The sequence below is a fragment of the Daucus carota genome, chromosome 5, assembly GCF_001625215.2.
Source record: "Daucus carota subsp. sativus chromosome 5, DH1 v3.0, whole genome shotgun sequence".
NCBI lineage: Eukaryota > Viridiplantae > Streptophyta > Magnoliopsida > Apiales > Apiaceae > Daucus > Daucus carota.
In genome coordinates this window covers 10,287,069-10,348,016 of record NC_030385.2, presented here as the reverse complement: position 1 = coordinate 10,348,016, position 60,948 = coordinate 10,287,069, and the positions used below count along the sequence as shown (strand labels likewise).

At 38.4% G+C, this 60,948-nt stretch overlaps 2 protein-coding genes across 6 annotated transcripts; both read right to left on the bottom strand.

The window, feature by feature from the left end:
* Positions 1-1,479: 1,479 nt before the first annotated feature.
* Positions 1,480-8,344, bottom strand: LOC108224139 (uncharacterized). 5 transcript variants are annotated; one of them, XR_010292350.1, is made up of 8 exons: positions 6,849-8,344; positions 5,949-6,059; positions 5,363-5,381; positions 4,447-4,652; positions 4,051-4,160; positions 2,848-3,117; positions 1,852-1,906; positions 1,480-1,756 (listed from the first exon to the last, which is right to left on the bottom strand). XR_010292350.1 is itself a non-coding variant. In XM_064094433.1 (7 exons), the coding sequence occupies exons 2-6, from the start codon at positions 5,953-5,955 to the stop codon at positions 2,893-2,895; spliced, it is 567 nt and encodes a 188-aa protein (XP_063950503.1). In that variant the 5' UTR covers positions 5,956-6,059; positions 6,849-8,344; the 3' UTR covers positions 1,480-1,906; positions 2,848-2,892. The 5 variants fall into 5 exon arrangements, 2 of the variants coding, with proteins under 2 accessions (XP_063950503.1, XP_063950502.1); XR_010292349.1 differs by having other exon boundaries at positions 1,852-3,117; XR_010292351.1 differs by lacking the exon at positions 1,852-1,906 and having other exon boundaries at positions 1,934-3,117.
* Positions 8,345-16,239: 7,895 nt separating this feature from the next.
* Positions 16,240-18,027, bottom strand: LOC108221303 (uncharacterized). Its single transcript, XM_017395191.1, has one exon. It carries the CDS (start codon positions 18,025-18,027, stop codon positions 16,240-16,242), a length of 1,788 nt encoding a protein of 595 aa, XP_017250680.1.
* Between the last annotated feature and the right edge of the window lie 42,921 nt (positions 18,028-60,948).

Genomic DNA, 60,948 nt, shown 5'->3' with positions numbered 1-60,948 from the left:
TAATAATTTTTTTAATTATTTGTAATTGCATAAATTTATATTTTTGACAAATATACATCTACATTTTTTATAAATTCAATCTTATACTCTAATTATAATTCGAATAGTACTTTACATAGAGAAGCATAATCCAAAGGAATCACCAAATTCAACTCACTTAACAATAATTGAAAGCTAAAAAAACCGGCAACAATTCAGTTTGACCTTAGTCCATGCCATCAAACTAATTGTATTTGGAGTCTTCGTAATTGAATTTACAATTCAAAAATTCAAGTGCCAAAGAAGATATTAACATATACACGAAAATGGATACTCAGTTGCTCACCCTGCGATGTCGAAACAAAGAATGAAATTCACTTCGTAGGCTACAGAGTATGCAAAGACAAGAAAGGATGGCACTGTGCAGTGTGCAGAGCTAACATGAAGCCTCAAATTTATATGAAAGGCGATCTAAGCTTTTCCTGAAGTAAAAAACAGCTACTTATTTATATTTTTCAAATAAGCTCTTAATATATGAGATACAAAAACCTTGTTAGCAATGCTCTTTCAGAGCTCTTGATAAAGAAAAAATTGTGGCCACAAGTGCTCTGGTCTCTGTAAATGCCTGAACTACAAAAAGATCATAGTTCAGAAGCAATGCTACAACTGTATGAAATCTGTAGAACAACAGAGACAAGAATGTATACAGCAGCAGCAAAACGAGTCCGGCAGGCAGCAGGGGTAGCTGAGAACAGTTCAGGAGGGATAGCAGGTATGTACATGGATATTGGAATGAGGAGACCATCTCAGAGAATGGTTGGCCTTTACAGGCCAACTTTAGCACTATAGCTTATCAGTCGAAAAGTTTGGATATGTTTGAGCATGTTTGTCTCATGTAGAATTTTCTTATGTTTTCAAATTCCGCCCGAGGTGACACATCTGGTTATTCTTCCACTTATGGTCGTAGATAATTTAGTACGGTAGTGCTGATGACGTACAGTTCTGATGGTCCAAACTCATCTTCGTCTACCAATTCTTCCATACTTGAAATCAGCATCACAGACAGTATCAAGGGCTAGAATTATTCAAAACCAGGAGTTGTGTGGATAGATTTATTTGTCTGATGTTCTTTGTGTCCAGTTGTACCTTTAAATCTGTGTTGTGGACAGGATAAAATGCAATAAAATTCCGTGGCTGGAAAAATGTAAATGTTGTATTAATTTTTTGACAGCATAAAGACACCCGGATGTGAAATGTTCATTAGCTTTGATACCTTCTTTGCTAAAGATAGGTTACCATTACAGGAACACATTGCATCTCTACAGTAAGAATTGGCTCCACGACATCCACCATTAATGTTTCAACTTCCCGAATTATAATGCGAATACTCCTTTCGTATCGGTTTGCAAGAAGCTCTAGCACGGTTTCAACTTGGTAGATATAACATAATCGGAGGACAAGTCCATTTTACAATGTAGCATATTTGTAAGGACAACAAAGTTCTCTTCAATATTTTCATGTTATTTTTTAAAATTCTCTAAGGAGATTAGAGGAACAACGCAAAAAAGATGATCTCGCAGACATATTACCTCAAGGCTTTCTCCAATATTAACAGAATTAATGGTAGTCACCAAGAACTCTTCAAGGACACTATTTGTAATATATATTTCAGAGCTTATACCTGTAACAAACCATCGCTCCCTGGTACAGTTGGAACACCATCATTCTTCATTGTGTCCCTGGCAGTTAATTTGTCACCATGACTCATGCTATCAAGCTGCAAAAACCCAGATTCATTTCCTCACGAGGCAAATTCGATCTTAAACTTAGCAAAAAATTCAATCATAAACATGGAAAGAAAATCAAGTGTACTTTTAGAATCGTTGATCGGAGATTGCCCTGGTAAAGTGTAACAGGAAATGCTAGCCTGCAAAGTTAAAAAATAATAATATACCTTAAATAACATTCCAGTAGAATCAGTCTGTTCAGCAAACTTAGTATGTCCAGTAAAAGCATTTGAAAGAAGGCAGCAGAAATCCAGGAATACATAATGATCCCATATACTAACTGGCGAGGCAGCAACAGTGCAACAGAGCATGTAGAGTTGTGGTCAGGAGTCATATATCATGTAAAGTCATGGTCCTCATGGGACAAGATAGGCTTATGACATTAAAACATGTCAGAAATTTGAGATTAAACATTTTGCTCTTATGTAGTGCACAAAGCAATAAAAGAGGCTATGGCAAAAAAAAATGAAATTTTGAACACACGCATAAACTGAAACAATCTTCTTAAACACATATTCACGCATGAAAAACAAAATACTTACTGTTGTAGTTTAGTCAACTCAGAAGCACATTATAATAAAAATAATAGATAGCAGGCAGAATTCCATTGTCTAATTGGGGACCTTGTAATAGATTTGGATTCTATCCTACAAACAGATCAAGATAATAAATTCAAGATAGATAATAGCAAATGAGTCTTAGATTTATTTGTGACATTTGAGGAGCCGTATGAGATGACAATCTCATGTGAGATTCTGTAAGAGCGTTGTGAACAATAATGTTATCGTCGACTATGATTATCTAGCTCTGTTTGTTTGTTCCTCCAGAAAAGTAACTTAAACGTTGGTAATTACCTTTAAGTCTACTATGTATAATTGTCTATGTAAATAAGTATAGGTGACTTGTAAGTTTAATTCTGGAAAGAACAAATGTAAACTTATTACAGTTACTTATTTTGATTGTTGCAATTCACTTTCTAAAAGTTAATACTATCACTTTCAACGGCTACTTCTAGTGTTTTATTGTTATTTTGTCAATTTTTATACATTTAAGTTATATATTACTAATAAAATCATCCTACCCATAAATGTTTCTATTCCACTGGGCAAATTCTTTTTGGACGCACTTAAGTAGCATTATCTACTTCAAGTTCAGCCAAGTCATCATCTGAAGCATCAGCATGTGTCGATCTTCCCCTTATCACTTCATCTTCTTCATCCTCAACATATGCTTTATATGTTAATTGAAGTAGAAGTTCCCCCGCTGATCCCTTCCCGAACGGTCCCCGGCCTCCTTGCAAGGTCACAATCCTATCTGCTGGAACAGTATCTTTAAGAGATCCTAGATCAACCTGAGAAAGGTATATTATGGAGACTACTGTACCAGTGTGGCAAGAACCATTAGTAATGAACACTACAACTTTTAAATGAGAGTTAGGATGCAGCGAATTCAAGATCAATGTCATTATTGTAGCTACTAATCTATTTGATACATTAAACATAAAAAAGGAAATCCCTTTAGTGCTGTAGATGCATAATTGTTCAAAGCAATCAATGGCAAGCAACAATAAGTAATTTTTTTTTTTTTGCCAATGGTAGTTGGGATTAAAATCCTTTGTTAAAATTCAAGCTCCAAACTGTATCTCCAATCAAGTCAAGTTAATTCAAATTTTTAACTTTGTTTATTTTTATATTTACTTTTGCTAAAGAAAGCAATTTAGCTCCACTGTTAGTCCAAGAGTGAGTGAGCCACATAAGACTCTGTATATAAATATATATTCATTCATTTTAGTCAACCAAAATGTTTGGCAAAAACCCATCTTAACATTTCTGCCAGAATTAAGCAAGAGGACTTTCTGCTCACTTTATGGTTTCCACATGATAAATTTGAACATCTACCGTTCTCCTGGGTTCTGAATTGTATAAAAAATGTTTCTCATTTCATCTTATAATTACAAATGTCAAGACTATTAAATTAATTTTTAAGGTTTAAATATATTAAACTATTTTAAGGTCACTAAATTACAGATCAAGCTGTTTCAAGAAACCATCTGCTTCACATGTCCAAAAGTAGAAGTTTAGCTCCCGGGTTCCTATACTCAAATCTGCAAAGCTAAGGGAGTCATTCACTTGTCTATACATCTTTTCTTTTCTAGGGTTTGTAACCAGCAAGAAATGTCCTGCTCAAGTATGGTTTTGTTAGATGTAAGACTAAAACTGAAACTTGAAGATTAAATCTGTGCAAGTTTAACAATGCATGAAGGCTAAATGACAAGAAACGTCACCTGATTCCAGATTGGCTCACCAGGAGAACCAATGACAGTTGTCTGGCTGTTCTTTTTACTAAGTATGACTTGATCTCCCAGTTTTAGAATAACATACGAGTCTGTCTTTCCTGAAAGATAGTAAATATAAATATTAATATAATCATAAAAGCAGGACACAAGAGTCATCCTAAGTGTCTATAAGTGCCAGATATCTGATCAGCCTTTGCAGTGATGACGTAATGGACATCGTTATCTCAATGTTTCATTACCCACAGTATCTAGATTAAGCTGAATTTATCCTGGGATTTTCGGTAAGTGTAGCATACAGAAATTCATTCAGCTCGCACATAAGAAGAGGAAGTCGTCTTAACTTTTAATTGTAAAAAAAAGTTGAAATTGAGAAACAACTGGTACCAGGAGAAACATAAAAGAGCTTTCTCGCATCTACAAGGGTAACCGATAATTCCCCCGCATAGTCCTTGTTGCCTTCTTGTACTTCTCCAGACCTAAAATCAGTAGGAAGGAGACCAACTGCTTTTCCCTTCTGGAAATCCAAAACAATCTTCTTTGGACGAACAAATAATCGTGGTAAATCCTCAGTCAAAAGCTTCGTCAAAAACCTATAGGCACCAGTCGACACACATTTAAAACAATATTATCAAGTGATTGTAATTAACATTCACTTGAACACACAGTAAAATTGACAAAAGGAAACACCTATGGAATATCATAATAAACTATAATGCCGTAATGATTGTAATCAGATGAGGAAGTGAAAGTAGTAAAGAAACTGATCTAAAATTAAATAATTAGAAAGAACATAAGTATGTCAATTTTTCACTTAGACATGTGATCCCTATATTTATCTACTGTGGACATGAATTTGAGTAATGTAGACATCTGCCATGCCAACAAGTTTATCAAAATTTGCTAACTAAAAATAATGTAGAGGACAATACAATCAAGAACATATTTATGACAAACAATATTTATGAATTATAGCCAAATAGTACTAATGTAATATCTTCGGTCATATGAGACTTCTCATTTAAGGTGTGTTGGTTAAAGCTTAAACCTCCCAACCAGTGCTTAAATGGCAGTATGGCGCTAGGTACTTCTACTCACAAAGAGACACTTGTCTAAAAGATTTGAGAATATTCACACATCCCATTACTTTCATCTAGAAGAAAAATTTTAGAGAGTAAAAATGTTTTATGATTCACAATGCTTAATAAAATTAGAAAAAGTGCATCAATTAATATTCCATGGGCAGAAACTAATAAGTTCTAGAGAGGAAATAATCGAAGAGTTCAAAAGATATTCCAGTTACATCGACAGAATTGGAATTGCTGGTGTACATGCAAGAAAGAAGGGAGTATTAGTAATCAAATCAAGGATTCACAATTTATCACGAAAAAGAACACTACTGGACATCAGTACTCTGTAGATACCACTTTCACTTTAAAAAGATAAAGTGTACAATTAGCACAATTACATACATACATATTACCGGACCTATTACACAGTAGACTGCAGGGCAAGCCTCACAGTTACCAAACACAGCCAGTTGAAGCCTTCCAGATTAATACACTTATTCATGCATTTAGCTTATTCTAATCACTCCGTAAGCTAGACTAAATTCCACAAGTTTTATATATTAGATTTAAATTTGAGGCAAGATAGGACAAGTAAGTTGAGCATCACTAAAGAGTAATACATTATTCTTTTTCACGGGAGTTTGATGGCATGTGTTCTTCCTAAGCGAACATTAATTATTACTTATATATCTTCCGCTTCATAAAATGATTCTCAGGAATGTTTATGTTAAAATTAGATTATTCAGACATTTTTAAGCATAGGGAGCACAGGCATTATACAACAATATTATTATAGCTTTAACAAAAACTTTTGCCTACCTGTCATCTAAACTTCGCTCCACGCCAAACTGGAAAATTGAAATCCTTCACGCTGCAAGTTCAATCCTTTCACCTCTCCGTGCTTTCTCATACATCTTCTCCCCCTCCAACCTATGACAAGATGCAAAATTTAGCAAAGATGTTTGCTAATGATGTCTGCAACGCCTCTTCTTACAATCCCACAAATCAAAAGTTATGAGCTATTGTGCTAAACTGATTAATACTCAGATACAACTGTGCTTCTCACATGCATACACAAAGATTCTTCCTCCGACAATATATAACCAGACAGATGTTCACCAATCATATACACGAAATGAAATTAATATATAAAACAAAAAGGAAAGGAGAATACAAGGATATTCAATACAGAATTCCATGTGCAGGGGTACAAAAACAAAAACATTTAATGGCCAAAAGTGCAGAGGTACAACTTAAACTTCAAATTGTACCATTATACCTTTAAGTGCAAAATGCTATAACAGGTATTTTTATAACATCTCTTATCTCAGGCATGGAAAATTTATACCTGTCTAATATAATAATATGACATGATCAAAAGCATGACCACCCACATACTCTCTACAACACTATATCAGCAAACTACATTGAGACACACGAAAAGTGCACTTGCAAATTAGTTACATCTAGCCAGCCACTGTAATTAGTATATTTAGCTTTGTAAATGAAAGAAAATCCTGAAGTCTGAAACCACAAACCTGCACAAGCATTTTAGATATTAATAAACATTCTTATCCAAAAATCATTATTTGCAGAACCTTTCAATGCAGTCGCAATTACATCTTCATAAGTCCCATCCGCAAAAAGTAAAAAAACTAAGTACTACAAACATAGTGGGAAACCAGATTGCTAAAAAATAAAAATACACATTTGCCATACCACAAAGTTCAGGCTCAGGTGAACACCCTCTTGATTCTTCTCTCTCTTCCCGTCCCGTGATCAAATGATCGAAACCCTAAATCACCATCTCACTTTGAACCTTGTATCCTTCGATATCCATATGTTTTGGACTGATCAACTCGGCAGCATTGGCGGAGCCAGGATCAAATGTATAAAGGGACACCATAACCCTAATCACATAGTTTAGCTGGGGCCACCTGTTAATAATACATGTGAGACCAAAAAAATATAGTTGTTTTTTTGAAAGTTGGAGGGGCACGAGCCCCCAGGTGCCCTAATGTGGCACCGCCACTGCTCGGCAGTGTGAACCTCCCTTTGGTATTGTCACTGGAATTATCGGATACATCACCCATCGACACTGAGGGAGAGACTACGCTCCCAAACATATAAAACACAAAGAAACTGGGCAATACATAACAGAACACATAATTCACAATCTACCTAACAACAAATATAACAAATGAAATTAGAATTAAAATGAGAGAACAGAATTTGTAATGACGGAAACTCGTCAGCGCCAAATATACATTCTGTAATCTGTTAGAAGTCAAATTCTCTGGAAGGAAACATAATTGAAATTTAACGGGCACAAAAATTAATCTGTCACACTAATGAGTCTGTCTCTATTTATAATGTGACTGTCTCTTTTATATTATCCAGAACAGTTAATAGCAGATAAATCAGAGTAAATAAATGACAGATAAGTATGCAAGAACAACACCAAAAATTTTCACTTGGTTCGGCCCCTATCGTTCTATGGCCTACATCCAAGTCCCCGTACCAACTAGTACACGGATTATATTATTAAAAATAATATAAAGCTTACAGTTTGGCAATTACAAATTACAAAGCTGCCGGAAGAACCCTTCCCTTGACACCACTGTCACCTAGCACCTGCTATCCAGCCCACCGGCTAACTTGGCTTTAATTTGTAATCCTATCTAATTTCCACAACCTGGCACAAGTGAATAGAAATAGATTTAAGTACAATTCAGATTGTATATCTTCTAAACTGATTGAAATAATCGAATGAATGCTCTGTGATAGAAGATGATTGAAAGCTTCAGTGTTCGAGTTGAAATCCCAGCTGAAAATATATAGCCTGTAAATATATAGCTGTTGGAGAGTTTGAATTATAGCTGTTAGAAATAAACTAACCAAGCTAATAATTAGAACAACGTAACAGATTTAAGAATATAGAATCTAGAGAACAAATCTGTTACAAAATGACTGTTGAACAAATTAAACTGTTAGAGGATAAACATTAGAATTTAACAGTTTAAATATGAAACTAGTTGGATAAACACGAGACGATAAGATAAGATAAGATAATTCTGGTTTATCCACATATGAGTTTGTTGAACCAGTAAGTCCTGAAAGATAGGTAAACACAATGCACCAGACTTAGTCAAATATACTATCTGATATTCAAAGTTATCATCACTAAAAACTAAGGGCTAACAATCTCCCCCTTTTTTATGATGATGAACAACTTTGAATAGTTGTACTTTGCTCCCCCTGTCAAACTCACTTGTTATAGGATGTGCATAAAACTGTAACACCTATAAAACTGTAACATCTAGCCGCAAGCAAAATAATATCAAAGCAGAAATATCAATGCAGAAATCAACAAATTAAAACATGCATGCCATAGATTCATAAAACCACAAACCATAATATCCAAATCACCACACATAATTAGTCTATGCCATAAACAAGGCATCCACAAACACCAGCAAAATTACTTAGTCTTAAACACAAACTAAAGCACAAACTCAGTCTGAAAACCACACACACACACTGCATAAATTAAATAAATATTCAAAGTCCCCAATGTTTTCTCCCCCTTTCAGCATCATAAAACGTTAATCATCCAGATTAACAGTCTCCACAGCCTTGCCCTTGGGCTTCTTTCGAGAACTGGAAGGAGTAGTCTGTGGATAATTCGGTTCCTGACCATATTCGGTGAACGTCTTCTCGTAGAAATCTGCAGAAGGGGCTTTACCATCACGGGTAGACATCCAATCCAAAATCTTCGCGCGGTATTCTTCATGAGACAGACCGAAAATAGCAGCATGAGGAATGGCTGGTAAAGGTAGAGGAGGAATAATCTTTGAGAGTGTGCAATCGCCCATCCAATCCTTCTTCTTAAACCATTGGGCACTGTCCCGAATTGTAAGAGCCGAGACCTGCTGAGCAATAAACTTTGTTTCTGAACCGAGCATAAAAAATAACTTGACAAACTCTTTTTCCCAAGCTTTTGCAGAGGTCAGCAAATTCTCCTACAATGAACCAAACTCGAAATCCACATGCTTACCAAACTTCTGGACAAGAGTCTTCAGATACAAAAGCTTGTCATCAATAGAAGCAGCCGACAGAGTCACAGAGTTACCAAAAGCATCTATTTTTGAATTCAAAGAAGCTAGAGCCTGAGAGTTGGCCTCAACTTTGGCAAGTAATGAACCAAGCAGATCATAAACATTAGAAGGCAAAGGGGAGGGTTTAGTGTGTGAAGGACCAGCGTCCGAAGCAAATTTGGAGGGCAAATCAAACACTAACACATCATCATTTGAAACAGATAAATGATTAACAGCTAGCACACGGGAGTCAAACATATCAGCCAGCGCAACTGACTCATCAGAAACAGAGATAATCTCAAAATACTGAAATATCTTAGTCAACAAAGCAGGATAGGGAAAGTGCATAGAATCATGAGAAACGCAGTGATGCATGTGCTTAAGAATGAGCAAAGACATGTTAAAGGGGCGATGTGAGTTCAACAGAGACAAAAGAGCGATATCCTGAAATGTGACCCTATCACGACCACTTTTATGAGGCAAGATATTTGTATGAATAAACTTGAATAGAAGCAAGGAAATAGGAGTACGAGCCGAATCAGAAATGGCAAAGTGAGGACTTACTATCAACTCAACCTGAGCAGTAAACGGTAGCAGATCATCTTCAACAAACGGTTGGTGAGTAGTAAAGGGACAAACACCTTTTCCAGAGAGACCAAAAATGAGTCCGACCAAATCGGATTTGAGCGGCATGGGGACACCCTTCACAGTGGTGGAGTACATAGTGTCCGTGAGTTGCTTGAAGTTGCTGCAGAATTCCCGAACCAAGGCTGGGTAGAAGACCTTCAGAGGATCAAGTAGAGCCGAACTGTTGATATCTTCAAACATCTGAGACAGACCAATGCGAGAAAAGAGATCGGAGTCAACGAGTCGTTCGCGAAGAAGTGACTTAGACATCAGGGACGAAGCAGAGGGCTTGTCAAAACCGGGGAATGCGAGACCGGAGAATGATAGAGGGGTGGAGTCTGCGAGGCTTCATTAGATGCGGAACTAGAAGAGATTTCACGGCGGCGACGTTTGGGCTTTTCGGATGATGGAGGGTTTTTCGATGCACGCTTGCCAGAGGAACGGAGGTTAGCCATGGTAGAGAGAAAGAGGGTTTAGAAATGCGTGAGAAGATGTAAAGTGAAGTAAGAGAGAAAATAAAAGAAGGAAGTAATTATATAGGAGAGTGGAGAAGTGAAAAGACGTGAGAGAGAGAGACGTGAGAAGACGTGAAGAGAGATAGCGCATTTCTCGAGATAAATTGAAATTTGAAAGCAAACTCAACAAAGAGATACATATTGACGGTTGTTGAAGTTCCTTGACCAAAACAAACCAATTATCATAACAGTAATTAACCAAGTACAACTAATAAAACAAATCAGCCCGTAAAAATCGAAGATATACAATACGTTATCACAACATTGCAATAGATAATCTAATTTAAATTGAGCACATACCGAGTTCCATACGGAGCCTGCAAAATCTATCTTCAGCTAATGGTTTAGTAAATATATCAGCCCGCTGATTATCAGTGGGAATAAAAATAAGCTCAATATTACCTTTAGCAACATGATCCCGAAGAAAATGGTGGCGCACATCAATATGTTTTGTGCGAGAATGCATTACTGGATTTTTAGAAATATTAATCGCATAAGTATTATCACAATAAATAGGAATATTAGAAAATTTAATACCAAAATCTTCAAAGGTTTATTGCATCCACAAAATTTGGGCACAACAACTACCTGCAGCGACATATTCACCTTCGGTTGTGGAGAGAGCAACAGATGTTTGCTTTTTGCTATGCCATGCAACTAAGCAATCACCTAAAAATTCACAAGCTCCACTTGTACTTTTTCTATCAGTCTGTGAGCCTGCATAATCTGCATCTAAAAACCCGATTAAATCGAAAGACGGGGAATTAGGATAGAATAATCCCAAGTCGTTAGTTCCCTTTAAATATTTAAATATTCGTTTAACAGCATTTAAATGGGATTCCTTGGGCATGGCCTGAAAACGAGCACACATACATACACTAAACATGATATCAGGACGAGAGGCAGTAAGATATAACAAGGAACCAATCATACCTCGATATTTTGTAATATCAACTGACTTACCACCCTCATCTTTAGTGAGTTTTGTGGTGACACTCATTGGTGTAGCTTTAGGAGTGACATTTTTCAGATCAAATCTTTTAAGCAAATCCCTAATATATTTACTTTGATGAATAAAAATACCTGCAGCAGATTGGTTAATTTGCAAGCCAAGAAAATATTGTAATTCACCCATCAAACTCATATCAAATTCCTGGTGCATATATACAATCAGAAAACCACTTGCATAGGGATTCATTAGATGAGCCAAAAACAATATCATCAACGTACACTTGAACCAATAAAAAATCATTCTTTTTGTGAAAGATAAATAGAGTAGGATCGAGTGTACCACGAATGAAGCCAGAATCCACAAGAAAAGTGCTGAGTCGCTCATACCAGCATCGAGGAGATTGTCTAAGACCATAGACAGATTTCTTGAGTCTATAAACATAGTCAGGATGCTTTTCGTGAACAAAGCTAGGAGGTTGCTTTAAGTATACTTCTTCATGCAAATAGCCATTGAGAAATGCGCTTTTAACGTCCATTTGATATAGTTTGAAGTTTTTGTGAGCTGCAAACACCATAAGAATACGAATAGCTTCGAGACGAGCTATAGGAGCGTATGTTTCATCGTAGTCGATACCTTCCTGTTGATTGTATCCCTGAGCTACAAGACGAGCTTTGTTTCGAACAATGTTGCCATCTTCATCTTTTTTATTTTTGAAAACCCAACGAGTACCAATGATTTTAGCACTTGGCGGAGGAGGAACGAGCTCCCAAACATCACCGCCTTCGAACTGATTCAATTCCTCTTGCATTGCCATTGACCACTGTTCATTTTCAACAGCTTCCTGGGCATTTTTAGGTTCGAACTCAGCAACAAAAGCATAGAAAGCACATAGATTTCGTACTTGACTACGTGTAGTGATGCCCCAATCAATTTCAGAGAGAAGATTATCCGGTGGATGATTCTTGACCGTTCTAGATGACTTGGGCAGGAGTATAGAACTCATTTCTTCTTCATTTGAGTTATCAGCTTGATATGGAACGGGATGGATTTCTTTAGATTGTGGTACTGGAGTAGATGGCTGAGGAGATCCAGAAGATTCTGAAGATTCAGGAGTAGAATTCTGTTCTGGAGTGGCCTGACTTGAATGAGGCAGTGGACTTGCTAGATGAAACGCCCCTTTTTCCGAATGAGACTGACCCATTTGAGACTGGGGTGAAGAATCTGCAAAAACTTCCTCATCTCTATCCAGATCAATGTCAGACTCATTGAATGTAATATTAATGGATTCTGTTAGGTCCAAAGTATCGTAGAAGGGGTGGTTGAATACGATACTCACTACAATTTAAAATTCTTTCGAATCTTGCGGATAAACAAATTGCAGTTCTGTAATGGGTTTCGTGTTCCGGATATTTATTGGGTCGGTTTCTGAGGATATGAAAATATTAAACCAACACACAATATTTTCCAAGGTATATCTGTATATTGATAAATACCTCGAAGGGTGCTATAAATCCAAACCCGAAGGTTGGCTACAATGGTTATTACTACTTACACTCACAAACCCTAGCTTCTAAATATATATATAATACAAAACTAAGCTAGAGTTTATTTGTGTGTAGTAGTGTGCAAGGCACAAAGCCATTCCACCATAAAGGTGGTGGAGAGTGTGTGAATTATGAACCCACATCTCAAGTATTTATAGACTTCTCATTAACTAACCCTAGTTAACTTCATGAATTGGCGCCACTGAGTTCACTGATGTTGAACTTGCGCTAGGTCTTCTTCTCTGTGCATATGACTTAGAATAATCTAAGTAGTAAATCAAAGTTGCGCCTTTGGGAGGTTGCGCCAAGATCTCACAGTGGGGGGACTTAGACATTTCTTCAAAAACACAAAGTTGCGCCAAGTATAGTTAGGGTCAGAGGCGCAACAATTGACCAGAATTGGTCAAAGGTTGCGCTTGACCTAAACTTGCGCTTGGCAAGAGAGGTGCAACCTGGGACTTAGAAATAAATGCAAGAGCTTCAAACTTGCGCCTGTACAGTGAGAGGCTCCACTGATATCTCTCTTCTGACCCATGCTTTGACTTAAACTTGCGCCAAGGTGTTGTCCCTGTACTTCACCTTTCTCTCTCTTCAAACCTGTGCCTCATACTTTCCTGTGCTCCACTGTAGGGTTTGAGTTAGTTTATTTTTCATAACTTGCGCCTATACAGTAAGAGGCTCCACTGATATCTCTCCTCAGACTTCATCTAGGTCAAACCTTGCGCCATGCTTCCAGTGTGTTCACAGTATAAATGACTTAGACACATGCAAACCCTAGGGTGCCCTAGACACCTGACATCATCACATGCATGCATAATATATATAATATAATATATTATGTTGTTATTATATTAATAAATAAAAGTATATATAAATATATACACACATATTTATTTTATTTATATGAACATATAATAATATATGTACATATATTTAAATATATTCTCATATATTTAAATATATATAATATATAATTATATGTAAATACAAATGTAAATATATATAAATATATATAGATAGATATATATTGTTATTTATAAATATCAATATAAACATAAATATATAAAGAAAAGTATATATAAATATATACATATATATAATATTTATATAAACATATAGTAACATATATATACACATATATTTAAATATATTCTCATATATTTAAATATATATAATATACATATAACTATGTGTAAATATAGATATAAATATATATATAAAGATATATATAACTCTCTCTAAATATACATATATTTATGCACATAATATAATATATATATACACTTAATTATATAATTGCTTATGTAAAATATAAATACATATATTATATACATATATATTTATTTAAATATATATACATATAAATATACATATACATATGTTTAAAAACATATATACATATATAGTATGTATACTATATTTAATTAAATATACATATATACAAATATATAAATATATTTATACATATATAACTTATATAAGTGCACACATATAAAAATGTCACTTACTGATATGGCTTTTTGTGGAAGTTTGTGGAAGCTTGACATATGGCATTTGAGTAGTAAGCTTTGGCATAGCTTGCAGAGGCTGGACTTGGCTTGGCTTTGGAACAAATGATTTGATATGACTGGATCAATTCTTCGATCGATAAATACTTTGCAAAGCTCCGTACGTGCTGACGCTTAGTGCACTGGTCTGGTTCACAAGCGACTAACACTGAAGTTAAACATTGTACCTTCTTTGTCAGCAAACATTGATCAGTCGGTTCCGGGTTAGTTTATGCTTCAATTTGTTGATTATAAACAACCAACCAAGATATATGGAAATATCTTGCTTCAGGGGTTGCACTGAAATCTTTCGAGTACTTGGACAACATCTTCATTGCTTCCACAATCTTGAATACTTCAATCTTTATTCTTCACTGAGGCATGAACATATTAATGAACTTCTTTCAGTGAACTTATTCCTTCAAGAATGTAGTCTTCTTCAACCTTTGTCTTCGTATCTTCCGATTCCGGTGCAGGCGTAGTGTTATTTACTTGTCCTGTTCTATTGTTGAGTTATCATCCCTATGTAACAGATAGGGTTGTCTTTACATTTAGACTTACAGATTCCTCTACTTTATTTTTATCAGGATTATAAAATCGATATGCCTTACTTGTAGTAGAGTATCCCAGAAATATACCTTCAAAAGCACGGGGATCAAACTTGCCACGGTTTGGCATAGAATCTAGCATAAAACATTTAGATCCAAACACTCAAAAATAGCTAATGTTAGGAGTCTTATTCTTCAATAATTCATAAGGAGTTTTCAGTGAAATAGGATGAATAAGAACTCTATTAAGGACATAACAAGAAGTATTTACCGCTTCTGCCCAAAATTTCCAGGGCAACTTACTTTCATGAAGTAGAGTACGAGCTGTTTCCTGGAGAGTGCAATTCTTACGTTCCACTACACCGTTCTGTTGTGGAGTACGTGGAGCTGAAAATTCATGAGAAATGCCTCTGGATTTGCAGTAAGTGATAAAGTCTTTCTCAAATTCGCCTCCAAGATCGCTCCTGATTGTCCTGAGCTTCTTGGAATACTTGGTTTCAAGGTAGAAATTAAATCTTGAAATTCATTAAACGCTTCATCTTTTGATCGAAGAAATAATACCCAAGTAAAACGAGAGAAATCATCGACTATAACAAAAGCATATTTCTTACCTCCAAGACTTACATACCTTTCTGGACCAAATAAATCAAGATGGAGTAATTGCAATGGATCTGTAGAAGACACTTGATTTTTGGCCTTGAATGAAGTTCGAACTTGCTTACCAAATTGACATGGAGTGCATGGTTCAATCTTCTTATACTTCAGCTTATAGGTAGACCTCGTACTAGATTCTTGGAAGATATTTTCTTCAATAAATCCATGCGCACATGACCGAGTCTCCTGTGCCATAGATGTTGTTGATCCTGGATAGTTGCTAGGCATATTTCTTCCTGTTGCTCATCAAAATCCAAAAAAAAAATATTTCCTTTTCTTTTGGCTACTAAAGGAGCCTCATTAGAATCAGAACTAATAAAACACATATCTTTAGCAAATTTGACACTATGTCCTGCATCAGTTACTTGACTCACACTAATAAGATTATATTTTAAACCATCAACTAAACAAACATTATTTATGGAGAATTTTTCGTTACCTATGGTACCTTTACCAATAATCCTTACTGTGTTGGAATCACCAAGAGTAACCAATCCTCCTTCCTTAGCCACTAAAGACAGAAACTTTGATTTGTCTCCTGTCATATGGCGAGAACAACCACTGTCTATGATCCATTTATTTCGCGGCATATTGGCTTTCAAACACACCTGCATACAAATATATATTTATATCTTAGGTACCCATCTCATCTTGGGTCCTGCAGTGTTAGTATCAACAATTTTATATAAATGCCTTTCAGATTTCTTAATCCACATTTCAACAATATTAGGAGAAGCACGAACAAAATGGTTAGTAAAGTGATTCTTAAGAGCACAGAGAATTGATTTTGATGAAGGATGGCCCTTTCTACTGCAATCTGTGCATCTTTCATACGACATGTTGTACTTCATCTTTGACCTTTGGTTCCCCCTTCCAAAAGCATTCTTGTTAATCAATTTAAAGCCCAGACCTTCCTTTTCAAGAGAGGATTTTTGATCAGCTAATAGAGCATCTAAAGTACCTTCTCCGTGAACAAATTTTGCTAAGTCCCTCTTTAGTAGATCAATTTTCTTTTGTAGCTCATCAAATTTTTGTTGAGTGATACCCTTTATTTTTTCTAATTCTCGAACAGTATTGGTTTCCTCCCGTAGGGCTGAAAGATCTGCATCCTTCCTTTCAATTTCACTTTTTAACGAAGTATTCTCCTCAGATAATTTTGCTAGCTTTTCCGAGAGAATCTTGTTTTCAATTGCCTGAGTTTCCTCTTTGAGTTTATCATCAATCTCACTTAGCACTTCATTTAGAGCCCGCTTTAGATATGCATTCTTGTCACGTAGCTTCCTGTTCTTTACCTGAAGAGCTAATAGATCTCTTGGAATTTCTGAATTAGAAGGAATAGTAACAGAATGTACCTCTTCATCATCGCTGGAGACTTCCTCAATGCCTGCCAAGCAAAGTTGTGCTAGCTCATCATCAGTGTCCACCTCGACGTCAGATTCATCATCACTCCAAGTAAGTAAGGCTTTGCTCTTTTTCTTTTCCTTCGAACCAGATGCTTTCTTAGCCTTCCATTTGAAACAATCCTTTTTAAAATGACCCTTTTTGCCGCATTCAAAACACGCATCATCAGTTGAATTGTTCTTGGTTTCCTTCTTTGGTGAATTGAATTTCGATGAATTGAACTGTTTCTGAGGTCGAGCAGCAGCTTTCTTCTTGGCCATGAATTTCTGAAATCGCTTTGTCAAAAGAGCAATTTCTTCATCTGAGTCATCAGTGGAGTCAATGTCAGCATTGAGAGCGAGAGTTTTCTTTATCGAGGCTTCTTCTTCCTCATCATACCTACGCAACTGATTCTCAAATTCTTCCAGTTCGCTGAAGAGAGTGAGAGTTTCCATCTCTGAAATCAATGCCGAGTCCTGAAGAGTAGTTACTTTTGGAGCAAATTTCTTAGGCAGAGATCTGTGAATTTTGCGGTTGCTTTCTGCCTGAGGAATATGTTTTTCCAGTAGAGCAATAAAATTCATGAGAATGAGAAATCGTCCTTGAGCTTCCTTGATGGATTCATCCTTTTCCAGCCTAAAACTTTCGTAGTCACTGAGTAGCAGATCTAGCTTAACTTCCCGAACCTTAGAAGTTCCTTCATGACTAACGACAATAGTGTCCCAGACTTGCTTTGCAGACGTGCATGCTGAGACCTTACGCAATTCAGTAGCACACAAACCATTCAGAAGAGAATTCATAGCTCGAGCATTATAGTTTAGAGAATTGACTTCATCAGTAGTGAGCTCTTTGACTGGATTAGGCTTGCCATCTCTCATAGGAATAGTGATACCATTCTCAATAGCATCCCACTCATAGGTGTCATTCTGGAGAAAAATCTTCATCATGAATTTCCAATCACTATAATTTTCAGTGCCGAGAAGGAGAGGTGGAACATTGTTAGAACGGTGTTCTTGCCAACTTGATTGTGCCATAGGATCTTGAAAAATAAACACGTAAAACAAGGTAAAATGCACCTGCTCTGATACCAAATGAAATTTAACCGGGCACAAAAATTAATCTGTCACACTAATGAGTCTGTCTCAATTGATAATGAGACTTTTTCTTTTATATTATGCAGAACAGTTAATAGCAGATAAATCAGAGTAAATAAATGACAGATGAGTATGCAAGAACAACACTAAGAATTATATTATTAAAAATAATATAAAGCTTACAGTTTGGCGATTACAAATTACAAAGCCTCCGGAAGAACCCTTCCCTTGACACCATTGTCACCTAGCACCTGCTATCCAGCCCACTGGCTAACTTGGCTTTAATTTGTAATCCTATCTAATTTCCACAACCCGGCACAAGTGAATAGAAATAGATTTAAGTACAACTCAGATTGTATATCTTCTAAACTGATTGAAATAATCGAATGAATGCTCTGTGATAGAAGATGATTGAAAGCTTCTGTGTTCGAGTTGAAATCCAAGCTGAAAATATATAGCCTGTAAAAATATAGCTGTTGGAGAGTTTAAATTATAACTGTTAGAAATAAACTAACCAAGCTAATAATTAGGACAATGTAACAGATATAAGAATATAGAATCTGGAGAACAAATCTGTTACAAAATGACTGTTGAACAAATTAAACTGTTAGAGGATAAACGTTAGAATTTAACAGTTTAAATATGAAACTAGTTGGATAAACACGAGACGATAAGATAAGATAATTCTGGTTTTATCCACATATGAGTTTGTTGAACACTACAAGAAAAACAGGGATATACAATGGTTTTTCACCGTTGTCTGTCATCTCGGGATCCCGTTGAATATTGAGGCGATATCTGATGTCAGACAACGGGAATCTAACTATTGTTGAACGATAACTACAACAACAGTTTTTTAACACTTGTTGAAGAGCTAGTGACACAATAGTTCTGAGAACTCAACCAAAGTTGTAAAGAATTACAAACAATAGTTTTACAAAAAAAAACCAATGTAAGAAAGCATACCACACAACGGTATTGGCAAATTAGAATCATTGTTGAAAATCATATGAAACAACAATTTTAGGATACAAACCTGTTGTGTGAAAGAATACATAACAATAGTTTATGAACATATCAATTTAAGCACCGTTTTAGGAAATAGTATATACAACAGTTTCTAGTTTTTGAATTGTTATCGTTCTTCATTTAGGACAATGGTTTTTTCATTTAGTTTTTACAAGTCATTGTCATATTTTCTTACACACAACACATTTAATCTCACATATAAAAACATCTAAAGTAAAAATATGCTCACAATATATTTGAAAAAATTTGGTCCAAAATCTTGGACAGTAAATGCAAAATATATATATAAAACTATGACACTAACAAGAGTCACACACCCTCTATAGATTTCTCTCCCTAAACTTAACAGGCATTAAACACCTGCCTTTTGATCATTCCCCGCAAAAGATCCCTCCTTAAAATCGACACTGATGGCGTCCTTGGGTAAGGGTTGTGAAGGGAAAATTGCACTGCATACAAGATGTTGAAAAACTGTCAGGATGCCACTCACGAGGTTCAGCTTCTGGTACCTTTTGGTAAGCAATCTAGTTGATTCCATTAGGCTCTAGGAGTGGCGGTGTGCTAAGTATGTAAATTGAAGACTGCAAGAAGGTATATCCATTCTTCTCAGACCGAAGAAACTACACATCTGAATTGGGTGATTGCTGATCCCTACAACTGATCATCTGTTTCAAATAATTTTTCCAACGATTCAACCGTACAGATGTTAATATCAACTTATTTTAGTCCTGTACAAAAATAATCAAAAAATAATAAATTTATCTTGTATTACTTTTTAATATATATCTAGTAAAAATACTAGTCCCCAAAACATGATTAACTGAAATATTGTTTGAAATAAATTTTTCAACGATCCAATCATATCGATGTTAATACCCACTTATTTTAGTAATGTAAAAAAATAATCAAAAAATAATAAATTTAGAAATTTATCTTGTACGAATTTTTAATAAAATGCTAGTAAAATTACTAGTCCGTAAAATAGGACTCGTGTCGGATTCGTTGAATTATTTTGATAAAAATCCGTTGTTCGATTAATGAACCTTCTAGAATAAGGTCTAAAGACAAAAGTTATTTTATTAATGATTGCTGTGTCCTCTTTCCGAAAGTTCTAGAACAAGGCTTTTAGACAACGGTTTTCTATGAGAAAATATTGTCTGAGAAAATCTGTGACAACATTTCTTTTGACAAAAACCATTGTGTAAGCGTATCAACGTTTTTTAATCTGACGACTGATTTTAAATCTCCTTTCAATCAATGGCTCTCATTGCGCCATCTCAGCAATCCAAGTGACAATCTTATGACTAATCATATGGTGCCACCTCATCATGTGTGTCCATTGAAATTCTAAAAGAGTTATTTCAGACAACGGTTTCATCCCGTTGTGTGATATTGTATAGGACAATACATTCAAAAAACCATTGTACAAACTTTCTAATTTGCACAACACAGTTTCAAAAAGGCTTGTCTAATTCATTAATTAGACAATTGTTTTGAAACAGTTGTAGTGATGTTTATTAGACAATGTTATTTTTTTAAATGAAATGTAACCGCTGTTTGAATTACACAACATTGCGTTAAAAACCATTGTCTTAACCATCTAGATTCACAACGGTTACTGGACCATTGTGTCAACAATGTCACACAACACTTTCAAAAATAAAGCTTGTCTGTCAAGTTTTGAAGATGACCACATAGACAATAGTTTGCGTAACCAATGTCTGTTCCGCTCTCAGACAACGGTATGTTAAGGAAAAATATTTCACCGTTGTATTTCGGATTGGCACAACGGAATTTTTCCAAACCGCTGTGTAATGTGTGTTGTCTGAGGCTGTTTTTCTTGTAGTGGAACCAGTAAGCCCTGAAAGATAGGTAAAGACAATGCATCAGACTTAGTCAAATATACTATCTGATATTCAAAGTTATCATCACTAAAAACTAAGGGCTAACAATAATATCAGGAAGTCTTTAAAATAAATGCAGTAGTATGAAAGGCAGAAAAATAAAAGAAATAAAAGACGCACAGCAGTGAAGCCGGTGGATGACTCTGAAGGTTTTTCATTTAGTCCATGTTATTAACTCTACGTGCATGCATGAACCAGCTTGGATTCCTTAAAACAAGGTAGGCTACACACGGCTTGAATAAATGAAAGGTTGAAAAATAAAGATAAGGAGAGCAGCTGCATAAATGTGTATCAATATATATCCTGAAATTATGGTGGGCTGTAGAAATATGAAGCAGGTGTATTAATTGTAAACATACGTAAGTAAATAGGTGTGCAGGTGTTAGACAGGCTATAAATACTTGTATTGCTTGCATGCATAGTAATAATATACAAGTTTGTAAAACACAGAAGTGAGGAGAAGAGCTGAAGCTCTTTGCATGCTGTAGCGTGAATTCTTTAAATTTACAAACTCTCCTGGTGCTTCATGAGTAGGTTGAATAAATGGCTGGTCATCCTCAAATTATGGTGGGCAACGTGCATGGTCCAGGATTCACACAGTGTTATGGCCAAATATCAACTCGGCGGATGATTGCATAGACCTCGCCTCAATTCACGGAAGGAGCCAATCTCTGAGATTGTCCTCGCCCATTATATGGGCCTCGCCATCTATGAAGCCCAGGAAGTAAGGACCCAGTAACATATGGACCCAGGTCGACGGGACAGTCCTCGCCCAGTTAGTGTCCTCGCCCAATATGGGCCCTCGTCCTAGGCATGTATCAGGCTACGCGGCCCATTGATTAGCGGCTCAAGGCTTCAAGAGGGTCCTCGCCCAGTGCTTACCTTCCTCGCCCAATACTGAAAAGGGCCGAATACGCCTGGCTCTCAGGCCTGGTTATTGTTGTTTTATCCAGGGCCCAGGCCCACCATCAGCCTCGCCCTATGAGAGGACGGAGGGTTGGCCCAAACAGCTGAGTCTGAGGAGGTCCACATGGGCTAGTGCTGGTTAGCCCACCTAGTTCCATGCTCCTCGGAGGAGGCTGGGCTCCAAAAGCCCATATCCGTCTGATCTAAGGCGGTGGCCCATAGCTGGAACCAAGGAATGAGAAACCTATTCTGATTAGGTTACTTGTTCCCCAAGAACTACGTCTGGCTTGATCCCTATAAATAGGGTACGTAGGCACATCGTTGGGGATAAGTCACAACCCTTGCAAGAACGAATACTCCTTCGCTCTTGTGAGAAAACCCTGATTCCCTGAACGATCTCAGCCAAACCCAAAATCACCACCCATACTCCGTCGTCCGCCGTCATCGTCCGCCACAAGTTCCAGCAACCCTCCCCGAATCTTGTTATCACCAGATTCCTCCGTTAACAATTGGCGCTAGAAGGAGGGGCTTTTGACATCTATTGGAGGAAGGATGTCTCAGGATATGAACAAAGACGCTACGGATCAGAACCAGAAGGCTCCGGTAGACCCAACTGTCATCGAGATTACTGATGCACCGGCACCACCACCGTCCGATAATCAACAATCCCTGCTCAACACTCCCTTGACGACAATTCAAGCACCCATCATGATGTCCAACACCCAGATTTTCGACACCTTCGCCGCCTTCACCAATACCATGAAAGCTGTCTCCACCCGCCTGGACTCCATGGAAGACGTGGTACGGTCGCTGTCGAAAAACACCGGGAGGCCACACGAGCAGAACCGTCGTCACCACACTGGAGGAGATGAGAGCAGGGTGAGGTCCCCCCATAAGACACATCGCCATGGGAAAGAACCCATAACAGAACCACCAGAATCAAACAAGAAGGCTGATGACAGGTTTCGTACTATAACTCCACGGAGCTTGCACTACGATACTCCCGGGACGCGACGTCCCCTTGAAGACCAAAGACAAGCAAAAATCGTGATCTCCCAATACATCGACAAATCCTTAACTGAAGAGCAACGACGGGAGGCCACTAGAAAGCACGAAGAAGAACTTGCCCGAGATATCCGCAGTATCAGGCAGCAACATCGACTCGCAACCGTCAAAAGTGAATTCAAAGGTCGTCCCCCACCATCAATCAAAGGCAATGAGAAAGTTCTTGAACCATCTTCGCAAGGGAGACGTTCTTCTGGGAACGAGAAAGCTAACGAGGAGAAACAACTGGTAGTATATGAAGGGAAGAGGAAGCCAGCCTATCCGGAAAAGACCTATGCAAGAAGTTCCTATAGAGAGAATCACCCTTCGTCACTTACCAGGCGTCAAGACTACCGACAGAACTCCTCTCAGGACCATCGCTTGGGCTATCACCGAAATTCGTCTCAGGACTACCACGAGAACTACCGACGTACCTCGCCTCATTACTATCGCCGCCCAAGAACACCTCCGATGTACCGTAGCTCAGCATCACAGTCTGACGGGCGCATAACACCCTCCAGTAGCCGAGGCCCAACTCCACAAGGAAACCTTCCTCCTCCTCCGCAAGGAAACCTTCCTCCTCCACATGGAAACCTTCCTCCTCCACAAGGAAACCTTCCACCTCCTCCGCAAGGAAACCTTCCTCCTCCACAAGGAAACCTTCCACCTCCTCCGCAAGGAAACCTTCCTCCTCCACAAGGCAACCCGGTAATGATTGCAGGACTAGATGGTGTATCTGTTGACGCCCTGAAAGGATTGTTGGTACAATTTGGTGTACAAGGTCACACGGTTCCAGAAGAAGCAGCCTCCCCCTTCTCCACCGCGGTACGACAATCCCCTCTACCGGCAACCTTCCGAGGCACAGGAGATCTAAGGTATAATGGAACAACGGATCCGGCAGAGTACATTGGACGCTTTACAACGGAGATGGAGTTACACCAGGTATCTGACCTGACCAAGTGTCGACTTTTAGCTTCAACTTTGAGGGGAAACGCCCACCAATGGTTTCAGAAGATCGGACCAGGTAGCATTGGGTCATGGGAGCAGATGCGTAGGATGTTCCTCACTCAGTTTCAATCATCAATCCACTATGCCCCACCTGTTACCACTTTAGCCAATATCAGACAGAAGGAAGGAGAGACTCTTCAAGCCTATTTCCGGAGGTTCAACGCTGAAGTCCCACAGGTGAGAGGAGCAACCGACGAGACCGTTAAGAATTTCTTGATAGCAGGAGTAAGAGTAGGCACGGACTTTTGGAAGGCGCTTCAGAGGAAAGAGCCACCTACACTAGCAGCTCTGTATCTCTTGGCAGAACCATATAAGAGGGAGGAAGAGGCTCTCGCAAGTATTACTAGACATGACGCCAGTTCATCAAGGACATCTAGGCAAAGGAAGAGAGATAGAACGCCTAGTCCTAGGAAGGAGAAGAAGAATACGGTTAATGCCTTGGATGTCAGACCTGTCTCGGAGGAACGGAACAGCCCACCGCGCCAATTTAGCCCCGTAAGGAGAAGGTCAGATATCGATCACTATACTGCTTTAGTTGCTTCCATTGAGCATATTTTCAAGGTGAACAAGAGATCAGGGATCTTTAAAAAACCAAATCCACTGACCTCTACTCAAGTAAAAGATAAGAAGAAGTTTTGTGCCTATCACGAATCACATGGTCATGATACCCACGAATGTCGCCAACTTAAGGAAGAGATTGAACAGTTGATCAGGAATGGTAAGCTGACGGATTGGGTTGTCAGAGAGGTAAGAAAGCATAAGGATACTCCCATCGTCACTTTAGTACCCGAAGCCGAGTCTGAAGCACCTGCATCTACTGAATCCCAAAGAACAGCCAGAGAAGGTAGCATTCATACGATTTTTGGAGGTCCACATGTGGGGGGGGACAGCAGGAATGCAATGGATAGGTACGCCAGAGAAGCTAAACAGCCCCCTCTCACTAATGTCTTTCGTCTTTCGGAAAGACCACCTAAGTTGTTCAAGGGAGAGGATACGCAGATCATATTCTCAGAGGAAGATGCTCGATGGGTCCATCACCCCCACGCTGATGCTCTGGTCGTAAATGTAAAGATCGGATCGAGGAACGTTCACAGGGTGTTTGTGGACAATGGCAGCTCTGTAAACCTATTGTACTACTCTACTTTTCAGAAGATGGGTTTACTAGACAAGGATATGACTCGAAAAACAACCTACCTATACGGTTTCACGGGAGATGCAATCAGAGTTAAAGGGACTATAAGGCTGCCGGTAACACTAGGAGAGGACCCGGTCTCCGCTACCCAAGTGGCTGAGTTTATGATCGTGGAAGCCCCAGCTTACTATAATGCTCTAATCGGGAGACCTATTTTGAAGGACATGAGAGTTGTAACCTCCATATATCATCTGTCTATGAAGTTCCCAACTCCCAGGGGGGTAGGTTGTATCAAAGGTTGTCAATATGACTCTAGGGATTGTTATAACCGTACCATAAAGACAGCCTCAAAGTTCAAAGCTGACATTGATCCGGACGAAGAGATGCTCGACTTCAAAGAAGAGAATGCGGAGGAGACAAAAAGATCCTTTAGACCACTCAGGTTCACCAAAGCCTCCACCAACATGATTTATACGGTACAGTTCCCCGAAGAAGAGAACCCACAGCAAATTGGATGGGAAGAAGAGAAGCAGAAGAGGTTAGAATGGAAAGAGACGATAACCGCATTCCCCAGCCAAACCATACTGCAGATCGAAGGACCCCCGCCTATGCCATCCGACACATTCGTCGAAGGGATAGTCGAAGAAGCCAGCGAAGATGAAACAGAAGAGCAGAAGCTGATGCGGGCGAGAAAGGGAAAGATGGTTATTGACGATCCAGCATTACACCCATCAGGTTACCCGAGGCTCCCCCCGTTTGAAGGAGAAAGTTCAAAGTCTGCTGACACTGTTCATCCGAAGGATAATGATGACGATCTAAGAGATGTCGATCTTGACCCCAGACTACCAGAAACACTGCAGAAGGTAGGACCAGCCGAGGACACAGTTGGAATCCTGGTTGATGAGAATGATGCAACGAAAGTCTTATTCATTGGTACTCGTCTTGACAATCTGATGAGAAAGAAGATGGTTGATTTTTTGAAAAGCAATCTTGATGTATTCGCCTGGAGCCATGCTGATATGACAGGAATTGATCCGAACATTATATGTCACCACTTGAACATTGATCCGAGGAAGAAAGGTATCAGACAAAAACGCAGACCCATCAGCGGTGAACGAGCAGAAGCACTAAAAGCGGAGGTCGATAGACTTCAGAAGGTTGGTTTGGTTAAAGAAGCTTATTACCCGGAATGGCTGGCGAACCCAGTGCTGGTGAAGAAGGCCAATGGAAAATGGAGGGTATGTATCGATTTCACAGATCTGAATAAGGCATGTCCAAAAGACAGTTTTCCCCTTCCAAGGATAGATCAACTAGTTGACGCTACTGCTGGCCACGCCCTGTTAAGCTTTATGGATGCCTACTCCGGCTACAATCAGATCCCAATGTATGAACCAGACCAGGAACACACCTCTTTCATCACGGACCGTGGTCTCTACTGCTACATTGGAATGCCTTTTGGACTTTTGAACGCTGGTGCTACTTATCAAAGACTAGTGAATATGATGTTTAAAGACCTGATAGGGAAGACGATGGAGGTCTACGTTGATGATATGCTTGTGAAGTCTAAGAAGGCCCCAGACCACATCAAACACCTTTCCGAAATGTTTTCGATACTCAGGAAGTTTAACATGAAACTCAACCCACAGAAGTGCGTCTTTGGCGTGGAGTCGGGAAAGTTTTTGGGATTTATGGTAAATCACAGAGGTATAGAGGCTAACCCAGCAAAGATACAAGCCTTGCTTGACATGAGATCGCCCAGCACTGTGAAGGAGGTCCAAAGTCTTACAGGAAGGATAGCCGCCCTCAACAGGTTCGTCTCTAAGTCGACTGATAGATGCCAAGAATTCTTCAAGGTCATCAAAGGAGTTGGGAAAGATTTCAGGTGGACGGCCGAATGCGAAGCAGCTTTCCAGAGTTTGAAGAACCATCTTGCCACACCTCCCATGCTTGCCAAACCTCTCGAAGGTGAGACACTTATCCTTTATTTGGCTGTCTCTGATTATGCTATTAGTGCTGTTCTTGTTAGAGAAGAGGGGAACTTGCAGCTGCCTGTGTATTATGTGAGCAAAAGGTTGCTCGATGCTGAGACTAGATACACGAATATGGAAAAGCTGGTGTTCGCTTTACTCCTGGCAGCAAGGAAACTTAGACCATACTTCCAAGCTCATAAAATCGAGGTACGAACCTCCTACCCGTTGCGCCAAGTTTTGTACAAACCTGAGGCTTCAGGAAGGATGTTGAAGTGGGCAGTTGAGTTGGGACAATTCGATATCGAGTATAAGCCCAGAAGTTCCATCAAAGGCCAGGCTTTGGCCGACTTCATATTAGAGTTTCAGAACGACCCTGTGTTGGTGGATGAGGTATCAGGTAGCGAGGTAGAGGTTAAGACCGGAGGAGAAGAGGAGGCTTCCTACCCATGGTGGGTGATGAACGTTGATGGGGCAGTTAAGCAGGATGGTGCCGGTGCAGGCATCTTACTTACCAGCCCCGAGGGGAGGAAGTTTAAAAGCGCTATACATCTTGGCTTCCCTGCCACCAATAACGACGCTGAATATGAAGCCTTAATTGCTGGGCTGAGATTAGCAAAGGAGTTGGGCGTGCAGAGAATCGCAATCCGCAGTGACTCGATGTTGGTAGTTTACCAGGTCAATGGGGGGTACCAGGTAAAGGCGTACAGAACAGAACTTTACATGAACCTAGTCCGGAGGCTGATTGAGAATTTCAAGACGGTTAGACTCGAACAAATCCCAAGAGAAAGTAACGCCGAAGCTGACTCCCTGGCCAAGGCCGCATCTCAGAAAGATCCTGGAGTTTTAGGAATGATCTCTCTTGAGTTACTTGATCACCCTAGTGTGCCCGAAGCTGAGATACACCAGATCGAAGCTGAAGAGGCTGTCGACACATGGATGACCCCAATCTGGTCTTACATCAAGAATGGTACCCTTCCAGAAGACAAGATGGAGGCAAGAAAACTACGCTATAAGGCAGCCAGGTACGTTGATTATGAGGGGTCACTCTACAAGCGAGGCTTTAACCAACCTCTACTGAAGTGCATCGGAGGCGATGAATGTAACTACATCCTGAGAGAGGTACATGAGGGAATATGCGGTAACCACTCGGGGGGTAGCTCGTTGGCCCAAAAGATACTTCGGCAAGGGTACTACTGGCCTACACTAAAAGAGGATGCACTAAAATTTGCTAAGGCTTGCGATAAGTGTCAGAGGTTCGCCAACTACGTCAACAGTCCTGCAGCTCCGCTTACATCGTTGATGAGTCCATGGCCCTTTGCTATGTGGGGAATAGACCTGATTGGCGAGCTACCAAAAGGCAAAGGGGGTGTCAAGTATGCAGTGGTGGCGGTTGATTATTTCACGAAGTGGACAGAAGCAAAGCCATTAGCAACTATCACGGCGAAGAAGTTGGTTGAGTTTGTTTATAGAGCTATAGTGTGCCGCTTCGGCATTCCGTATAAATTGATCTCCGACAACGGGAAACAGTTCGACTGCAAAGAGATGAGGGAGTTATGTGACAACCTAGGAATTAAGAAAGGTTTCTCGGCTGTCAGCCACCCACAGTCGAATGGCCAGACGGAAGCAGTTAACAAAATCATAAAGCATACTCTGAAGGCGAAGCTTGAAGACAAGAAGGGCAATTGGCCTGAGGAGCTACCCAATGTGCTTTGGTCCTACAACACGACTCCTAGAACAACAACCGAGGAATCACCTTTCAACCTTACTTATGGATGTGAAGCTATGATACCTGTGGAACTAGGAGCCGGATCATTCAGAAGAGATAATTTCAACCCAGAAGTGAACGAGGTCAACCATCGTCTACACCTGGATATGCTCGAAGAAACCAGATCAGGAGCTCAGCTAAGGATTGCATCATACCAGCAAAGAGTGGCGAGGCATTATAACACCAAAGTCAAGGCTAGGCCATTCCAGGTAGGCGATCTAGTTCTGCGAAGAGTCATGCCAAACACCAAGGTGGCAAGCCATGGAGTCTTCGGAGCTAATTGGGAAGGGCCGTACAAGGTGAGAGTGGTGCTGTTTTCTGGAACATATTACTTGGCAGACCTAGAAGGGAGAGACATCCCCCGAGCATGGAATGCCGAGCATCTCAAAAAGTATTATCAGTAGACCAGAAGACCCCTCGTCATCCGACTCATGTACTCTTTTTCCTTACTAGGGTTTTTCCTACGGGTTTTACCTAGGAAGGTTTTAACGAGGCATGATGAAGGATCGACACGCAAGAGGGGAAGTAGCTGTTTATGTTTCCTTTTCTTTTTTAGTTCCTGTTTAGAGTATTCAAGCATGAGCCTTGGAACCAATAAAATTACTCCCAAGCCTCGGGGGGTAGGGGTTGTACGTGCCCTTCGGCAAAAGCATCATGTAAGCGTACTACTATCAATAAATTTTGAATTTTTTCATATTTGTGTATCTTTGTATTGCTTGGAACATGAAGACCAGGGACGATCTCCCTGCTGCTTTGGAACCTGTCTGCATGTGTAATCGAGACATATGTATGACACCCTCGGGATGAACGGAGAACCGTCTCCACGAGACGGTTCGAAGGAATTCCTATGCCCTGATGGCCCGTACTTCCGGTAAACCATCAGGAAGACCCCCAGGGGTGCAGCTTTGGAGAACCCTCCGGGGTTGGAGTTTTATCTAAAATTGTTTTTTTATTATTTCCTGTCTTCCCCAAGTATGGTGGAGGGCGACGACCCACATACTTGGATGCCTGGGATCTAAGTGGATGATTTCCCTACTGTCCCAGAGGTTTAGGTTCCCCAAGTATGGTGGAGGGCGACGACCCACATACTTGGATGCCTGGGATCTAAGTGGATGATTTCCCTACTGTCCCAGAGGTTTAGGTTCCCCAAGTATGGTGGAGGGCGACGACCCACATACTTGGATGCCTGGGATCTAAGTGGATGATTTCCCTACTGTCCCAGAGGTTGAGGTTCCCCAGGTATGGTGGAGGGCGACGACCCACATACTTGGATGCCTGGGATCTAAGTGGATGATTTCCCTACTGTCCCAGAGGTTGAGGTTCCCCAGGTATGGTGGAGGGCGACGACCCACATACTTGGATGCCTGGGATCTAAGTGGATGATTTCCCTACTGTCCCAGAGGTTGAGGTTCCCCAGGTATGGTGGAGGGCGACGACCCACATACTTGGATGCCTGGGATCTAAGTGGATGATTTCCCTACTGTCCCAGAGGTTGAGGTTCCCCAAGTATGGTGGAGGGCGACGACCCACATACTTGGATGCCTGGGATCTAAGTGGATGATTTCCCTACTGTCCCAGAGGTTGAGGTTCCCCAAGTATGGTGGAGGGCGACGACCCACATACTTGGATGCCTGGGATCTAAGTGGATGATTTCCCTACTGTCCCAGAGGTTGAGGTTCCCCAAGTATGGTGGAGGGCGACGACCCACATACTTGGATGCCTGGGATCTAAGTGGATGATTTCCCTACTGTCCCAGAGGTTGAGGTTCCCCAAGTATGGTGGAGGGCGACGACCCACATACTTGGATGCCTGGGATCTAAGTGGATGATTTCCCTACTGTCCCAGAGGTTGAGGTTCCCCAAGTATGGTGGAGGGCGACGACCCACATACTTGGATGCCTGGGATCTAAGTGGATGATTTCCCTACTGTCCCAGAGGTTGAGATTCCCCAAGTATGGTGGAGGGCGACGACCCACATACTTGGATGCCTGGGATCTAAGTGGATGATTTCGCCCAGAAAGGATAGTGGGCGACGACATGCTCGAAGTAGCGGAGATTCTTAAGTTTGTTGTATGTATTCAGTTAAATGTAATTGCAAGCAACGACTGTTTAAAATATCATGGCGAGGTATGATCATCAGTTGCTATGAAGATAAAGGTCGAAGACAAAAGAAACAAAGATTACATAAAATATTTTCATTAATATAAACCCACGATAGAGCGAAGAGTACATAAGAATGACTTAATAGTCATTATCAGTTTTATCCCTAAGATAGGAGTTCTCCCTCTTCAACTCCTTCACAACCTCCTGAAGCTCGTCGATCTTGTCCTCAAGACGGTCATTCCGCCTTTCGAGCATCCTAATCCTCGCTTGAAGCTCAGAAACAAGGACCTGTAGCTCGCCTAGTGTCGGGCGAGGAGGAGGTGGAGGAACGGCGTTTGGGTCTGGCATCAACGGTGGAGCCTCGCTCTCCACAGCGCGGTCGAACTCGGCGAAAAGATCTTCAGCGGACATGGTCGACGACTATATCTAAGAAGGATGGTGATGAAAAAGTGAGAAAAATAAACTGAGGTGAAATTCTATTTATAGAAGACAGGCGACTCTTCGAATTCCAACCTCGTTTTCAGTGGAGAGTCGCGACTCTTCACTAAACTACGACTGTTGGACAACCCCGGGAAGATCAAAAGTCAGGAATTGACCACAGGGGACTTGTAAAGAGTCCTCGCCTGGTATGAGTCCTCGCCCTTAACAGCCGAAAGACTAGGCAGACAGGCACGAAGTTGTCTACTAAATAAAGGCACAAGAAAGAGACTCAGACGAGTGCAAGAACTCGCCCAACGATGAGTTCTCGCCTGACAACCTGACACTTAGGCATTCAAGGAGAATTGAGTATAAGAGGTAAAAAACCTCGCCCGAGGATGTATCCTCGCCCTGTGCAGCTATCTAAAAAGATGAGTGGTCAAGGGTAGGATGAACCCTCGAGGTACAAGAAAATTCAAAATCCTCGCCGGAAGCCAGAACCTCGCCCCAAGTGCCTATCTATGCCAGATTTTATATAAAGGACGAAGATAGTCCTCGCCCTATTCTAGACACGATATGATAATTAAAGACGAGGATAGTCCTCGCCCAATGCAAGATTATCATCTAGTGCAGATAAACATATATAAGCAAGCATAAAAGAAGACATGGCGAGGAAAGTTAAAGCGCGATAAATTAAATGTACAAAGTATTACAACAGCAAGTGAAATATTTATCCAAAATACAACTGCGAAGCCAATTACGGAGGGCTCGCACTCCAAATGTACTTTAGGCAGATTAAAATAAAACACAAGTTCATTCTTTCTGCTGGTTAACAGCAGTTTCCTCGCCATCAACTTTTTCCCCACCCTCGGCCGGCTGGACCTCGCCTCCTTTCTTAGAAAGGGCCTCCTTCTCGGACAGAATCTTCGCCTCAAGTTCCTTCCTCGCCTTTTCTATGTCTGCAGCGTTGGATTCCTTGAAACTCGCCATATAGGCCGGGGTAGAAGGGGCGAAGAACTTGGACCAATCATAGTTGGGATCTGCAGCAAGGAAGTTGGCGAGATAACCAAGGAAGCCGAGACTGTAGGCGTCACTTAACTCCTTGGACTTTGAAGCCCTCTCGCTTTCAAGCTCTGCTTGGAGTCCGGTAATGGTAGAATTGGCGAGGTTGGCAGCTGCGGTCGAGGATTCAGAAAGCTCATTGAGTGCCTTTTGGCATTGTTTGAATTGGGTATCCCTCGTCTTCATGTCATCCTTGTATTTTTGCTGAAGATCTTTCAGCCTGTCAGAAGACGAGGTTACTTCCTTCTTTAGCTCAGCATTTGCCTTGGTCAGCTCTGCGATATGAGCGTTCTTAGCAGAAAGAACATTCAACCCCTGAAAGAATGCCTCGCCCAAACCCAGCTTGAAGCTGTGTTCAGCTTCCTCGGCCTTCTTGGACGACCAGACTTTAACATCCTCGGCGTCGAAGTGGTCCTCCGCCAGAACCCCGAAGGCCACCGAAACGGAACTGGGGACAGATTCCTCGCCTCTCTTCGGCTTTTTCTTTGAAGCAGCGACCTCCTCCTCAATTCCTCGCTTATTCTTGTTCCTCGCCCTCTGATCTTTCTCTGTTACAGGGAGGGTTTGCCTTTGGCGAGGAATGGTGGTGGTATTGATGGAGATTGTGGTGCGAGGCTGTGAGACAGGGACCTGACCACTTTGGGCGAATGGGTTATTGCCGAAAGGAAGCTCAGCCATTTTTCCTGAAAAGAAAGCCAAGTACAACGATTAGGCGACGTATGTATGAATGGCGAAGAACATAATGAAGATAGAAAAAGCAGACAATGCAATAAAGATAAGCAAATATGTGGCGACGAGTGTATGCAAAAGGCGAGGAACATTTAGTTGACAGCGAAAGCCTAAGCAAATGAGTAACGACAAAGACCTATTGGGCGACGCCCTCACCTTTGCCGGTCAGAGAAGCTAGAGATCTCTTTAGACACTCCATAGCTTTCTTGGACTTATTTCTTTTGTCAAATTTTATCAAAGGAACTTGACCAAACCCGTCGTTGTAAAAACCATATTTCTTAAGTGACTCCGGGGTCACCAATTTATCAAGATCCTTATGGGCGACGTCGAGATCATCCACCCTTTGGGCACGATCCAAAAGCTCGCCCTTGAGCTCAGCCTGTCGTGGTTTATCTGGAAAAAGATAAAGATAAGTTTGAAGAATAGGCGAGGAGGAAAGATAAGAAGGCGACGATGGGAGTACTTACAGGGGTCCAAGTTGAATGAAACCCTCTGGCGAGGAATGTCATAAAGATAGAAATAATCGGGTTTCCAGAATTTCATATTACTGGGGTTCCCGACTGAAAAACCCTTCTTATGATGACAAGGGTGAAGAGTGAGGTAGAAGAAACCGTAGTCCTCGCCCGTCTTCCTCAGGGAAAGGAAGTGATCCATCTCAAGCATGGAAGGTTCTGGGAACCCGAGGTCGCGATACATCATGTAGATGCCTATGGCGAGCCTCCAGCTATTTGGGCCGATTTGAATGGGGGCGACGCCATAATGGTTTACAAGCTTCAGTAACCAAGGATGCATAGGCCATCCAAAGCCAAGTTCCACCAGCTTATTGGTCAGCACCATGCGAGGACAGGGGAGACCATCAAAATTAAATCTATGCATCCTCATGAAACGGCGAGGACGGTACCATCTACCCTGAAGGTTGTAATATTCGATCATCCACATAATCTCATCCGAAGAGATTTGCGAAGAAAGACCAGCACAAGTGACTGTATTATTGATGTGGCGATGTTTGTTCCTTTCCTTCTCCGGAACATCCTCCTCGAAGTCGAAGTCGAGATCATGATCGAAGGTCTGAGGAATATAGGGATTGTTAAGAGGAGAAGGACATTCCATGGCATAGCGAATAGGCGAGGCAGATATTGTGACCTCATCATCCTCGCCCTCAGATGCTGATTCTCTGTTATCAGATCTCTGCTCTTCCTCGCCCTGGTTCTCGTCTCCACCTTCATCGTCGTCCTCGCCTTCACCTTCCTCGTCCTCAGGAAGGTCATGGTAGATATTTCGGCAAATCCGCAGTTGCTTGCCCTTCCCAACTCCTAGCACTGGGCGAGAAGACTCAGGGTGGTCTAAACCCTCGAAAAGCTCCTCCAAAGAATCATCGGGTTTATGGGGTTTGTGGACGCTTTCTGCGTCGCTCGAAGAAATGCTGACTACTTGTTGTTGGTCAGGACGACGAGACGGACCTTCCTCGCCTTGGTGAGCCCTCAACCACGCCGGGTCCAGGTCCTCGCCTGCTTTTGAGTCAACCTTGAGGGATGACCATGAATCAAACGGTGCATCGGCCTTAGGGGGAGATCTTTGGGAGTTCGTCATCTGAAAGAGAGATGGCGAGAACAGAATCAATGGTGGTAATTGGTAAAAGATGACAAGGAAGAAGTCAAGATGAGGAATAAAGAAACAAAGGGCGACGACTCTTAGTCAAGGTCCTCGCCCTGAGCAGGTATGTTGGTCTTGCTTTAACGAGGACCTCGCCCTCAATCATTTTGGTGCTTACGTTAGTACTCCTAATCAGTACTCGGGAATCTAAGATGCCTAGGTTGTAATTAAATGCAAAGCAAGAAAATACGAAGGAAATTGAACTATAAGAGACCGAGGTACGTACCTGTGATTTCGGAAAGAAGAATAAGGTGCGAGGCTTTAATAAGAGCGTCGCCTAATACGGGTCTTTCGAGAGAGAAATCCAGCAGCACTTCGTGGGAGTGAGATGAAGAAATGGAAGAAAAGAAGCCGCCTTTATATAGAGGTGAGAAGAGGCGGGAAATTTACAACTGTCAGAGCCACGTGGCGTGCCCCGATTGGACAGATTTCTCGTGCTTCGAGGCACGACTCTTAAACCAGAATGGCGACTTATGGAAGATCGATCCGATTTTTTGGAGATTTTCCTAGAAATCTATAAGTCGATACGAAGATTTTTATATATATCGAGCTGGAGGAGGCGAGAACGAATCACATGCCTCGCCCAATGCTGCTTCAAAACCCTTTCGCACCAGTGCTTCAAGGGCTTGGGGGGTAGTTGTTATGGCCAAATATCAACTCGGCGGATGATTGCATAGACCTCGCCTCAATTCACGGAAGGAGCCAATCTCTGAGATTGTCCTCGCCCATTATATGGGCCTCGCCATCTATGAAGCCCAGGAAGTAAGGACCCAGTAACATATGGACCCAGGTCGACGGGACAGTCCTCGCCCAGTTAGTGTCCTCGCCCAATATGGGCCCTCGTCCTAGGCATGTATCAGGCTACGCGGCCCATTGATTAGCGGCTCAAGGCTTCAAGAGGGTCCTCGCCCAGTGCTTACCTTCCTCGCCCAATACTGAAAAGGGCCGAATACGCCTGGCTCTCAGGCCTGGTTATTGTTGTTTTATCCAGGGCCCAGGCCCACCATCAGCCTCGCCCTATGAGAGGACGGAGGGTTGGCCCAAACAGCTGAGTCTGAGGAGGTCCACATGGGCTAGTGCTGGTCAGCCCACCTAGTTCCATGCTCCTCGGAGGAGGCTGGGCTCCAAAAGCCCATATCCGTCTGATCTAAGGCGGTGGCCCATAGCTGGAACCAAGGAATGAGAAACCTATTCTGATTAGGTTACTTGTTCCCCAAGAACTACGTCTGGCTTGATCCCTATAAATAGGGTACGTAGGCACATCGTTGGGGATAAGTCACAACCCTTGCAAGAACGAATACTCCTTCGCTCTTGTGAGAAAACCCTGATTCCCTGAACGATCTCAGCCAAACCCAAAATCACCACCCATACTCCGTCGTCCGCCGTCATCGTCCGCCACAAGTTCCAGCAACCCTCCCCGAATCTTGTTATCACCAGATTCCTCCGTTAACACACAGAATGTGATATCAAGTCTTCCCAGAAACAAGGAGCAAGTATACATCAGATATATAGTCAAGGTTCCAAAGCTAAGTCAAGAGAATTAAGGATGGCAGTAATTATGAAGAGTAAAATAAGGTTGGCTGCATGTGGAGACTTAGTTACTACGTGCATGCATATAACACTTGTATCTGGTTACAGTTCTGCTAAGAAAATAGAGCTGCTATGTGATCATAATAGAATAGTCAAATATGGTGTCTTGTAATAAATATAAGGTAGTAGTAAGCCGTGACCTCATGTGTTGTACTTGAGCCTATAAATTAAGGCAGCTTAGTTTGTAGGTAAAAATATAGGACACACTGAGAAAAAATTATAACAGCAGTTGTAGAGAGAAATTATATGAGCTGAAGCTCTTGAGAGAAAAAGAAGTAGCCTGTTAGAAAGAAAAAGGTGTAGTATTGTGTTTGTATTATAAAAACAAAACCGAGCCGCTATTATATATATACTATTGCGTGTTTAAACTATATAAAGTTTTAGTTATATTTTCGTAAAGCCCATACACGTTTCCAACACATTCATCAACTATAATGAGATATCGATAAACTTTGAGCACCTATCTTGCCCTGTCACCTTTTCTGGAACAACGGTCCTGATTATCTAAAATAATGAAAATAATGCCCAGAATAAAGTTTTTTTTTTAACAAAAAGGCCCTCAATGGCATTTAGCAAAGCAGGTAAGCCACAACATATGGCCAACCTGGTTGATACATTTTAAATATTATAACAAAACGTGACATGGTCACGCGTTTAAACTTTTAAATATTGTGCATCAAGCAGTAGCCATAACATATGGCCCACCTGATTGATACATTTATTGGTTGGGCCTTGCCATTGCTCAAAGTTGGAGACCATCAGAATTGACACTTGAAAAACGCCGCACTAACCCACGTCTATGATGGTTTAAACATCAGTGGTCAAAGTGTCCGATGTCTAATGTGTGTGATGTTTATTAACAGTTTTCTTGTAGTGGTTTAAGGCCTTTAGGCCCTAAAATCTCGAGTTTAAACCCTAATTAATTCGAGACTTTAGGGCCGAATACCCTAATTCCGAGTAACTAGTTTAAGAAAATAAATTAACAACCATTAACATTTAGGGTTTATATTTGGGTTTTATAATGATTAATTTGTACTTGAAATTAAATTGACTGACGGTTAAGGTTTAGGGCCTTTATGCCCTAAACACTCGAGCCTAAACCCTATTTATAAATTCGAGGCTTCAGGACCGAAGGCGAGAAACCAGTTTTAGAAAGTAAATTAATAATCATTCATTTAGAGTTTATGTTTGTGTAGGGCTGTAATACGAGACGAGCTGCTCGCGAGCAGCTCAAGCTCGAACTCGTTTTGTAAAGCTCGACCCAGCTCGAACTCGTAAACGAGTCGAGCTCGACCACACTTTTGTACCCGTTTTGATAAACGAGCCGAGCCAAGTATGTGCCGAGCTCGAATAGAACTCGACTCGATAACCGAGACTCGACCTAACTCGAACCCGAACTCGAACTCGTTTGCAAAAACAAGTATCAAAATTTATAAATTCATATATAACCTGTCAATGCATACAATTGATAATCTGATGTTTAGTAATTAGTCCACAGTCCGGACTCCAAAACTTCATATCACAAATTACATAATTTGCATCACTGGCTCATTTCATTACATTAATAATTTCATTCATACTGAACTTCTAAATACTAGGTCTTGATAATTTCTAGCAAAAGTACTGATGCCATTGATGAGCCAGTAGTAGCATATCAGAGAAGAGGACTTTGCACTGGTAGTCTGGTTCATAGATTTTACGCCATAGACACGATCCAAAAATTAATCTCCAATGTTCCTTTTAACAAAAATAATCACCAAAAAAGAGTTTAATAGTGGAAGTATGAACAAAAGATTAATAGTAGAAGTATGAACAAAAGATTAAAATGCAGGAGTTTAATATATATGTACTCCCTCTTTTTTCAAATATTTGATGTTTGACTTTTGTGCACACACTTTTAAGTGCATTGACTGCATATCTAGAATTAATATCTTTAAAATTTTCTTTTTGTGAATTAAAGTATAAAATTAATATTTTTATTCAAAAAAGAAAATTTTAAAAATAATAATTCTAAGTATGCAGTCAAAGCTCTTAGAATTGTGTGCCAAAAAGTCAAACGTCAAATATTTGAAAACAGAGGGAGTACATTAGTACATACCTTTTGAGTTGCAGCCATCTAACTACACTTGTTACTAGTACAAATTAATCTCCACGTGCTTTATTTGCTTTTTCTAATAAACAAATTTCAAATCATTATATAACAATAAATTTAATATATATGTATGCAAATTGCAACACAAACCGATTCAAGAAAATATCAAGGTATATACCTGACAAGCTTTTTTTAATCCATATAGAGCCCGTGCCCTATCAGCACCACATAACAACATCTCCACTGTTTCTGTCTTCAAGCAAGAGCCATGAGGCTCGATGACTCGAACACCAGCACTAAAAGATGCCTCCGATGCAACTGTGCTCATTGGAATAGCCAACATATCTCGCGCCATTAGTGATAAATTGGGATATTTTGCACTATTTCCTTTCCACCAGGAGAGGACATCAAAAGCCTTAGATGAACTTTCATTTGGAATGAAAATATTTTCCAACAAATATTCATCTAATTCTGATTTTGCTGGTTCGATTGCTGCCCCACTGGAACGTATAAAAGCTTCATACTCACTCATGCCTTCAATATAGGTTTGGACAGATTTTCATCCAGGAGGGACATATGAAAACAAATCCAGGAGGGACATATGAAAACAAATATCCACAAAAACGTTAAACACTTTTCACAAAAACTGTACTAGTTTTATATATTACCTGCCGGAGTTTCCATGTCATCGAGGAACATATTAGTATCTGATCCAGAAATCTGAGTTGCTTCACTGGATCTTCCTTTAATTCTCGAATCTTCAGCAACATATTCCATTTATAAATCATTCAAGACAACTTTTAAATGGGCATGTTGTTTTTCACTTTCACCTTCAAGCTGATAAATAATAAAAAATCAATAGCTCATAAGTTTCATCTTGAATCTCGGATCCATCACAGCCCCTATAGACATCATGAGATTACTTCCCCCCCCCCCAAAATTTATTGAACTTCTCCTGCATTGTATTGTCCATTTCTCTCATGTAGGAATTTGAATTAACTACTTTTTTATTTAGCAATTCTTTCAGCATTTTAAGTTCGGAGAGAAATAAGTTAGAGGTGGGGTACTCGCTTCCTGAAACTATTCTAGTAGCATCATCAAACACCCTTAATAAAGAACAAACATGGCCTACTTTCACCCAATCTTCTTCACTTGGAACATATTCCCTAAATGATTTGTCCCAAACAGCATATCTAGGAAAGACTTGTTTAAATTGTAGACCACAATATAACATGTGATAAGTAGTGTTCCACCTCGTGGAAACATCTAAAATCAGCTTTTTGGCTTAATTTGTAGCAACTCATAATTTCAGCCCACTTTTTTCTTCGACCTTCTGAAAAACCAATATATTTGATCCCATCCCTCACTCTACTAACAATGGACATAATAGGTTTAAGCCCATCTTGACGCAAAGATTTAGTATGTGTGCACTACAACGCACATGGAATAACTGACCTTCAACTGGTAATGACGGTTTCCTAATGATAAAAAAAATCTTTTAAATTTCTTATAGCTACATCATTCGCCTTTGCATTATCCACCGTTACTGTCCCAATTTTATCTTGAATTTTCCAACCAACCAAAAATTTATATAAAGAATCAGAAATAACATCACCAGAATGAGGTGGGGGAACATTGCAAAAGTTTATAATCCTCGAATTTAATTTCCATTTTTCATCAATCCAATGGGCAGTGATAACCATGTAGCCAAGCTTTTGACAACTAGAAGTCCACATATCAGTTGTGATATTGATTCTCCGGGAAGACCTAAACAACTCTATTAACTTCTTTTTTTCAATTTCATATGTACTCCTAAAATAACCTTTTAATGTTCCTCGAGTTATTTTTTGATAAAAAGGTGTTGCAGTCTTCATTACTTCATTCCACATAAAGCTTTCTACATGTAAAAATGGCAACTCATTTATCATGACACAATGAGATACCTTTTCCCTCATTAAGGCATGATCATATTTAAATACGGAAAGTTGTACCTCATCGCCAAGACCTCGTTGAACTTGAAGTTGTGGTTGCCGAGTACCACCGTGTGCCTTCAAACATTTTACAAGATGTCTTCTTATTGGGGAAGTTGAAGAAGTGCTACTTTTCAGACTTAGAACAGAGCTTGCACCTGTATTTTTCGACACCTTTAACATTAATCGTATCCATATACTCCCAAACACGTGAGGTCTTCTTCTTAGGTTTTTTATGAAAAGGCTGGTCACTGGTTTCCGGTACCGGTACAAACCCATCTTTTTCGCTTCCAATTTTAGGTTCTTCCGAATTCCTATTTTCATTTGCAGCCACATCTTAGACATCCCTTTTACATTTCGCTGATAATTTGGAGAGTTCTTCTTGTTCAACATCTTCGTCGGAAATGATTCATCCACAAAGCTTCTAACTGTGATATGACTATCCTCCATATATGGTGCGTTCTCCGGTATTATCTGAATATTAATTAGGAGCATTAGTTTTCTTTTTGTTTTTTGACGAATCCATTTCCCTGGATCAAATAAATGGGCAGACAAGTTAATCTCAAGTCTCATTTTTTCAGGAATATAAACAAACACATTGATTACATATACCCAATGACAACAAGATATTAAGACGAAAAATAGAAAGAGATATATGACTGTATAGATATACAACTTAGTAACTTACTTCATTAGTCGAAGCATTTGATATTCTCAATCGCACCCGCAGTAGTAGTCGAGTGTCGACAATCGGATTAGGGATTTGTATTCGCCTTGCTGAGTTGCTAGGTTATACACTTAGGCTGTTGGGGTATATTATTATTAACGGGTTAAAATGTGTTTTGGGCCCGGGCTTAAGAATTATGATGGATAGGGCAATTTTAACAAATGAGTTAAACGAGTTACCCGAACCCGGCCCGAATGCACCCGACTCGTTAAACTCGTGAGTAAGCTCGACCCGGCTCGTGAAATTAACGAGTCGGTTTCGGACATAATTTTAGGCTCGTATTACATTTTCTCCCGGCTCGGCTCGGTTATATATATTAAACCCGAACTCGAGCTCGTATAACCCAAACCCGGCTCGACCCGGGTCGAATTACAGCCCTATGTTTGTTTGTAAGAATGATCAGTTTATACTTGAAAATTAAATTAACTGACTGTTAGGGTTTAGGATTGAGAGTTTAGGGCCTTTAGGCCCTAAACACTCGAGCCTAAACCCTGGTTAATTCGAAGCTTTAGGGCCGAAGGCCCGAAAGCCGAGAACCCAGTTTTAAAAGGTAAATTAACAATCGTTAACATTTAGGGTTTATATTTAAGTTTTAGAATGATTCATTTGCACTTGAAATTAAATTGACTGACGGTTAAGTTTAGGCCCTAAACACTCGAGCCTAAACCCTAGTTAATTCGAAGCTTTAGGGCCGAAGGCCGGAAAGCCGAGAAACCAGTTTTAAAAGGTAAATAAACAATCGTTAACATTTAGGGTTTATATTTGGGTTTTAGAATGATTAATTTGCACTTGAAATTAAATTGACTGACGGTTAAGGTTTAGGGCCTTTAGGCCCTAAACACTCGAGCCTAAACCCTATTTAATTCGAGGATATAGGACCGAAGGCCCGAAAGCCGAGAAACTAGTTTTAGAAAGTAAATTAATAATCGTTAACATTTAGGGTTTATGTTTGGCTTTAATAATGATTATTTTATACTTGAAAATTAAATTGACTGACGGTTAGGGTTTAGGATTGAGACTTTTTAGGGCCTTTAGGCCCTAAAGAAAAGGTAAATTAACAATCGTTAACATTTAGGGTTTATTTTTAGGTTTTAAAAGGATTAATGTATACTTGAAAATTAAATTGACTGGCGATTAGGGTTTAGGGCCTTTAGGCCCTAAACAGTCGACCTAAACCCTAATTAATTCGAGGCTTTAGGGTTGAAGGCCCGAAAGCCGAAAAACCAGTTTTCAAAAGTAAATTAATAATTGTTAATATTTACAGTTTATATTTGGGTTTTAGAATGATTAATTTATACTTGAAAATTAAATTGATTGATAGTTAGGGTTTAAGATTGAAGGTTGACTCACTTTAGGCCCTAAACACTCGAGCCTAAATCCTAATTATTTCGAGACTTTAGCAATAAACCAATTGAAATAAGTAAATTAAACAAAGCATATAATAAAGCTACACGCTAGTGCGTCTTGAGTTTTTGAATCAACCTGTCTCCCCACTGCTCAGGTGTTCGCACAAAATCACGCAAGTGTACGTGGTGACAAGTAATATAAAATCAAATTAAGTTCGTTGCCATAGAGACTGGTGTAGTTCAGAAAATGCACTTATGTAACAATGGATGATTATTCACTGCTAAGACAAGTACCAAATTGGTGGTTGATTATCTAACTTAACTAAATAAAATCGAATTACTAGTACTAAGAATTATTAAACTAAGTGATCAAACTTCGAATTACTGATGAGAAATAAAACATGGGACTCTAACTTAATTAACTCCTTCATTTAGAGTTATGCCTTTCTTCGTTATCTGTGATGGTTGATAACTAATCAGATAACACGAAACTGATACACGCTATCTTTCGATATACGTATACCCTACTATTCCACATCCACAATTCAGATAGAAGTCGAACAGACACCAATTATGCTGAGACCCTATATGACTATAAGATTTAAAAACATAACGGTTTATGAACAAGTTATCTCTCAAGATTACATAGGGTGGTGTAAGATGGTTAAAATAACACCACGAAACATGTATGTCGAATACATAAACCTATGCTCGCATGGCAAGTTCTAAATCCCTATATCTATTTTCGCATTCAATACATATTAACAAACAACTCAGATGTTCGCCACGCATCCAAGAAGAATAAGCACAACCATACGAGGAAATCAAATATTCACCACATAAATAGTTTAAGGCAAATCAACTACTGAAATCCATAGATATATCCGCTGGAATCCCATGACAACGATTAGTTCATAATCGAACGTCTCGTCATCATGGGTTTGAATGTACACATGATAGGAATAAGTCTAAAACAATCCAAAAGAACAAGAATCAAAGTTTAGAAACAAATCCGAAAACGAGCATCCAAAGTATCACTTACTTCGAAAAATACAAAGAAAACTATGTAACTAGATCTTCTCCTTGTAGCCGTCACGTGCTCTCTGAACTGATTAGGGCTTTTTCTTCCTCGAATATTTTGTATTTAAGTGCCCTAAGTTGACTGGGTCAGCAGCTAATCCAAACGAGCTTCGAAAACTGATTTTTCCACCAGCGGGAGAGCGCGGGCGCGCTACTTTAGCAGATTCAGGGCGCGGGCGCGCTACTTTAGAGTACGGGCGTGCTACCCCTTGGGATGGCGTCGCTTCGTTACAAATAGGGATATTTGTTACAAATGCATGAGTAAATCACGGATAGCTTATCGGGGTTACCATTGGCAAGAAAATTTAAGAAAACAAGTGTGTTTATGGGCTGAGCCCGCAAAGGTCCGAACAAAGAGGCCGGAATAATGGAATTCCGTCCTGCAATTGCCCGGAAAAAGTGTCACGAAGGTTACACGTGCCTCTCTTTAGAGTGTAGAAATTGTGAATCCAAATCCGTTTGCAAAGTGCCTACATACTCTATTTACAGGGATCAAGCCCATGTAGTTCTTGATAAGAATATTTGGTAAAAGATAAGCTCTTATCCCCTAGTTTAGGATAAATCAGCCTTGTTTAGTAGTTATCCAGCGGAATCCTACTCCAAGTAGGTCACTTGAAGCCTTCATCTTCAATGTATATCCGATTATATACACGATATATGTATATATGTATGAATTATCTCCAAAATAGGTGTAATTATCCCTTAATACATGGATAAAGGATAGCTTGAACTCCAAGTCCATCTCCAATTTGTCCTCCTAAAAATAAGGAAGAAGAGTCCTACTCGGAGTCTGCCTGCCATTCTGCCAGGCGGCGGTAGCCCAGTCAGTTGCATCCCCTAACTGCAGCCCTGCAACTGCAGCCTGGGGTGCACCTAACGGTAGAACCTGTCAGAGGTATCCCCTAAAGCTCTTTTAGGTGAAACCCCATCCTCATGGCAGCCTCTATTATGCCTCTAATGCAAGCCCACAAATCCCCTTGCACGCCTTCAATGGTTCACCCATATATATGGTGAAGCCCGATATTTCTTGTCAGAAGACCCAAATAAAGCCCAGATCATACAGTGGGCTATAAAATAAGCCGAGGGAGTGTGTGTGTGTGTGTGTTCAATGTTATGTGATAACCTTGATTCTTATTTTTTGACTTATATTTTCTTAAAAAATATTAATTATATATTCATGAAATGATACATGATAGATGAGTGCAGTGCTTTTACTAATAAATTAATTTAAGTTGTCATCATGGAATTTCACAAAATCTCCTTTAAAGGGAAAAATGGCGTCCATTATATTTAAATACATATAGGATACACATATTAATATTAAGTAACATATCTTTAAATTAATGTTTTTCGAAATTGGTGTATCATTTTGATTGTGATGATCGCAATTGTACAAGCTCTCACTGCTTTTTCTAGATATTATTAATTGTTAAATACATATCTTTTTTGTATCAAATATCTCATTTAGCAGAGAAGATATAATCATTTATTTAATATCAAATCTATAGCATTTAATACTGAAATATCTTATAAAGACATGAATGACTATTTACACATGTCTACAAACTCTAAGATTGAATATTCAAAATCTCTCTTTTGAAAAACAATATGAATTTCAAACTATACATATGGATCATGGTTACGGTGATGATTATGCACGTTGTTGTGTCAGACTTTTCAACATGTCCGGTAACATGTAAGTATCTTGATTGGCTTATATACTCATGAAAGTGTAATATTTTAGATGATCATTCTTTTCCTTCATAATCAAAAATTTTATTGATAAAATTATCATATCTTTTTTCTCGGGTAAATTAATTTGTAAAGAATGAAATGATATTTGAATGGTTAAAAAAGTTTCTTCATCAATTTATATGTTTAAACCCCAAATTAATTTGTAAAGCCTCGTTCTAGTTTTTTAGCTCATCATTTCTCTCTTCATGATTGTCATTTATCTTTAACCTTCATTTCATTTGGTTCATGTTTAATGTTAAAATTATTAAAAAACAAAATATAAGAAAAAGGATGGAATAAATTGAAAGTATTTTAATATAACTTTTCAATTTACAGATGATTCCGGTGCATATAATAATAAAGATTGGAAAGTATGCACATGTATTACTAAATATGACCAGGGATGCAAAGATGATCCATGCAGTGATTTTTGCATAAAGTTTGATGTGATAGATGGCTATTGTAGTGACAAATGGACATGTCTATGCGTATATAGATGTTGAGACATTATGATAGCAAAAGTTTGTATAGGCAAGAATAATCAAATGCCCCTCCATGCGTGATTTTACTTGAATTTCAGTCTAAGGATTAAATTTAATGTTGGCAAAAATTTAAATGACGAATATTAATTTTAATTATAAGAAAGCAAATAATGTTCTTAAATTGCAGTTTTGTATTGTCTTGTTAATTACTTGGATGCTTGATCAATTTGGAATGACTTCATTATACAATTTGTGTGAATAATAATAATGATAAACTACATTTTGATTCTTTATGCGACCATGTATTTGCCCAACATGTTAATATTTTTTATAAAAATATGTTTCATTTAATTTTATTTTTTTTTATAAATGATAAATATGTTAAATAGGTTGTAAACCTGAATTCCCAAAACATGCTAGAGAATACAACCGAGATTGTTCAAGCCAACAAACAACCCAATGAAATAAAAATTTACTTCTACTGTAGTTTAAAAACGTTAACTTCCTCACATGGAGTCAAGAATAATATAGTCAATAAAACTAGACTGTTAATAGAAGAATATGGGATTAGTAAAACTGGAGGTTATCGTCGAACCTATTTTTCTAACAAGGAAATGACGGTTGTATGATTCAAGGTGGGTGAGATTATATGTCTCGGTTACTAATTGTAAAAGAAAACTAGCTAGAATTTTCCTAACAAGCCTATCGCAATAAAAAAAATCTTCCAATCAACACAAGAAAAGTGACTATTTTCGAGTATTTCCGCCATAATATGATCGAAAAAACATGGTCGAATATAAATTTAGAGATATTTTTTGGTCGGAGAAAAGGAAAATTGAATATAATAACCCATCAAACAAATTATAATTTTGACCAATATTTTTCTACGTTCAAAACAGTTCCACCAAAAAGAACTTCAATGTTGACACCCATGCCTCTAGTCGAAAATTACTTATGTCAAAAAATATAATTGCACAGTAATTTTGACATCCATTTCTGACCAAAAGGGAGAATATTTCTCGTTGAATATACAGATTCAACAAAATCAGGTCGAATAAACAAATTTGACCAAATTCAGTCAAATATATAAATTAAAGTTTTTGTCAAAATTCAAATTTGGTAAAAAAAAAAAACTCGAGAACTATTTTTGATCGGGGTTGGTCGAAAACAGGCGGTGGAATTTAATAATTTCCGTTTGGGTGTTTATTTTTGACAAGCTTTACATTGTCTATTTTTTTCTTTGATCGAAAAAGTTTGTTTTGTGACCTTACTGGGTCAAAAATAAGGATCTTTTTACCAGAGGCTAACGGTCAAAAATAGTCTTTTTTCCTGTAGTGGATACAATATGTGTGACATACCTCACATCCGGGGGTTTGGTTCTAGTGTTACTAACACAAAAACATTTAAAACATGTATGTTTGAAAGGATATAAAGATAAATGATTCAAAACCTGGATATTTTTTAAAAGGATTTAAAATAAAATCAGTTTGACCCCATGAAAACAGGATCACATAGAGGTTACAACATTGAAATCAGAAACCAACACTCAGTTTTTATTAGAACATAGTATACATTATTAGATAACTTTGAAAAAAAAAGTGTTGATGATAATTAATTTCTAAATCTGTATTATGAATGCATCATAACTATTAGGGTACCTAGTAAAATATAGCATTAAATGCTATATTAATCACTGAGGATGACTATTATGGATTAAAAATCGAGGGGGTGAGCTTCTGCTTTGACTACTTTTGTGTATCAGATATCGAACGGTCCATATGAGATGCCTACATATCTCACCAGAGTAAAGAATCAACTCAAAAATGTAGTTCTTATTTTAAGGGGTAGAGCCTTTTATATAGAAATCTCAGGTGTTAGAGATAGATTAAAAATATTAGTTCTATCTTATCACAAACTCTAGATTATTGAAGTTTTAGATCCTTCTAAAAAAACACATAATTAGATTAGAATTCAAGGTACGTGCCTTTACAAGGCTGGGGTCTCGTGCCTGGAGGTTTAATATAACATAATGTAACCTAATATATATTAGCGATAACTCAACATGATAACTAAGACAGGAAATGAAAGTTAAGTATGACACGGCCGAAATCTACAGAATGGATATTAGGTGATAAATGACTAGACAGCCAAGCAAACTAAAGCAGTCATAAGTCACTAGAAGAAGTTCATTAAAATGTTCAGGCCTCAATGATCAATATAATTCATGTGATTTAGAAATCAAAGCTGTCTACAGTTTCAATATCAATGCTAGTGGATTTCAGTGTCGTCGCAATGATTATTCGTAACCAATACTCGAAGCATGCTTAACCCGGAATGACATGATCAAGTGATTTATCAAGGACTATACGAAGTTCATAAAAGTGTTAGTCATTTGGAAACCAGACCAGTGCACTAAACGTCAACACGTACCAAGCTATTCGTCGAATTTATCAAAATAAGAATTGATCATGTCAATGGACTCGTGTCAAACCAAGCCTTCAAATCTTAGATAAAATGACAGCTGCTATACAGAGAAATATCAAGAAGTAGTGTCAATATTGTTTTTATATGTGTATATGTATATTACATATATTTATGTGGGGCCAATTGTTAGTTACTTAGAAATATAACCAGGTACAACACCCGGCGTCACAAGAATATACATATGCATATATGGGAGGGTACTAGCTGTGGAGTTAAGGGAATTTGGCTAAGGCGCGCAGACTTGGTGCCACTACACAGTGCTACCCCCGTGTAGGCGCCAGGTGACAAGTAATTGAATTCACACTAAGTAATGGACATGGCGCTCCACACAGTGTATACACTGTAGGAGGCGCCAGATTTTAGTTGTTCTTGTGAAAATCTGTTTTCCAAACATGGCACTAGCTACAGTACTGCAACCCTATGAGAGGCACCAAGTGGTTCAAGATGTTGAATTTTTTTAAGTAAAGGATACACATGGCACCACTACATTGTTATCACTATGTGTCGGCACCAGGTGATGCCAAGCAAAGAAATTTCTAAGTAAACAATTGACCTGGGACTTGTTACATGGAAATGGATGTGTGAGGAACCAGGTGCATGCAATATCAAATACTCATACAACCATACACATGTGAAGATTTTGAAGTCATAGGTCCTCACTAACCATGGTTAAACAAGGAAGCCTATAAATAGAGCGACCAACTTCATTTTTGAAGTGAAGCAACTACACACATTGTCTTGTGCACGCACTACACACATATATTCTCTGAGAGCATAGAGAGAGATATTCATAGACTAGACGAAAATATTTTGTAAAGTGTGAGACGTAGTCTTATAGCCGACTTATGAGTTGGATTTATAGCACCCTTCGAGGTTAATATACACCAAACGATAATTACCCCAAACTTGCTGGATTTTTTTTATTTAGATTAAAGACGAACTAGAACCAAAATTCTGCAAATCAATTTAAATTGGATAATTTGTTATAGACGCATTTAAACCCCCCTTCTACATCTATGTGGGACTAACAATTGGTACCAGAGCTTGCTAACCGACATATGGATCTGAGATCTGAAAAATCTGAAAAGCTAGTTCCGCACTTAATAGAAAAACATGTCTACACACTAGGTAGGAATCAAGGTACCTCCATTCGACAAGGATGACTATAGTAATTTGAAAATGAAAATGCTCCTTTATGTTCGAGTTGCAAATCCCCTGTACATTGGGATTCTTGAAAATAGTCCACACAAACCCATGAAGATAATTCCTGAATCTGTTGAAAATGGAGTTTGAAAACCTTAGAAATTTTTTCGAAAGAAATGAGCGAATTCACTGAAATTAATATGGAATATATTGTAGATGCCCATAATCTGCAACTTATCATAGTCGAAGCGATGAATAAAACAATGTCTCACATGATATTGAGCTTAAAATGAGCAAATCAAACGTGGGACGCTGTTGAAGCATTGATGGAGGGATCTGAAAAGGTAATGGAGACCGTTACAATCTGCCAATCTCCATATATGAAGCTTTCAAATCTTTACATGGTAAAACAATCTCACAAATTAATAGAATATATTTTTATATATATTCTATATGATTTTATTCTCATATTTCATTATACTTTGCACTGATTTGGATTTTTATTTATAGATTTTAATATTTCATTGTAGGAAATAAAGAATTTTTAAGTTGAGAAGGATTTGAGCAAACTGAGCTATTTTTGGAGCTAAATTCTACGAAAAATCGGATTTGTTGGGCTCTACCCAGTTTCTGCAATGTTCGGACCATATCTTGAGTTCCGAATGTCGGATTTGGATGATCTTACAGCCCACGTGAAGCTTGAGAAATTCTTTTTAATTCAGAGATAGCCCAAGAAGCCAAGTCCAACTGGAAAAGCCCAACAACTGAGAGGAAAAGACAACTACGAATTTTGAAGTCTAATCCTACTTTGCTTTGGATATCTATTGTAGATATTGATTCTAAAACATTAAAAAGATTATTATTATTATTATTATTATTATTATTATTATTATTATTATTATTATTATTATTATTATAGGAATAGGAAAATATATTATTTTAGTTTTTATAATTAGTTTTGAGGAGGAGAAAATGATATATATATATATAAATATATATATATATATATATATATATATATATATATATATATATATATATATATATATATATGTTATACACGTTAGTTAGGTTTTCTTCTTCCTCTTTTTCCTACCGCAACTTTTGTTTAGCTTGGATATTGAGTTCTTCATTAATAGAAGTTTAAGGTATTACTATATGTTCTCTCTACATGTCTTTGATAATTGTTTATGCTTCTTTTATTTATAGCATGAGTGAGTAATTCTTTTCTAGGGCGCAAGGAGAAGCCATGTTTACACCATAGTATTGGCATGATGTTCACAGTAGTTTGATTGATTACAAGTAATTCTAGTCGATATGTTTAAATGTTTAATTTCCTTAGTTGGCCAATATTATTGATTAAGTGTATGCGAATAAGGGTAATAAATCGAGAGATAAAATACCCATCAGAGGCACACATACGATTAGCCGAATGAATGTGAATGCGAGAGCATCACTGGAATTCTGAGAAAGTTAACACCTTGAGAGAGATTAACACGTAAATGTTCTAATTACTTGATCAATTTAATTACTAAGACTCATTAATTGTGTCATCATATTTCGAGAGTGTTAGTACTTAAGAGAGACTGACATACTCTAGCTACGTAACCACTTTTAATATCTCAGTTTAGAAGCAAGTTTTGTGTAAACATGCTGAATCCGATTGCTCTAGACATTTAGTTAATTGATTTCAACACAAATCTACGAGATGTTCATGCTACTGTTGAATGAACCGACTCTTCAAGGTAAAGTATATCTGTAAAAGGAGACAAACGGAAAATTCGCATTGTTGATGCCACCCTATTTAGTCAACAAGACTGAATCCATCCGCGAAAGGAATGACTTCAGAACCATGTTCCTAATAAAGCTGTTTGGAAAACTAAAGAAGTTAGAGATGGAGATTGACCAGAAAAGATAATATATGGTTCGAGATCACTAGAGGCCAAGCATGCGGCTATGCAAAAGACTACTACACTTCTAGCAGATGAGCCATACTTTGGCTATCAAGAAGTAATTGACTTTGGCCAATTTGAGTATTCATATGCAAAGAGTGATTACTCATCGGTCAAATTTGAATATACCCCTACAAAGCCAAAGTTTAAAGAGGAGCTTCAACAACTAGAGGATAAGTCCATGGCTTATATTGATGTCAGGTTCAAGCATATCAACTTCAGAAGGAACCCTCGGTACAATAAAGCATGTAGAAGAAAGTTTCAAGGAAAGAGTGGTTATCCTGGATCAGGGTCTCGCTCAAGGAGTAGCAGCAGTTTTAAACTAAACATGATCCGACAATAGCAACTTAAAGTGCTACAACCGCAACGACTTAGGTCACTTTTCAACTAAGTGTGAGAAATCCAAAACGGCTCCTGTCAAAGAAATATCCACCTCTTATGAGAAGAAGAATTTATATGAGGATCTGAAGAAAGACAATGTGAAGCTGAAAGTGAAGTTGGAAGCGTTGATGGCCAAACACAAAGGAAGGGCCTACAGTGCTGAGGAAAAAAGTTGGGATGACACTAACTCTGACGAAGAGCGTATCCAGAGAAACTATGGATGTGCACTCGTGGCAGACACGATAAAGGAAACTCTATCTCAGGTATCTCCTGACATGTCTGTTGATGACATGTCTTTTAATGATTATAAAAAGACCATAAATAAACTAGGACAAGAGATGTGCACTAGTTAATTATTAGCTTCAGAGTCAGAGAACACTAGTCTCACTCGAATGGTAGCTAAACTATAAGAACGGATAGACGAGCTTGCCTTATAGAAAATAATTAACACTAACGCTTAACGATAGAATTGAATATCTTGAGACTAAGGAAAAGTATAACGTATAAATTGAGGAATCCCCTAGGTCTAAGATAGTTGACCTTGAAACTAAGCTTGTAGCCTATTTAAACTCAGCCTGCCTCCAAAAAGAGATCTTGGGTAGTCAAAGGATAAAAAAGAAAATTGTTATCGTCCTTGTCTATAGTTCTTTGGAAGGTTTTAAAAGGAATAAAAGAAAAGAAAATGAAAGTACATTTGTCTCTTCTAGCACTGAGAATGCACCTAAAGAAATAAATGTACTTTAAATCTTTAAAAACTCCAAGAACCCTATCTTTAGAGAAGAAGTGCACGAACCCCTAGATGAGAAAGATCTGACCATAAAAGAAGAATTAATAAATGAGGAAGTTTTTGAACCTCAACTAGAATACGAACTATCAATAGTACCTCCTAAGTCCCCTTGTAAAAGATGAATCTGATAAGTTAGGATTATGATGAACTGGTGCAACCAAAAAGAAGAAAAACAAGAACGACAAATTAGACTCAAATGAACAAATGCTAAGTTATCTAGTTTTAGGAAAATATGTAATAACTACAATTCTACGAGTCATATTACAAATGCTTGTAAAGTGTCTAACGTAGATAACTATGTTCCTAGAATTGCCTACTTTTACTTACATAGATGTTGTTCATTTATCATGCGGGAAGGTTGGGTGCATGCTCAGTGCAATGAATATGATGTATGCATGCTTTACTATGTTAAATAAATCATCATCATTTGAAACCCACCCCCCATCACATACGAGCTGAAGGGTACAACCATCAAGATTTCGACATCGTCCAACTCGAGCCACAAATTCAAACTCGCAGCGTGTTCGAACTGAATGACCAACAGCTTTCTTACCCTTATTATCTACAACAGTCTTCCCTATCCCCACCAGCATTCTTCCTTTCCCAACCAACATTCCCCTTTCCCTACAAACATTCTCTTTAGTAGCTTGTTTTGCTCTCTGTTACTTATGTTGGTTGCATCCTCATCATTGTTGTCCATATTTGAAGAGTCTGAATGAAAAGATCTATTAGTTTCTTCACCTGCAACATAGTTCTCATCTTCAGAGTCACTAGATCTTCACCACCTTTTTGCACATCCTTCCTCATGATTATTCCCCAGATCATCAAAAACTTCTCTATCATTGTCATTATTTACAAATTCCTTATCATTGTCATTGTCATTATCTACAAATTCTAAGTTTAGATCTTGTGAGAGATTAAATTCTTTGAGTCTCCATTTACCATACTCATGGCAGGAAAATCACTGATTGTCCACATAAGAGCCGCTCTCATGGTAAAATTTTATTTCAGAGACTGGTCATATGTCTGCACTCCGGTATACCATAATGTCTTCAATTCATCAATGAGAGGTCTAAAATATATATTAATAGTTTTTCCAATACTCTCCGGACCCGGTATAATATCCATAAAAAACATATACGGTCTCTTCATACACATGGAAGGCGGAAGATTGTACACAAATATTACCACGGGCCACACACTATATGTTTTGTTACTCGTATTCCCAAACGGGTTGAAACCATAGGTCGCAAAACCAAGTCTTACAATACGAATTTCTTGAGCAAATGATGGATATCGGAAGTCAAAATTCTTCCATTCGTCTCCATCCGCAGGGTGAGAAATTTCTTCTTCATTAACCTCTCGATTTTTGTAATACCTCATATGGTTGGATGTATGTGCCGACATATATAACCGTTGTAGTCGGGGAATCAAAGGAAAATGTCTTAAAATTTTTCAAAGAATTTTCTTACCATTTTTCCTTGATTTATCCAAATATCAATTACAACTACATATATCACACACAATTTTATCCTTTTCATCTCCATAAAATGGCATACAATCATTCTCGCACACATAAATTTTTTCATATGTCACCCCTAAACTTTTCATAACCTTTTTCATCTCATAATAAGACTCGGGTAATGTGTGCTTTTTCAGTAACACGTCCATAATGATCTTAATCAAACTGTTGAAGGCTTTTTCACTACAATTAGATGTATTTTTGAACTCCAACAATTTTGCGATAAAACTTAATGTTGTAAATTTTGTGCAACCGGGATAAATAGGAGCACCATTTTCAACAATCGCCTCATAAAATTCTTTTGCACTATCATTAGGAGCTTCTTCAACATTAGTAGTACCCGTTGTATCATAAAATTCATGATTCGAACCGGCAAAATCATGTAACATGGAGTTTATATCGACTTTATCATCTACTATCCTACGACATTCTCGCGTTTCACATGATTTTCGCTTGTTTCTTCTTTGCAAAACCTCTCCGTGCGAAGTCCATACCGTATAACTCTCCATCATACCCTCGAATATCAAATGAAACCGAACATCATCTACCCCTAACCAATTAGAATTTTTACAAAGCTTACAAGGACATTTCATCATACATCCCTCCATTTTCAAGCTTGCAAAATTCAAAAATTCCTCTACACCTTCCCTATATTCTAAATTTAGAGTAATTTATCTCGTTGCAACCGGTTACTAATCCAACTCCGATCAAGATTTGTCATCTACATAAATATAGATATACACATATGTATACATAACATATACATATTACACATTATCCAAGAAAATTATATAAACAACATGCATACAAATTATTCTCAACAAAACAAATAAAAAAACATGCATACAAATCACAATGTGATCATAATTAAGAAGAGTAGCTTACTTTGTTTTTGATAATTGGTTCTCCTTCCTTTCTTCTTCTTTTTCTTCCTCTCTTACTTTTTGATAATTTTACAAGCTTTGTTGTAAAGTAAAAGTGGATGTCAAATAAAAGGCAGTCGGTTATGTGTATTTTAACAAAACGGCATCGCATGACAGCTCCAGCGCACCTACCCGCCGTTTTTTAAATTATAAAATATTCAAAAGCTGCAAATTTATTAGTTAAAACCGACCACCATATGGTCGGTTTTAGTTAGCGTTCCTAGAAGGGCATTTTTCTTGTCACATAACAAAACCGACCACTTATTGTGGTCAGTTAACCAGCAGAATGGTTTTTCCCCAACCATTAAAACCGGCCACCTAAAATTGACCGATCAAAAGCGACCATCGGGACGGTCGGTTTTACCTTACACATAACGACGTCGTTCTTCTGTGACGCATAGAATTCTCAGCACTTAGCGAGAAAAAAAACGAGTTAGAAAATAAAATACGTTAAAACCGACCGATAGCGGTCGGTTTAAGCTTTTGAAAAACCGACCATTCATTGTGGTCGGTTAACCAGCAGAACGGATTTTGCCCAGCTATTAAAACCGAACACATAAAAACGACCGGGTAAAACCGACCACACATACGGTCGGTTTTCTGCGTTAGGTTATGGTAAGAGCGGTCGGTTATGATACAATTGGTCGGTTTACTGGGTAATTGCAATGGTCAGTTTGGTCGGTTATGTTGTTTGCCGGTCGGTTTTGTGGCCTAAATTTTTTTTAAAAAAATTGACGGAACTGGTTTTATATCAGAAAACTTGAAACAAATGCAACCATTTATTTACAAGTCGTCTGATAAAAACCAGCCCCGTCAATAGTATCTTTCTTCAAAAATTTAATTAATCTTCAAAATATTCCACATTTAAAATTATGCTAATAACAAATTTGACTCATGCTCTTTTATAAAATCAAACTCAAATTTTTTTTATCAAAATCAATCCCAAAATCAGTTAAAATATATGACTAATATCAATATTCAAACAAAAATAACCTTAACAAATTTCAAAATCAATTAAAATAGATGACTATTGGGAATAGTCACTTACAATCAAATGGAAGGGTGTGACTATTGGCTATTGTGCACAATTGAATACAAGAGACTCTTGTGATTGGATTCATGAATGTCATTAATAGGGGACTTTTTCACTTGTTTAACTAATACACTTTAAATACCACACTAGATTAATCTTTTTAAAACACAACCTTCAACCAATCAATTACATATACACACCAATGGAAGTCACCCTCAATCACCAAAACAAAATAGTCAATATCGATGGGCACACATACGGGATTTTTGAAATCCCGGACGAAATTTGGGCCCAACTATGGTATCAAGACAAGGCCAACATCATGTTCATGCAACTTGATCACTATCTAGAGGAGGAGAGGGTGGCGGCGATACGAAGGCAAGAGTGGATGATCCGTTTCGCGGGGATGATGGCCGGGAAGTTGAAGCAACAAAAGGAGGACGAGGACAAGGCGGGCAAGGGCAAGGACAAGGCGGGCCCTTCGGGGGTTTGAAGAAGTTTTTTTAAGTGTTTTCAAATGTTTTTTATGAATGTTTTTATTGTTTTTTATGAACTTTATTTTAATGTTTTAATTAAATGTTTGTGTGGTTTGCTTTCAAGATTTATGTTTATAATTATGATGGTTCTAAACTCAAAAATCCACCAGACATATACATAAACATAATCCACCAAAAATCGAATTCACCACTAATTCGACAAATCATGCTTACAAAATCCACCAAACATATACATAAACAAAATCCACCACTAAATCGACGAATCATGCTTACAAAATTCACCAAAAAATCGAATTCAAAAAACAAAATCAAAATCACACTCAAAACCATATACATAAACAAACAAATATATACATACATACACAAACATATATATACATACATACACAAACATATAAAGAGAAATTGAGGGAGAAATCGATATACCTCTAATTTGAGAAAGAACCCTAAATTGAGATTGAAGTCTTAAATCCAATCGAGATCGAACAAAGTTTAAAATCCGTGTTTTTGATGGAGAGGGAGATATTTGTTGGTGGGGAGAGAGAGAGACAGAGAAAGGGGAGTAGAGAGAGACATTTTGTGAAAAAATGAGATGGGGAAAAAAGAGGAAGAAAATCAGTTTGGGGAAAAAGAAGGAGAGAGTGGTGAGGGAGAAAGCCATTTAGCAAAAATAACGGGTTAAAATCGACCGACGGCGGTCGGTTATGCATTTTAAAACAAAACGGCATCGTAACCGCTTCTGTGATGAGTATATATAATTTATTTTCCAAATAAATTAAAACATTGGGTTAATTATCAAACTCATCACTGAAGTGAACAAATGTTATCAAACTCATCACTGATCTCCACCTGGTCTCAAGTGGCTCACTAAACTCGCTTAATGGTATCAAACTCATTAGTGCCGTTAAAAAAGGTAACGGAAGTTTAGACGGAATGACACATTGACGGTAGGGTTTGACATGTGGCATGCCACATAAGTTTACATGGAAATAAAGTATGCAATCCTTCTATTTAATTACTTTTAGGATATAGTTATCTAAATAAATGCATAGAACTAAATTTTAATATATAATTAACTAAACAATTAAGATTAACTTTTATGTTTTTTATTATATTACAATTATTTTTAAATAATATTGAAATGTTTTCTCTTTTAATAAATTTTATTTATGTGAATATTATTGTTGGCAAAAAAATATTTTTAAATTTTCTTTTGGAGTTTCTTGTACCAAAAAAAAACATGAAGATAAAAATATATGTAAATTTGACATATGAACCAACATACATTGTTCGAATTTCCAAAAACAACACATTATTTTTAAAGGTTAAATGAAAGATGGATCCAAAAACAAACATTGTTCAAGCTTAATTGAATAAAATGTTAACCGAATGAACACAAGTCTAAGAAACATCAGTGAATCTAGAATTAAAAAGGTTAAACTTTTCCAGCAGTTTCTCCATAATTATGCTCTCCAGGTTGTCCCATAGTCATGTTTTTCTGACATTTGTTCTTTCGATGACCACTTTCCCCACATCTGCTGCAATGCATCCTCCTTCTGCTATTGAATCTTTGAAAATTTGTATCCTGTTATTGGCTGCTTCTACATTTAGATCCTCCCTCCCATTCCCCCCTCCTCAACTTTTTTGTCCTCCCTCTCAATTTATGTGGAATATCTAGTGGCAACATCTCATCCGTGGAATCCACTTTTTTGACTGAATGTGGAATATTTTTTTGCCAACAATAATATTCACCTAAATAAAATTTATTAAAAGAGAAAACATTTCAATATTATTCAAAAATAATTATAATCTAATAAAAAACATAAAAGTTAATCTTAATTGTTTAGTTAATTATATATAAAATTTAGTTCCATGCATTTATTTAGATGATTATATTCTAAAAGTAATTAAATAAAAAAATTACATACTTTATTTCCATGTAAACTTACATGGCATGCCACATGTCAAACCCTACCGCCAATGTGTCATTCCGTCTAAACTTCCGTTACTTTTTTTCTAAACTTCCGTTACTTTTTTAACGGCAGTAATGAGTTTGATACCATAAGCGAGTTTACTGAGCGATTTGAGACCCCGTGGAGATCAGTGGTGAGTTTGATACCATTTGTCCACTTCAGTGATGAGTTTGATAATTAACACCCTTAAAACATTTATATGTATATAATAGGGTTAAAACCGACCCCCGTCGGTCGGTTTTGTTTTCCGAGTTAAAACACCGTCGTCTTGGCTTATAATTTATTTAAAAATTAATTAAATTTGCACAGATACATAACCGACCGACATCTTGGTCGGTTAAAATCCGGACACATCAGCTATAAAACCGACCGTAGGCGCTATGGTCGGTTAAAATATGTCGGGGTTTTGCCAGAAAGGCAAAACGACGTCGTTCTTGTCAAAGCCGACCGAATTCAGCCGGTCGGTTTTAAACCGACACTTTTTTTCGTCAGTCGGTTTTAGGCGGTCGGTTTTGTCCTGGTTTTTTGTAGTGTAAGGTTGACATGCATTGGTCAAAGTTGCTTCTGTGAAATCACTCAACTATAACTATCTTCGATCATTAAACTAAGAGATGCATTTACAACTCCAAGGTTACTTTCTAGCAGATTGATGCATTAATACAAAGTTTGGTGGACATATTTTAAACCACAGTCTATAAGAAAATTCTTTAACTATACATCCAAGAGAATAATGAGAATTACTCATAGCCTGGATCAATATGATAACCTATACCAACTGCCAACTGCTTAAATTGCCAAGATTCAGTTCAATAGTTCATAACAGGGGTTACAATGCATAATTACAATGCATAATTATATTTTGTAAGAAAAAATTGTGGCCACAAGTGCTCTGGTCTCTGTAAATGCCTGAACTACAAAAAGATCATAGTTCAGAAGCAATGCTACAACTGTATGGAATCTGTAGAACAACAGAGACAAGAATGTATACAGCAGCAGCAAAACGGTCCGGCAGGCAGCAGGGATAGCTGAGAACAGTTCAGGAGTGTGCTCAGCTACATCTAGACCTGGGAGTGGTAGTAGAAGAGGACCAATTATTCCTTCTAGGAGTGAGTGCTCACCAAGCTTTTATATAAATATTATGTCAGCCAAATTACATGACTTACACGGAGTCAGCTCAGGCTAAAATTAGGTCCAGAAGCGCCCCCAGGCAGAGGTTAAACTCGGAGAGGCCTGATGCAGTGAAGAGGTATGTACATGGATATTGGAATGAGGAGACCATATCAGAGAATGGTTGGCCTTTACAGGCCAACTTTAGCACTATAGCCTATCAGTCGAAAAGTTTGGATATGTTTGAGCATGTTTGTCTCATGTAGGATTTTCTTATGTTTTCAAATTCCGCCCGAGGTGACACATCTGGTTATACTTCCACTTATGGTCGTAGATAATTTAGTACGGTAGTGCTGATGACGTACAGTTCTGATGGTCCAAACTCATCTTCGTCTACCAATTCTTCCATACTTGAAATCAGCATCACAGACAGTATCAAGGGCTAGAATTATTCAAAACCAGGAGTTGTGTGGATAGATTTATTTGTCTCATGTTCTTTGTGTCCAGTTGTACCTTTAAATCTGTGTTGTGGACAGGATAAAATGCAATAAAATTCCGTGGCTGGAAAAATGTAAATGTTGTATTAATTTTTTGACAGCATAAAGACACCCGGATGTGAAATGTTCATTAGCTTTGATACCTTCTTTGCTAAAGATAGGTTACCATTACAGGAACACATTGCATCTCTACAGTAAGAATTGGCTCCACGACATCCACCATTAATGTTTCAACTTCCCGAATTATAATGCGAATACTCCTTTCGTATCGGTTTGCAAGAAGCTCTAGCACGGTTTCAACTTGGTAGATACAACATAATCGGAGGACAAGTCCATTTAACAATGTAGCATATTTGTAAGGACAACAAAATACTTACTATTGTAGTTCAATCAATTCAGAAGCACATTATAATAAAAATAATAGATAGCAGACAGAATTCCATTGTCTAATTGGGGACCTTGTAATAGATTTGGATTCTATCCTACAAACAGATCAAGATAAAAAATTCAAGATAAATAATAGCTAATGAGTCTTATATTTATTTGTGACCTTTGAGGAGCCGTATGAGATGACAATCTCATGTGAGTTTCTGTAAGAGCGTTGTGAACAATAATGTTATCGTCGACTATGATTACCTAGCTCTGTTTGTTTGTTCCTCCAGAAAAGTAACTTAGAAGTTGGTAATTACCTTTAAGTCTACTATGTATAATTGTCTATGTAAATAAGTATAGGTGACTTGTAAGTTTAATTCTGGAAAGAACAAATGTAAACTTATCACAGTTACTTATTTTGATTGTTGCAATTCACTTTCTAAGAGTT

Excerpts from the sequence above, each read along its gene's own strand:
- LOC108224139 (XM_064094432.1), bottom strand. Across the intron at positions 4,161-4,446 it reads GCTCTTTTATGTTTCTCCTG|GAAAGACAGACTCGTATGTT; the intron begins GTACCAGTTGTT and ends ACTATCTTTCAG. Across the intron at positions 3,118-4,050 it reads GTGAGCCAATCTGGAATCAG|GTTGATCTAGGATCTCTTAA; the intron begins GTGACGTTTCTT and ends TACCTTTCTCAG.
- LOC108221303 (XM_017395191.1), bottom strand. The coding sequence starts at position 18,027 with ATGGCACAATCAAGTTGGCAAGAACACCGTTCTAACAATGTTCCACCT.